Source organism: Brassica napus, chromosome C8, assembly GCF_020379485.1.
Source record: "Brassica napus cultivar Da-Ae chromosome C8, Da-Ae, whole genome shotgun sequence".
NCBI lineage: Eukaryota > Viridiplantae > Streptophyta > Magnoliopsida > Brassicales > Brassicaceae > Brassica > Brassica napus.
In genome coordinates this window covers 24,819,025-24,891,113 of record NC_063451.1, presented here as the reverse complement: position 1 = coordinate 24,891,113, position 72,089 = coordinate 24,819,025, and the positions used below count along the sequence as shown (strand labels likewise).

The 72,089-nt window shown below is 36.3% G+C and overlaps 3 protein-coding genes, 1 long non-coding RNA gene and 1 other non-coding gene across 6 annotated transcripts; 3 read left to right on the top strand and 2 right to left on the bottom strand.

Annotated features, from left to right (window-relative positions):
- Positions 1 to 1,181: 1,181 nt before the first annotated feature.
- Positions 1,182 to 3,745, bottom strand: LOC106375247. The gene is made up of 6 exons (XM_013815110.3): positions 3,668 to 3,745; positions 3,533 to 3,581; positions 2,600 to 2,854; positions 2,058 to 2,525; positions 1,553 to 1,971; positions 1,182 to 1,476 (listed from the first exon to the last, which is right to left on the bottom strand). Exons 3-6 carry the CDS (start codon positions 2,849 to 2,851, stop codon positions 1,446 to 1,448), a joined length of 1,170 nt encoding a protein of 389 aa, XP_013670564.1. The 5' UTR covers positions 2,852 to 2,854; positions 3,533 to 3,581; positions 3,668 to 3,745; the 3' UTR covers positions 1,182 to 1,445.
- A 3,989-nt stretch (positions 3,746 to 7,734) lies between these two features.
- Positions 7,735 to 7,841, bottom strand: LOC125592264. The gene has a single exon (XR_007328102.1). It is a non-coding gene; the product is annotated as a small nucleolar RNA R71 (small nucleolar RNA).
- A 28,774-nt stretch (positions 7,842 to 36,615) lies between these two features.
- Positions 36,616 to 37,398, top strand: LOC125591925. Its single transcript, XM_048766854.1, has one exon. It carries the CDS (start codon positions 36,616 to 36,618, stop codon positions 37,396 to 37,398), a length of 783 nt encoding a protein of 260 aa, XP_048622811.1.
- A 10,490-nt stretch (positions 37,399 to 47,888) lies between these two features.
- On the top strand, positions 47,889 to 50,015 carry LOC106428282 (UPF0725 protein EMB2204). The gene is given in 8 exon segments (XM_048766276.1): positions 47,889 to 48,139; positions 48,310 to 48,383; positions 48,539 to 48,685; positions 48,771 to 48,951; positions 49,023 to 49,180; positions 49,269 to 49,352; positions 49,448 to 49,667; positions 49,670 to 50,015. Coding segments are annotated over 7 exon segments (918 nt in total). The 5' UTR covers positions 47,889 to 48,139; positions 48,310 to 48,368; the 3' UTR covers positions 49,783 to 50,015.
- A 12,058-nt stretch (positions 50,016 to 62,073) lies between these two features.
- LOC106428283 lies at positions 62,074 to 63,796 on the top strand. 2 transcript variants are annotated; one of them, XR_001285597.3, is made up of 5 exons: positions 62,074 to 62,275; positions 62,419 to 62,518; positions 62,741 to 62,804; positions 62,906 to 63,237; positions 63,360 to 63,796. It is a non-coding gene; the product is annotated as an uncharacterized LOC106428283 (long non-coding RNA). The 2 variants fall into 2 exon arrangements; XR_001285598.3 differs by having other exon boundaries at positions 62,075 to 62,275; positions 62,422 to 62,518.
- Positions 63,797 to 72,089: the final 8,293 nt, after the last annotated feature.

Genomic DNA, 72,089 nt, shown 5'->3' with positions numbered 1-72,089 from the left:
AGGAAAAGAAGAATTGGTGTGCCGATTAAAGAAGAGTCTTTATGGCCTCAAGCAAGCCCCAAGACAATGGTACAAGAAGTTTGACTCCTTCATGGTGGATCATAACTTCAAGAAAACCAAGAATGATCATTGCGTTTTCATAAAGAGGTACGAAAGCGGCGACTTTCTCATATTATTGCTCTATGTTGACGATATGTTAATTGTGGGCCAAGATCGCAACAAGATTTCCGCATTGAAGAAAGATATGGGAAAGAGTTTTGCGATGAAAGATCTGGGGCAAGCGAGACATATTCTTGGAATGAAGATCACTCAGGATAGGCCAAAGAAGCTTTTATGGTTGTCCAAAGAACGATATGTTGAAAGGGTGTTGGAGAGATTCAACATGCACAAAGCAAAGCCGGTGAGCACTCCACTTGGTGGACATTTCAATCTAAGTTCGAAGCAAAGTCCAACAAGTGAGAACGAAAAAGAGGAAATGAAGACTACCCCATATGCATCAGCAGTGGGTAGTCTCATGTATGCTATGGTGTGCACCAGACCCGACATTGCCTATGCCGTAGGAGTTGTGAGTTGCTTTCTCGCCAATCCAGGAAAAGAACATTGGAAAGCAGTTAAGTGGATCCTACGCTATCTACGAGGCACAACGAAGAAGTGTCTATGTTTTGGAAATGGAAAATTGGAGTTGAACGGTTACACCGATGCAGATTGGGCTGGTGATAAAGAACGGTTACACCGATGCAGATTGGGCTGGTTTTTTCCTCCATTAGCCCAAAACCCAAAATTATGATCCATAACCAAGAAGCCTAAGAAGAAGAAATATCTAAAGAAAAATGGAGAAAGATGAAGAAGTGTGTAGAAAAAAGGAAGTGTGTAGAAGATGAAGTGTGTAGAACTAACTTGTAGTCTCCACTTAATAGTATAAATAGGGATGCTTAGCACCATTTGTAATCATCTCACATCAAGCAAAACAATAGAGAGAAAACATTTCATAAAGAGTTCTAAGAGTTTTTAAGAAATTTACAAACACAAGTCTTAGTGAAAATCCCTTTCCCAAAAAAAATAAGAAGGTTATCTTAAACACTAACCGTCCACACTCCATTTTAACCTTTCGAAGAAAATATTATCCCTTATCTTTCCCAACAAACAAACAAACAATTAGACAGGACCCGTGGTAACATAGATGCAGAGTCAAACCATCCACCAGGAAGTATTATATTAGTGTCAATAATGTAGCCATATTGCAGAATCGCATTACTCAGACACATAAGAATCCTGACAAGTTTTCAAAAAAGATCTAACCAGCCAAAAACCTAACCGAGGAGAGATGAGTTAAGAGGAGACAAAAGACATTAGTTTCTTCCCTTTACTAGCTAACAGATGCTTTAAGGGGTCAAAAAGAAAAAAAAAAGCTCTCACTCTCTCACACTCTCAGCCACTTCTTCTTCTCAGCCACTTATCTGCTTCTTCTTCTTATCTCTGCAACCAAAAAAAACAAACAGATTAGAGATTAGAGAATTGAGAAATTGCTCAATGGTAATCCGCAGATAATTACCCATGGTCATGGAACGGCCTTCTTCTTCTTAAGTTCTGACGCTTCGGTGTACACCGCCGTTTCCTCTCGTGTGTGGGTTCACCACGTTTCCTCTTAAGTTCCTGCTTCTCAGCTTCGCCTTCGCCTTCGCCTTCGGGCTTTGGAGTTTCATGTATGACCGGGAAGATGAAATTGCATAGCAATGGCTCTGGAGTCGGCGTTGGTCGAACAGTCTCTGCACTCTTCTCATCACACCCGATCATCATATACCGAGTACCTAGCGAGACACGGAAGTATCCATCGCGACCGACATGCGTGCCGTTACTGAATTTGCAGAGAGCAACTACTTCGTTATTGTAAAACTGTATGTCAACAATGTCGACTCCGTGGTAACCAAGCAAATAAGAATCTGCCTCTGTAGGGCCATAGTAAATGGCATCCTACACAAAAACCAATTATTATGATTTAAAATTTAATCAATTAAAAGAGAACCAGAGACCAATAAGAAGTTAAGAAGTTTACATACCTTTTTGAGGTTCCAAAGTTCAGAAAATTCAAGTAAAGACGCCCCAATGGGCTGTTTGCGGAGCTGGGCCAGTGCTTCTTCTAAGGTATCAAAGGTAAGGTAAGAGTTGATGGTGATGTTAGGTTCTGGATCAGCTGGATGATCCTCATTACAATCGAACTCAACGTCCCGTTCTTTAGGCACTCCTCCGTGGTTTAACATGAACTTGAAGGCTTCACGGGTATTAGTTGCATAACAGGAATGACCGGTTAACGCAGTTGGGTCATTGCCAATCTTCTCAGGATGCACGTGAGAGTGGAGGTACCACGTGGACAGAGGAACAAAATCGTCATCCAACAGACGGATACATCGTAAGGCGGAGACGAGATCAGTGGAGCTATAGGCCCAACACAGGATGTGTTTTATTTGGTCTCGAATAGGACCAGAAAGCTTCTCCCATAAATCGAGTTCCACAAGCTCTTTGTAAAGCTAATAAACAAAACAAGTGTGCTGTTAGAAATAAGATATCGAAAGAGTAATGTGGATTTCAAAGAGTTACGTACCTGTTTCCTCGCTTGATGTGTCGGTTCCAGCTGCCAAAACAACATGAGAATCTTCCCATTATCAGACAGCTTAAAAAGGCCTTTACGAGTAGTGCCTTCAGCTTTTTTAAATTCAGAACCATCCAGGAACTGTTTTAGTTGTTTTGATGTTATTTCGGTAAAGAGATTCTTCTTCAGACGTGAGGAAATGTGTTTGGGAAGACGTCTTAGATCAGGCCTTACTGGTACATACACATACTCCGAGTCCACCATATCCTTAGAAAACAAAAAAAATGATTTTAGAAACACAGAGACGTTGCATTATGATAAGAGATTGTAAACACAACAACACATATGCTATGATTTCTTCTTAGTAAGTGCGCACGCTAAACCAGAAAACAAAAGCCAATCTTAATTAGCCCTGTATTAGCCAGCCCTAGAAGAATTTGGGATATAGATGGCCTTGTATTAACCCAAGCCCATTCATATGTAATAACCGTATTTAGTCTATAATAAAATATTAACCCTAACTAACCAATGACTGTATATTTACTTAGTTAAATCAATTAACTTCACATGCAAATCAGGCATAACTTATTAACCAAGAGTAAAACATATATAAACCATTAACAGCAACTATAGTAACTTCACATTCACATTCAAATCAAGCGGGTCTTATATGCTCAGAAAATTCACCAAAAAAAAAAAAAAAAGCCACGAACAAAGCTAAACCATATCAAAACCGAAATCCAGAACATAGTGTACAAAAGACCTTCAAACAACAGTGTAAAAGTTAACAGCTTTCTCGCTATCCTAAAAAACCTAGACCCAGTAGAAGTTTTGGTAAACTAGAGACCCAGAACAGAACAACAAGCTTCCGAAACCAGAGACCCAGATCAAACTCTAAGTGGGACCTGTGTACAAGCAGAGAAGATAGAAACCAGAGAGACTCACCAACGTCTCCTTTCCTTTAACCTCTACGCCGTCTTCTTCTTTCACCAAACTGTGAAAATGACAAAACTTTCCATTACGAAAATCATTTAAGAACAAAACCCAGAATGTATATTGAGGAATTAGGGTTTTTATTACCTCGTTCTCTCCTCTTGATTTGTACTAGGAAGAAGCAATTTGGAGAGCAGACAAAATATCTTAAACGAGAGTAGGGGTGAGTCAAAACGTAAACGACGTCGTTTCTTATTTGGGCTTTACAGAGAATAAATGTACGCGGCCCTCTTTGATTTAAGCCCGAATCAAAAGGATTAAAATTTAACAAAGACTGGGAAATAACCGTGTCATTTTATATGATTAACGCTTAACGGACCCACGTAATCTACGTTCCTTTAGGAAATAAAAAGCCCAATTAGTTTGAGTTACCGAATTAAGTGTAGCAATTATTTTTTTCACTTTCACGGTTACCTACAGTTACTTTTATATGATTAGTCTTCACTCCTACTTTAAAAATGGACCAGAGAAACATAACCAAATCAATTATGTGAGTTTGGTGCCGGTTCGTAATGCCTAAAGCTAATAAAAATATTATTAAATACAATTTAAATAGTTAATAAAAATATTATTAAATATTAATTTTATTTTTTGAAAAAACATTTATCAGCCTCAAATGTAGAAATATTATAATAATTTATTTTTGTTAGAATGTCATTTTTAAAAAGCTACAGAAACCTACAAGGAAAAAGAGAAAAAAAGTTTATATGACATATGCAGCTATTCATATATGAATATCAATTTAAAAAAACTTGGAATATGAAGAATTGATCATTTGAGTTTTTTAATTGTTAAAGTTTCTGTAGCTATGATAACAAATATCAGAAGAAATACACAAAAGGATGTAAAGAAAATTCGTTTTCCAAAAAAAAAAGGACGTAAAGAAAATAAATGTTTGTTAGTTGTTATTAATACATCAAAATAAATAATTAGGTTTTGTTTAATTAAATTATTTATTTATTCTCTCACTACTTAATATAACGTATAAATAATGAAACTATAGTTGTTAGATTAATTACTAACTGTTCCTATCTGTAATAATGAATAAATCAAATTTTTTGTATTATCTTCAAAAAGGACAAAAATATCTATTATTAAAAAGTGGTATAAGAAGTCAGTTTCGAAATATATATAATATTTGACGCCTAAAATCCTTGTTTTATGGGCTTTAGCTCAGGGCTGAGACTGAATATAATTGTTCTATTATTAAACATGATTCAACAATCTAGTTAAATATGTTTTTAATATATAAAATTTAATATTTCTATTTACATGCAAACTTAATGTATAAATAAATATCAGATATAAAACATTGTAAATACATTAGTTTTTAGATTTTTGATAGTTTAAATTGTTTTTATTGAGTTCAATAGCTTTGAGGCTCAATCTGAATACGTGATCGGTATATAACTGAATCAGTTATTAGATCCAACCTGATCACATGATCGGTTTATGGTCAAACCTAGTCCAACCATCGCGTCTATCCGATTTTTAAAACATTGTTTTTTTTTGTGTATACAATATTTGATTCCTGTTATGAACCAGATTGTGGATGACTCATAACCAAGAGATTATACCATCTGCGGCCCAAGAAAGAGAGAGTCGGCCAGCTTTTCATTTTCCTTATGTCTTTATGTTTTCCTTTTTCCTAGTTGGAATATGATTTGTACTCTTTCCATTTATCTATGACGGTGTAATCTCCTATATAAGGAACCTCTATGTTATGAATAAAGATAGACTTTTCTATTACTTTCACAACACGTTATCAGCACGATTGATCGCTAAAACCCTAAGCTAAATATCAAACATAAACCCTAAATATCTCTCTATTGCTAAAACCCTAATCTCTATCGATCACCTCTCTTTGATCATGACCCTGATCTGTATTCGGCCACTGATCTCAACAAGATCGATCTGTGGACTGATCTCTGCAAGTTTCTGTACGCCTCAACTATTCCAGATTGTACGATCAGCCTGTTCTAGTTGATATCTTGCATATTCACATTGTTTTATCCATTTATTCATGTGCATTTTCATTATATAGATTAGGATTTAGCCATGTCTAGGTTGCATTTTGCATACATATGTCTATATTAGGTATTGAAGTACCACATGGAGTTCCTAGAGACATTTGGATACATTTGGAGCTCAAGGGAGGTGATTAGAGTGATCTTTGGACGAGCACTGCCTGGAGCGACTTCCCGGAGCTACTACATGAAGTCGCTGTGGCACACATCCCGGAGCGACCTTGCCAGAGCAACGTAGAGAGGTTGCTCGCGTTTCTATCGCGAGACACCCCTCCCAGAGCGACTTGCCAGAGCGACGATCCAAGGTCGCTCGCGTTTCCATGGCGAGACGACACCCGACGAAGCCCGGAGCGACGTTCTCAGAGCGACACAGCCAGGTCGCTCGCGAGGAGATGACCCCGGAGCGACGTCTTCAGAGCGACACAGCCAGGTCGGTCGCGAGGAGACGACCCGGGAGCGACATCTTCGGAGCGACACAGCCAGGTCGCTCGCGAAGAAACGACCCGGGAGCGACCTCTCGCAGCGACGTGCCGAGGTCGCTCCGCGTCTATTTGTTTGGGAGAATTCATGATTTCTCAAGGGCCTTTTGGTCATTTTATTACGCACGTTTTTACTTCTAAAAACCTATGTTTTAAGTACCTTTTGTAGCCACGAGGCAGAGGATCTCTTTTGGGGGAGAACGATTAGTAAAACTCCTTTTGTTTGAGATTTCATTGCTTTGATCTTGTGTTCTTGTTGATTTCTTATCTATTCCTCTACATGATTAATCTGAATTCCAATATGGGTTTAAGAGGAATAATGGAGATTAGTGAGTAATCACCTTTTGAATTCATGGGTTAGGGAGATTAAGGGTGATTAGGTTAGTTCTAGGATGTTTTAGTGTAGATCATTCTTGTTCCTTGCTAGTAGAGTATTCATAATGCATCTTCTGAGTTGGCCACTCAAAAGTTGATCAACATGCATTTCCCACCCAAAAGGTGTTTGATGAAATGCCTGAGACAACTCTCCTAGGCTTTCAGTATACTTTGCCAAAAACATTTGTTGTTAAAGATGCTAAGATAGCTAATAGACTTGTTAGTAATGATTGCTTTCACATTATTCAACCAAAGACATTTGATGTTTGAGATATGTTAGCAAATGAGCATTCATCTAGACATAGAGGTTGCTTAGAATTGTGTCTAGGCTTAAGGTTGATAGTTTGATTGATCGTTTGCCATCCTTAGTTCGAAACTTGATCACCCAAGGTCTAATCCTTATACCCATGAGTTCTCTTTTCCCTTAGTAAAGAAAGTCATTTCATTTATCATTAATCATTAGTTTAAAAGCCTCTTAAATTATCGGTTGCACTTAGATTAAGTGAGTACTTGCATTCTCGGTGCTTTAATATCCCTCAGAACTGGTTCGACAATCACTAAACTACAACATTTGTTTTAGGAGCCTTGAAAACTCTTAACATCAAATTGGCGTCGTTGCCAAATTCTGAGTAGATTTAAACATTGAGATTTAGTCACTTGCTTGAGACTAAGTCATTTTAATTTTGTTTTGTTACTGATTCATCTTCTTCACCTACCTTTCACTTTCAGGTGTATGAACTTGAGGAGCAGGGGTCCATTAAACCTAGTTCCAATAGTAGCAGACATCAGAGCTTTTGAGAGGGAGTGTGCTAGAGCTAGATGAGAAGAAGAACAACAAGCCCACTTGCAGAGATTCGATATTGATATGGAAGATCAACCGCAAGGGGCAGAACACCAACCGCGGGCAGCTCGACCCATTGGTACTTATGACCGGCCCAACATTCATGGTCATAGACTGGGAATCCGAGCACCGGTTGTGGCAGCAAACAACTTTGAGGTCAAGTCAGGACTCCTCAACGTGATCGAGAAAAACAAGTATCATGGCTTGGCTCTAGAGGACCCATTTGATCACTTGGATAGGTTCGACAGCTACTGTGGGTTGTCAAAAACCAATGGTGTGTCTGAGGACGCCTTGAAGCTGAAGTTATTCCCTTTCTCTTTGGGGGATAAGGCACGTCAGTGGGAGAAGTCTCTACCCAGCGACTCTATCACCACTTGGGATGATTGCAAGAGAGCATTCTTGGAGAAGTTCTTCTCAACTTCAAGAACTGCTAAGCTGAGAAATGAGATTTCCAGCTTTCAACAGAAGAACTTAGAAGGCTTCAGTGAAGCCTGGGAGAGATTCAAGGGCTACCAAGCTCAATGCCCACACCATGGTTTCTCTAAGGAGAGCTTGCTGAGCACATTCTACCGTGGTGCTCTTCCTAAGTACAGGGCCAGACTGGATACAGCTAGCAATGGGTTCTTCTTGGGGAGAACTGAGGAAGATGCAGAAGAGCTGGTTGACAACATGGTAAAGAGTGATGCAGTCTACAGTAGAGACCACGACAGAGGCAGTCGAACAGATGATAAGCAGACGAGGAAGGAGTTGAAAGCTCTACAGGATAAGATAGACATCCTCCTTGCTGATAAAGCCAAACAAGAGCAGCTGCACTTTATTGGTAACCCAAGCAAAGAGACACCACCTGTTGTCCATGAGGTTGAGGGTTTGGAAGGTCAGGAAAAGCTGTGTTTCATCAACAACAATGATAGCTGGTACAAAAAAGAGCCCAACTTTCAGTACAACAACTACCAACAGAAATCCTATCCCTACAACCAACAGAGTGGTTATCCGCCTAGAAACAACCAGCAAGGCAGCTATCAGCCTCAGCAAAACCCCTCGTCTGGTTCCTCTGCTCCTCAAGAGAGCAGCACTGAGACCTTACTGAAACAAATCTTGGAGTCTCAGACTAGAAGTGAGAAGCATGTTGGTTATGAGTTGAAGAACCTTCATTCCAAGGTTGATGGGAGCTACAATGAGCTCAACACCAAATTCTCACATCTTGCTTCTACAGTCAAGAATTTAGAGAATCAGTTTGCTTCCATGAACACTCACCAGAATCGCCAGCAAGGATCTCTACCTGGAAAATCTGACCAAAACGCCAAGGAGGCCAAAGCTATCACCCTTAGGAGTGGTAAGCAGTTACCTCCTACAACCCTCACCAGGGATGCTGAGAAACTAGGTGAGGAGGTGGCCATCAACTTAGATGATGAAGTGGTGATTGTTGATGAGAAAATCAATGATGAAATATTGGAGAAGATTGTGGAAGCCAAAGGTAAAGGAAAGGTTGGGGAATAGAAGAAAACAGTGAAAGATGGTGAAGTTGTTGCTCCAGCAAGTGAAAATTCTTTTGTTCCTCCTCCCTATGAACCCAAACTACCATTCTCTGGTAGATTCAAGAGGCAGCTGCTAGAGAAGTACAAGGCTCTGTTTGAGAAGCAAATGAGTGAAGCTCAGGTTGCAATGCCCATCATCGATGCTTTTATGTTGATTCCTCAATACAACAAGTTCCTGAAAGATGTTGTAGCTGCAAAGAAGAAGGAGATGGAAGGTATGATGATTCTTACCCATGAGTGCAGTGCCATCATCCAGAGGCTTGATGTTCAAGAAAAGTTAGAGGATCCAGGATGCTTCACACTACCTTGTGCTCTTGGACCTATGGTATTTGAGAAATGTCTCTGCGATTTGGGAGCTAGTGTCAGCGTGATGCCTTTGTCTGTTGCAAAGAAGCTTGGATTCACTCAGTACAAGAAGTGTAGACTCTCTCTGGTGTTAGCTGATCGTTCAGTGAAGTACCCTGTGGACATCTTAGAGGACCTACCTGTGAAAATTGGAAGGTATGAGATACCTACAGATTTTGTGGTGCTTGAGATGGGTGAGGAGGCTCAAGACCCATTGATTCTCGGAAGGCCATTCTTAGCTACAGCGGAAGCAATTGTTAAGGTGAAAGAGGGCACGATTGATCTCCATTTGGGTAAAGGGCATGTTTTCCACTTTGACATCAAGGAGAAAATGAAGAAACCAACTGTGTTCGGGCAAGCCTTCTACATTGAAGAGATGGGCACTATTGCTAATGAGCACTTTAAATAGTTACCACCTGAGGACGACGAGGAGGGAGCATCTCCCTCTACTCATTCCCCATAGAAGGTAACCCACTACTTTCCCTTGTATATACCATTTCGTTTTTGCATATTAGTTTTTCTCTTTTTGGGTATCTCTCTCTCCTTGACAACACAGAGACTGTGTCATTTAAGTGTGGGGGAGGTACCAAGTATTTGATCACGTTTGCTTTGATGATTTTGAGTCTCATGCATTGCATTATACATATATATTTGCATAAAAAATCATTTAGTTTGCATCATTTGCATTTCTAGGAGAGTCTAGAGCATATAGGATGCATTTACTTGCATTGGGAGCAATGATTTGAAATGCCTTGTAAAGAACACTACTTTGCACCTGAGTAGCTTATGCACCTCTCAAAAAGGCTTGTATGCTTCGAGCCTTGAAAACTCTTCCTGAAACTTGTTGACTGCTGAAACTCAGTCTTTGAAGCCAACTACAACCTTATTTGAACTGAACGAACTTAATGCATCTTGCTCATGGTCTCTTGTGTACTGAATCATGGATATACACACTTGAGTTGTCACATCCTTTATGCCAATCTTTTTTGTCAAACTCTAGTGGTACACCATTCCCAAAATCCCTTCCTCCTTTTAAGCTTTTATTATTTGATGAGTGAGGTCTTTTTCGGAAAGCCTTACATGTGCATAATGTTGAGAGTATCGGGAACGACAATGCTTGGTCTTCATTTTTGCTAGATTAGGCACTCTATTGTCTAGCTATAGGTGGGGGTGAGTGTGGTGACTATGGTTTGGAAGCATGAAAAGTTCAAAGGAAAAGAATAGACTCTTTGTGTTTAAATGGATAATCTTATTGGAATTAATAGATAAACGTCTAGCTCGAGCTTATGAAAAGTCTTGGCCCCCGAAAAAAAAAAGAGAAAAAGAAAGAAAAAAGGGGCTAGCAAAGTTGTTTAGAGCTAAGATTTGTTTAGAAGTTGAGAAAATCCTTTATAGATTTCAAAGAAAAAGAGTTTTATGTGCAAAGTATTCTTGGGATCTTTTGGTGAGAGATGGGAGTTGGGTTTGACATTGGGAAGTGATTGTGTAACCTGTATGTTTGGGAAAAGGGTAGAACAATGGAGATTGAGCATTGTATGCATGAGTTGGTCTCTTTCTTAGATATATTATGTGCAATGTCAAGGCTACTTGTTCTGAGAGTAAACCACTTTAAAAGATCATGGATTTTGAACCTCTTGACCCACTTGAATAAAAGCCTTCCCTTACTCAACCAAATGATTTGGACCGATTGACCATTTGCAAGAATTCACTTGATGTTATGCTTAATGAACTTGAGAGTTGGCTGATTTGCATGTGTGAATGCATGATGATGAGTGTAGGGATGAAAAGAGTTGAATAGGCCTAGAGAAGCTAGAGTATAATAAGAGAGGGTGTACTAATGCTGAATTTAGATGTTGATTTGAGTGCTTTGTGTGTTTCTTTTGGCTATGAGCTCCCACCTTCAAACCTCTCTCCCTATGAGTTCTAGAAAGTTCACTTGAGGACAAGTAAAAGAATAAGTTTGGGGGAGTTGATATCTTGCATATTCACATTGTTTTATCCATTTATTCATGTGCATTTTCATTATATAGATTAGGATTTAGCCATGTCTAGGTTGCATTTTGCATACATATGTCTCTATTAGGTATTGAAGTACCACATGGAGTTCCTGGAGACATTTGGATAAATTTGGAGCTCAAGGGAGGTGATTAAAGTGATCTTTGGATGAGCACTGCCTGGAGCGACTTCCAGGAGCTACTACATGAAGTCGTTGTGGCTCACATCCCGGAGCGACCTTGCCAGAGCGACGTAGAGAGGTTGCTCGCGTTTCTATCGCGAGACACCCCTCCCAGAGCGACTTGCCAGAGCGACGATCCAAGGTCGCTCGCGTTTCCATGGCGAGACGACACCCGACGAAGCCCGGAGCGACGTCCTCAGAGCGACACAGCCAGGTCGCTCGCGAGGAGATGACCCCGGAGCGACGTCTTCAGAGCGACACAGCCAGGTCGCTCGCGAGGAGACGACCCGGGAGCGAAGTCTTCGGAGCGACACAGCCAGGTCGCTCGCGAAGAAACGACCCGGGAGCGACCTCTCGCAGCGACGTGCCGAGGTCGCTCCGCGTTTATTTGTTTGGGCGAATTCATGATTTCTCAAAGGCCTTTTGGTCATTTCATTACGCACATTTTTACTTCTAAAAACCTATGTTTTAAGTACCTTTTGTAGCCACGAGGCAGAGGATCTCTTTTGGGGGAGAACGATTAGTAAAACTCCTTTTGTTTGAGATTTCATTGCTTTGATCTTGTGTTCTTGTTGATTTCTTATCTATTCCTCTACATGATTAATCTGAATTCCAATATGGGTTTAAGAGGAATCATGGAGATTAGTGAGTAATCACCTTTTGAATTCATGGGTTAGGGAGATTAAGGGTGATTAGGTTAGTTCTAGGATGTTTTAGTGTAGATCATTCTTGTTCCTTGCTAATAGAGTATTCATAATGCATCTTCTGAGTTGGCCACTCAAAAGTTGATCAATAGGCATTTCTCACCCAAAAGGTGTTTGATGAAATGTCTGAGACAACTCTCCTAGGCTTTTAGTATACTTTGCCAAAGACATTTGTTGTTAAAGATGCTAAGATAGCTAATAGACTTGTTAGTAATGAATGCTTTCACATTATTCAACTAAAGACATTTGATGTTTGAGATATGTTAGCAAATGAGCATTCATCTAGACATAGAGGTTGCTTAGAATTGTGTCTAGGCTTAAGGTTGATAGTTTGATTGATCGTTTGCCATCTTTAGTTCGAAACTTGATCACCCAAGGTCTAATCCCTATACCCATGAGTTCTCTTTTCCCTTAGTAAAGAAAGTCATTTCATTTATCATTAATCATTAGTTTAAAAGCCTCTTAAATTATCGGTTGCACTTAGATTAAGTGAGTACTTGCATTCTCGGTGCTTTAATATCCCTCAGAACTGGTTCGACAATCACTATACTACAACATTTGTTTTAGGAGCCTTGAAAACTCTTAACATCACCAGTCCGTGATCAAACTGTTCCAAATCTACGAGTTCTTTGACTGCAAGTACCAGCTCGCGTACCAACGATCCCAATCAGCTCAACCTAAGCTAAGTTTTCGATCTCTATCTGAATCTCCATCTCTCTCTCTCTCTCTCTCTCTCTCTCTATCGATAAACCCTAATCACTTTCGATCTCAACTTGTACCCGATCTTAGCTCGCGGACTGCAAGAAAACAGTTTGGACCAGTCCGCGTAAGGTTCCAGTTTGTACCAGTCCACGTAAGCTCATTCTCTTGGTGGTCCATTCAACCCACAAAGGTTTAAGGTATACCTAAACTCTAAGAACCCATAATCGAATTAACTAATGTTCAAAGTGAAACCCTAAAATCTGTAAACCCTAAATTACGTGTGCATGGATTGCTTTATTTGATTGATTGAATGTTTCTTTGAGGTTTAAATCCGTGTGAGTTGGGATTGATAGTTTTTATAACCTGATTGAATGATTTGAGATTTAATATTGCATGTTAGAATTGAAAAGTATACAGCAGGTGAAACCAATAAGAACACAAAGGATTCAAGACCAACTGTCTCTTTATTAAGAATCACTTAAACAATCTTTTACAAAGACTTGTCTAATCCGAATTACACAACGCCACACGCGGCTTGTCATGGACCAATCCTTAATCCACCCTTTGCGTGAACCAACCCCTGTTGATCACGTTTACAAATCACTCACTTCCTGAAACCCCAAAACCCTTGTTTGTGTTTCTGTGAGAATATAACGTTGAAAGCTTAACCTAATCATAAGTCTAATCTTTTCTATATATTGCCACCAATTCTTTCCAATTGTGCAATATCTCTTTTCCTAAAAATCAGCATCACTAAATCTTCCAATTTGTGATCTGAGCATCTTTTAGTTTGTAAATCACGTCCAAACAAGATCAGCCAATGGGAACTATCCACGTCATTACGTCTTAGTTTCTTCTGTCCACGTCGGTGTGTTACACATTATCGTCCATGTGTAACACAACAGCAACACGCCAAACTTCAACATTCTTTCAATATGTCTGAGCCATACTCCAAAGAACCATGTCAATCAACACTCTCTCTGTGTCAACGCACCAGCATGTCAAGCTCCAGATCCCTGAGCTTACAAGAATCTGTTATAATATAAACCCTAATTCGAATTGATAAACCCTAAAATAGAATCCGTGTATTGCATAATCTGAATTGAATGTTTTGAGGTTTCATATTATACTAGGTTGATTGTTTCATGATATAATCAACTGTTCTTAGGTTTAAGATTATTTTCTAGAAGTTGATTGATTGATAAAAATCTAATTTCGAATTGAAACCTTAAACCCTAATTTGCGTATTCCTAAAATCAGACTGCTTGATTCCATCTTGCTAATATCAGCCTTGAAACAGATAAATATCATCCTTGAAACTGATTAATAAAATTGATAGAATCAGCCTTGAAACTGATTGTTTTGGTTTTTCATGATTGAAACCCTATTTTTGGATCGAAACCCTACATTGTGTAATGATTGAACCCGTTTGATTATTTTTGATTATTGATCCAATAGCTAGTCTTGATAAAACTTAATTGAATCTGATTGTTAGTCTAGCTAAATCTCATACCTGAAACTGATTGATTAACTGCTAAGCCTTGATTGAATGTTTTAATATTACCCTTGCACATATAGAATCCGATTGCTAAGAATGAGTGCATCATATCTACTTGGCCGTGTGGCTAGTTTGCATCATATATCATCCTGACCAACATGTTTATTTTATGCGCATGATCTGATTATTATTACCTTTGCATGATCTGATTGTCTTAAATTGAGGTTCTATAATTCCACTCCTGTACATATAGAATCAGTATGCTAGGTTTGCATTATAACCATATGGCCGCATGAAAACATATAGAAATTGCTTGTTTGGTCGATACCCTTACTTGATAAATCTGTGTGACTTATTATGCATCATATATCACTTTGGCCGTGTGGCCTTATTGCATTATATCACCTTTGGCCGTGTGGCTTGTTTGCTTATTAGAAATGTATTGAATTGATAGCATGTCTTGTTTATGGCCGTATGTTAAATATTTTATGAGATCTAAAATTGATTGATATATGATTTGAGATGTTGAAAATCAATTTTGATTTTGCTGCCCTAAATCTCTCAGGAGATAATTATTTGAAATGGGCACTGGATACTGAGTTTATCCTAAAGTCAAAGGACTTGGTGAATGAATCACAAAAGGCAATAATGCCAAATGAGAAAGATTGATACATGGAAATATTAATTATTAGCCATCATCTTATTAAGAGTCTCAAAGATCAGTATCTGACTATAGAGAATCTTCTAGACCTTTGGACAGAGTTAAAAAATCGAGATATGATCATCAAAGAACGTTGTTATTACCAAAGGCCCTATTTGATTGGAGGAATCTCAGAATCCAGGACTATAAGTCCGTGGATGAGTCTATTGCTAGCTGGGAAAAATAATGGATTACTGATGAAAAACAGTGAATTGAGACCTCCTGGATTAACCCTATTACCTGATACCAATAAGGCTGCAGAAGAAAAAAAAAGATAACTACGTCCAGAATGATAGACCACACGGCCATGGCCGTGGAGGGTGGAAAGGACGTGGCCATGGCCACTATAACACATTTGGCCGTGGGAATCACTATGGCAGTGGCCGTGGTATATCCTTTAAACCACATAGCTCGACCAAATCAGTGTGCCATAGATGTGGAATGAGGAACCATTGTGCTAAGATATGAAGGACTCCCAAAGAGAGTCTGAAAGGGAAGAATCCTGAAACCCACTTGGTCTATAAAGATGGTGAAAATAATTTCGAACATGATCAAGATGATCTTATGGAATATGAGACTTATTATTGCCTAAAAGGATCAAGTTGATAATCTGATTTCGACATCAAACTTGTGTGATTGCTTTCCTTGTATGCTTTCTCTGATTTTTATCTCCTTGAATTTATTTCTATTACATTGTCTGCTTAGATTAAATGAATGAATGATTTTTCTATATGAGTACACTGAAAAACGCCAATATAAGTACTAAAGCATGTATCGCCAGTCTGAAAGAAGACTATGGCTAGGCTAATATATTATTGCCTAAGGGTATGCATCTAGAAATCAGTGATGCCTTATATTCACCCAGCTCTAAGAGCAAGAGCAGCCTATTGAGTTTTAAAGATATAAGAATGAATGGTTTCCATATTGAAACAATGGGCGAAGGAAACAAAGAGTTCCTTCAGATATATGTATAAAATCGCCCAAGGCCATAATAAGTCCTAAAGACTATACATGCATTCTCTACTGACCTAGACTATGCATAGATCAGTATGATAGAGGCTAAAAGCCTGCGAAAATATACACTTTATGGCACGACCGGATTGGCCATCCTGGTCCAAACATGATGCAAAAATTGATATTCAAAAGGCACACATTAAAAGATAAGAAGAGTTATCCCAAAGAATCTCACGTGTGTAGCATGTACACAAGGGAAACTCATTAGGTCATCACCAGTAAAACGGCTACGAGCCCCCTTTTCATAATAAAGACTATATGTCTAGATAATACTGGTGAATACATGTCCCAAGCGTTTAAATGATTATGGTATGTCCATGGGGGTAAGTGTGGACAATTCTGTGATATATGTCCATACCAAGAACAGCTTGGCCGAAATCTTTTAAAACACAAATAGCTGATTGATAGACCATAACTTATGAGGTCAAAACTCCCATTCACAGCTTGGGTCACACGAAATTTACATGCACCTAAGTTAATACGCATCATGCCATTTAGTGAGCATAGATATCCCCTATCACAATTATTAACGGGTCAAGAGCTAGACATACCCCATCATAAGACATTTGGATGTGCTGTCTATGTACTAATTGCTCCACCACAGAGAACTAAGATGGGACCTCTAAAGGAGGATAGGGATATATGTTGGATATGATTATCCCACAATAATAAAGTACTTTGAGCCAACAATGGGTGATTATATTTGAGGCCAGGTACACAGATTATTTTAAGACCAGGAGGAGAAAAAAATATATATAATAAAGCTGGTAAAAGAATGGTAAAAGAAATAGAATGGAATCAACCATCAATGTCTTGGCAAGATCCTCGGACTAAAGAATGTGAAATAGACGTCCAAAGATTATACATTTACAAAGCTAGCTAATCAAATGCCTGACACATTTGCTGATCTGAAAAGGAATGACTAAGTCATATATAAACCAGCTTGTAAAGCACCAACGAATTTGATGTCCAAGAAGAGACACAGTCAAGTTGCTACAGAGTCTAGACAACGTATGAAACGTGGTAGACCAATAGGTTCCAAAGGATAAGAATCCTCGGAAACAAAAGAAAAGTGCAGAGAATGATAATCAAAATCCAAATCCGAGATTACTAAGGAAATCATCCCAGACATGGAGATAAGGCCGGCCGGCTCTAAGGTACAGGTACTAAACAATGTAGCTTGGGATGCCAAGCTGCAAAGTATTAAAGATCCTGATAATAAGGAATCTCAATCGATTATATCATGTCTGGAACATAATGGAACCAATAAGGAATGTCGACATAAGATGATTTATTTGCATACAAGGTAGCACTTGAATTTATGAATATAAGCGAGGGTCATGAACCCACGTCAATATAAGAGTGCGCACTCGTAGAACAGATTGGATTGAATGGAAACGTGGGGTTAAATAGTTTAAAGAAGAAAGACGTATTTGGCCATATGATGTTAAAACCAGTGGATATAAATGGGTCTTGTGAGGAATATAAATCGTGAGATATAAAGCTGATGTTGCATAAGGATTCTCACAAAGACCAGTAATAGATTATGAGGAGACATACTCCCATGTGGTGGATGCAACTACTTTTAGATTTCTCATAAGTCTGGCTATATAAGAGAGAAAATTAGACTTGCAGCAAATTGATGTAGTGACTGCATATTTATATGGTCCACTGGATAATGAAAGTACTAGAGGGTATTGAGGTGAAACAACAGCAAGTTCTCGAGAACAATATTGATAATCATCAAAGTATATGATCTGAATATCCTAGGAACATCTGGATACAATTTCCCAAACAGTTGAATATCTCAAGAAAGAGTTTGAGATGAAAGATCTTGAAAAACAAAGTTTTGTTTGGGATTACAGCTTGAGTACATTAACAATGAAATCCTTGTGCATCAAATAGTATATACAGAAAAGGGTACTCAAGAGATTTAATATGGACCAGTCTCACCCATTATCTAGTACATGGGCGTGAGATCACTTGTTTTGGACACTGATCCATTCAGTCCAAAGGTGGACGATAAAGAAGTCCATTTAGTCCTGAGATGGACGATGCAGGAGTCTTGTTTTAGATACTGATCTGTTTGGTCTATAAGAAGGACGATGAAGAAGCCTTTCATTTTGGTTTATTTTATACTAACCAGCCCAAAGAGGGGTTATTTGGTTTTGTTGATTTATTTTTTAAACAAGTTATGTTTTACACATGGTGGTACACGCATATTCTGCCCAAGATCTTCATCACCCACAGATTGCAGAAAATTGGAGAGGTCCAAGGGACCTTCAGTAATGTCTAAATCAGGGGGAGTAATGTGTGTTGTACTCTTTTTCCTTCACCATGGTTTTGTCCCAATTGGGTTTTCCTGGTAAGGTTTTAATGAGGCAACATTAAAGCACATTAAAGCACATTACAAGCTCTAAATGTTTATGGCATCCAAGAGGAAGTGTTATGAACCAGATTGTGGATGGCTCATAACCAAGAGATTATACCATTAGCGGCCCAAGAAAGAGAGAGTCGACCAGCTTTTCTTTTTCCTTATGTCTTTATGTTTTTCTTTTTCCTAGTTGGATTATGATTTGTATTCTTACCATTTATCTATGACGGTGTAATCTCTTATATAAGAAACTTCTATGTTACGAATAAAAATAGATTTTTTTATTACTTTCACAACAATTCCCAAATAATCTTAATTAGACATCTTGAGACGTGTTATGAAATTAACTTATGTTGGTCTTAACTTTTCTTTTTATACATAATTAAAATCATATATATTTAACCTTTTTTTTTTGCACACTAGCATTTAATTTACAGAACATATAATGAAATACAGCCATATCTTTTTTTTTTTTTTAAATGAGTTAAGAGTTTAAAAAGAAAAGTCTTAAATTTTCATAACGCAAGCTTGAAATAAAAAGTTTCACCTAAAATCTATAAAAATATTATGGAGAATTAACCGGGTGTACATTGTTTGATGCACCTTATATACAAATATACAGTGATTGCACCCTTCAGGCAAAACGTATCGAAGTACACATGACTTGAAATTTTACGTAGTGTATCTTTCGTCAAGGAAAATGACTTTAGTTTTCTCTACGACACACCCATAATGATTTGCCTTTAGCACACACTAGTATGATCTATATAGATTTTCTATAATAAATTGTATTATGGGTGTGTGTTCAAAAAAAAAAAAAAAATTGTATTATGGGTGTGTGGGCTATAGCCCCTAGATTTAAACACCCATTGTTGAAATTGCGTGAGCCCATGTCCAACTCTATATTATCTGATTAGTATGATATTGTCTACTTTGGGTCTTATTGGCTGGCCCGCATGGATTTACTTTTGGGCTCCTTCCCAAAATGTCTCGTACTAATTAGAGTTGGACATCTATTAGTATATTAGACACTACTTGTCTAATTCTCCAATGTGGGATTTAGTTTGATATCTCACATTCTCCCCTTCAAACTAAGGACCATATTCATCTCGTGTCCCACAACTGACTTTCAGGATCTTCTTGACTTGATCTCTGCCACACACCTCTCATTCCTAACTCATAGGATACCATTCATCTCTCGAAGGGTATTTCGGTTTTCTTGCAGATTTCTCGTCAATAGCTCTGATACCAATTGTTGAAAATTGTGTGAGCCCATGTCCAACTCTATATTATCCGATCAGTATAATATTGTACACTTTGGATCTAATTGGCTGGTCCGCATGGATTTATTTTTGGGCTCCTTCCCAAAAGGTCTCGTACTAATTAGAGTTGGACATCTCTTAATATATTAGACACTTCTTGTCTAATTCTCCAATGTGGGACTTAGTTTGATATCTCACACACATTAGTACCCAATCCTAATTTGCTAATATGGAACAAATTAATTAATTAGGTAATTATTTGTCCTAATTCACATTTTCAGTTATCTACCTTTTTGGTGTATTTTACCCCATATTAGTTATTAAAATATTATAAAGAAACAGTTTTAGAATTTTTTAGAAATAATAAAATAATAAAATGCAAAATTTATTATCTGATTAGTTTGAATTTTTTTTGAAAAGTAGATAACTTTTCATATATTTTATAATACATTTTCTACTTATTTTAGAAAAAAATACTTTTTACTTCTACGTTAGAGCATAACAAACCATGCCTACCCTTATGAAAATAAGGCAACAGCCTAGGCCTATGTTTTTAAATCAAAATTAGAGCCCCGCATAGATAGACAATGTTTATAAGCTGCATGCATATATATATTTACATATAGAGTGATTATTTATATATATACTTTACATTTTAGTTTAAGCTCTCATTTTGAGATTGTTAATCATAAATATATTCACGATATCATGAAGTTTATTATTGTATGACATTATGATAACTTGATATGTATGTTTTTATGTATTTTATGCGCTACAAATAACCGCACAGTTCATAGGTTCCTTTCTCTAGTATTAGCATTGGAGAGTCTGTAAGTTTTAATTGAATGGATGCATTTTAAAAGTTCCACTAGTACAACTACCAGTAGAACTCATTTAATAATTTGGGTATCAAGAGAACATGACGTAAGGTGCACAAAGTTGCGAATTTACCATTTCAATTGTTTGTAAATAAATCCACACTAGCATAAATCCCTACACAGTTCGCAGAGCAGAACATGTATTCTGATGTTTGATTTATTTCTACCGAAGATTGGAAATGAATTCTGGTAAATATTTGATGATCTAAGGTAGCTAAATTACATATCTTATAATGCAAAGAATAAGATTATTTTCTTCTCCTCTTGCCACCTCATCAAATAGGGCAAGGAGGTGGTGACACCTGTCCCATTATTTTGTTTTGTTGAGAAGGCATTGATTCACATTTGAGCTTTTGGTTTCGTTGGAGAGTTTTGCTATCCTTAAGTGTGTCCACGTCGACAGGTATTCATTTAGCGGGCCCCATTTAGTTAATAAATATTTCTGCTTTCGACGTTACTTTTGACCAATGTATTATTTGCGTATGCTTTGAACATAATGTTTGCCTTTTCAGATTCTAGATCTCCAATCGTTAGGTTAAAAGCTAACAGTTCTGGCTCAGCGGAGTAATGGATAACCGAAGCACCCTACGGTGGATACCTCAGTCACGCACTCTCTCCGCTCCTGTCCTTATTTGATCAAAACACAAAACTCTTTCGCCGGAGATCATCTCCTCTCTACTGCCGGCAATCGGCAAGGACTCGCAAAATCTCTCAAGAGCTTCATCTTCGCCGCTCATCTCCACGTTGACAACCACATCACCGTTTTCTACTTCGACACGGGGAACCGATCCCCTCCGACTTGCTTCTCCACCGGTTCATCAACGGCGACGACTTCTCCATCTTTTCAATGGATTTCTTCAAATCAAAGTAAGGATCTTCTGATTCCAAGGAGAAGAGCACGAAGCCTTCTTCTTCCTGATGAGCTTCTTCTTCGTCTCTCTTAGTAAGTTCTTCAGTATATATTTTGATTTTCATCTACGTTCAAAGACGAGGCTTTGTGATGATTTAACTCTTCTAATCATATTCTCTTTACACTTTATCTTGGGTGGATTTTCCATGAAATCATCTGTAGTTAAAGAGGAGGATGAGACACTGCGTGGAGGTGGCTAAGGGTCGTTGGCATTTTTACTTTTACGTTTGTTAACGGTGGTAGAACCTCCAGAAGATAATGTTTTAGGGGTTTGTTGATACGATGAGATGTAACTCTTTATTCTAGAGCCTTTAATCTGTTTTTCCAATCAGTATGAAGAAGGAGGCTGCAAATCGTTAGAAAAGTATATCCTCTTTTCAATCATTTTTGCTCTTTGTTTGGCAAATAACATTTGGATTATGCAGAGGATATTTTATAGAGGAACGCTGAGAAAAGTGTTGAGATCATCTCAGTTCAAAAACACTTGGCTTCCTCAACATACTAAGGTAGCAAAACAACCAGCTACCCTCAACGTAATTTGCATTTAGATCCATCAGTCACTGACACATAATATAATAGGATGACTTCATCATGGACGTGTTTTGTTTTCTTTTTTTTTTGGGTGTGTAGATGTAAACAAAGAAGGTGTGAATCAGAGGATGATTGTCTCCCTATTCTATAGAGGAAGACGAATCCTATCAAAATGTAAGACATTGAGAAAGATGATGTCAAAAGGGAGAGAAGACAGCGGATAATCTTTGGAAGGTTCCATCTTTATGTTAATTCAAATCCAGTATTTCTAATATAGATGAGCAGTCACAGAGGTGTCCAAATCAACATCAACTCTGTAAGTGAGGTATTCTAAATGGATTCATCGTATGAGATAGTAGGTAAAAAGAACACACAGTCCCTACTAATTAATACACCCACACACCTCCATTTCTCTTTCAACTTCTGGTATACAGGAAAATCATATAAGCTAACTATGTTGTATAGAAAAATATGCTTCAGCGCTCATCTTACTACTGCCATAAAATATTTATCCTTCTTAGTTTTCCATTTTTTTCAACCTATCTCTAAACTTTATGAAAAATATTATTTTTGGTATTTATTTGCTTGGATTCCACTGACTATGTGAATTTTTTTTTCCCAGATTCAGGTTAAAGTTAAGGGCAACAACATGGTCATGGTTTACGAGATCTACACATTTGCACCATTTGGAGACTATAATGCTTCTGCTACTAATGCTTAATATACAGGGCTACAAAAAGCTTTTCCTGTATACCTGAGTGATTCACCCGATTTTGGTTCATCTCAACCAGTCAATCATGTTTCTTTTGTCAATGGCTCTGGCCCTGGAGGTGGTTCAAAGAAGCCTGCTGAGAAAGGATTTGCGACAAAAGGTGGCTGTAATAGCTTCAGCAGCAGAGCAAGGAGACTATCCCTGAGTTTCCATTAGTGAGCATGTTTTGAGGCAATCCATGAATGTTATCTAAAGGATGGGATCTTCCATTCTGGTAGTATTGCTGGTTCCTCATAGAAGCAGCTTCATCATCATCCTGAGGAAGGCGATCAAACACAGCGTTCATGAAAGATGCAGCCATCAGAAAAAACATGACCAGATGCTATTAGCCCACCACCAACCTGTCGTTGATGGTCAAACCAGTGATCCCAAGCGGTGCTGGTGGGAGGCACAATTGATCGTAGCAATGACAGGATCTTGAAACGTCCATGTTACGTCACTTTAGCTCCTGATGATGCTGGCTGCCTTAGTGTCACATTGGTGACGCAACCATTAGCATTTAGTATGCAGACTCTCCTCTGCTTCTTTCCAGAGAAATCTGATATAGCTAGTCTCACAGGCAGAGATGATCACAACGGCATGAACTCTGAGGAAACTTGGACTATCGTGAGTCACAGTGATTGGTGATTTGGGTTTGTTCTTGGAGGCATATAGTCTACCTCTTTGCCTCTTAGTCATATCTCTTATGATGAAACCGATTGTACCTCTTTGAGTATTGCTTTCATGTTGTTTTTATTTTTATTGCCTCTCTTTGCTGCTTCTTGGTTCCTCATTGGAAATGCTAACTTAGATTCTACAGAGGTTGTAGTTAGAGTTGTACCTACATTGATATCAAAATGTTAGAACTCAACTGAGATTTTGTGAGGAATTTATGGCTTTAAGTAAGAAGATTATGTGAATTATTATACATAGAAACACTAAAAGAATGATTGTGAAGAGTAGGAGATGGTTGAGTTTTCATCAAAACTTTTTTTTTCTTTGTTCTTTTTGGTCGAAAGTTTTCATCAAAACTGTAATTAATAATTAACAAATCATTTTGCCCAAAAAGGTATTTGGCAGCCTACTTCTTTTATGACAATTGCCTTCTTTTGTAAAGACATAGATTAATATTTAATAACAATGTTTTAAACATGAAATAACTGCCAAAATTGAGCTATACACAGTTTTATATGGGCATATAATATGACTATTTTGCAGGCGTCTTACAAAGTGTCTTCTTACCCTGCAACGAGATTTCAGTTAATAATAGTAATATATATCTTCCAAGTGCATGTTAGTATTATATGCCCTGCAAAATTTGTCTTCTTACGATGAACGTATATGTACGGTTCAAAAATTTATAAAGAATACTGATTTTTAGAACTAATTAAATAATGCCACAACTTCTGGTTCCTCATTTGCATATGCAAATATATAGAAATTAAAGGAGAATATGCATAACAGAAAGATTTTGCAACTGCAATCTTTTTTAATATTGTGCCAGAAATTTAAAACCAATCAATATTGTGCACACATATCATTAATCTATTAATATAAGGAAAACCATTCCCTCATTCTCCTTCATCCACGTCAGATAATAGTGTTACCAGAGGTCGACACGTGTCCAAAACACAAATCCGATGAGTTTCATTAAACTTTCAGGTACGTGGTTTTTAATTTGTTATGGGCTTTACATTTGTTCAATTCGGCGAGCCCATCAATGAGTTTCCCCAGTTGTAAACGCAGCTTTGACCGTCGTTTTCGTATTAGGTTTTTCGATTAGCTTTCGTCTCAACACAGAACTAGAGTTCTTAGAGAGTTGATTCAGCTTCTTGCTAACGCTCTATACCAGTTACAAAATCCCCATCTTTAAAGTCATTCTTAAATCATCACCCACTATCTATTTTGAATGCGATCTTCTTCATGTTAGTCGGTGGAACTTCAATTATAAAAGGGTAAGCTTTCCTACTATCACAACCATCTTCTCATTTTCTCTAAACAAGACATTAAACTTATATCCAGAAAATGGCTAACGCATCAATCTTCCTTTCCAATCTGAAGACCGGACGATGCTCCTCCACCTTCTGGGAAGCCATGAACGTCCGACGCGGCGGCGAACTCATGTGAGTCGACATGTTGCTGCTTGAGGTTTGTTCTGTTCCTCTGCTGGAGTTCATAACTAGATTGGTTTTTTACATTACCGGCAACGTTCATGTTCTACCGCAGAACACACCATTCCAAGAGACGTGTACTCTATATATTATCTCTGTTTGGTGATTGATACATTCAGTAAAAACTTTTGTTTTAGTTTGAGTAGTTTCTATTCAAGTTAATTAGTGCTTTCAACTATTGTTTACGGTTTAAGATCAAGGGAGTCTCTAAACTTTTTTATTCATATGCTTTCTGCAGCAAAAGTTCATGCGGCGTCGACCATCAAGATATGTATTTTTTATTTTTCGGTCATGGGCTTACTGCAAGTACTCCTTTACACAACAGCATCACGAATTGAGAGTTAGTCTCCTTCTTTAGGTGTGCCTGAGAAATTAGAGAACCGACCGGTTAGTGAAGAAGCTTAAAGTCTAACACAAAACAATAAATTTGATTTATGCAGTGGAATCAATAAAAACTTATTCTGAATTGAGTTTTTTTCATGAGTATCTTATATTTCGCACACGGCATGAAAGTTTATGTTTTCATGAACATCTTACTTACTCAGCTTTGTATGAGATGTTGAAAACTTGACCTGTAATTTGGTCCTTTGTGATTCGTTGAACCAACCTATTGGTTTTCTTTCAACCTTTGCCTTTTCCTGAGCTAAAATCTTATTTTGGCATTTTTCAGATTTATACGAACTTCTGCCCGGAATATGGAAGACCTTGACAGTACACCGAGGCTGAAAGCTAGATTTAATTTGTAGAAAGAACGCTGAGGTAGACACATCTGCCTCCCATTGCCTCCCATTGCACCAACTACACTCTGTGAGAATACTTTGTGAGAATACACTTTCCCCTGCAAAATTTCCCTTTTCCCTTTGTGAACTAAGCCCTCAAGAAAAAGAAAAAAAAATACACAATGGAATCCATTGGTTTGATTCACTTTCGTATAGAATTTTTCTATTCCCCGTGGATTTGAAAGTTATTTGTTTGGTTTAACGAGCACTTGATCGTATCTTTGTCTACGAAACTGGTGCCGGAAAACATGTTCCCAGAGCTCTATTTATTGATCTCCAGCCCACTGTTATCAATGAAGTCCGTAGGGGAACTTACCGTCAGCTTTTCCATCCTGAGCAGCTAACCTCTGGGAACAACTTGGCTGAAGACAATTATACTGGTGAGGAAACTTTACATGGAGAATTTTTAGATTCATGTATTATAATTTTTACATGCACCATTTTCAGATTAGAAAATCCATGCAGACATAATCACTAGGTGTTTCGTGCAGACATAATTATCTTCTAATTATTTACTAATACATATATTTTAAATTTTAGATAGAACATCAGATTATTTATATATGACAAATTTTCTAATAAAATAAATCATTGAAAACACTGAATATTCTATTTTATAATATGAAATCAAACCACATCTAGAATTCAAGTAACCTTTTAAAACCTCATTTTAACATAAATACCAAAACAAACAACTGTTTATAATAGTAATTACTAAGAGTGTCCAAAACAACTATAATAACTTTGACAGAGAGTTTCTCAAAATGTAAACTTCATTCTCTACTATTTATAAACACTCACAAAAAATAGTACTAGAAAACTCGATCTCATTTTCTTTTGATCGAATGCGATTGATTTATGTATTTTGTAGTATTATAAAACTGAAAACATTATAAAAGCTTACAATTCAAGATTAAAACAGCAAAAATATTAAAAATTTAATTACAATTGAAATTTGGTGTATACAACATAATAATACTTACACCCAACTTAACATAAAAGGAAATTGACACAAAATTATATATTTTATAAAATCCGATCCATCAAATGTACCGGCGGGCCTATCCTAGTTCTAATTAATGTTATGTCTTCTACATTCTCCGGAACATACATTCTACCAAAAGACGAGTGTGCTGAGACGAAATAGATAAGGATGTAATGCTGGTTCACTGAGATAAACTTTAGATGGGACCCTTCTCCGGCCCGGATAATAATTAATGGCTAAAATGTAACAAAGACCCATTTCATTTAAACCTACTGTTAACATCTCTACAGGTGAACATTGTTTTGGTGCACCCTCAGGAAAAACATATCGAATGTGTAGACTCTTGAAACTTTACTTCTTTCGTTACACCCATCTCATGATTTCCCAACCCCCCCACCCCCACCCCCCCCTCCCTCTTTTTTTTAAGGCAAATTGATGATTCATTGGTCCAAAAATATACAAATATGCATTCGTTATAGCTTATAACCAGTACATGGCCGGCTCAAATATAATGTATTGTAAGCCCTAGGGCGTGATTCATTGGTCCAAACTAAACCACTCCATTTTCATTTATTTGACGAAATTTTTAAAACAGAACAATGATATTTATTTGTACTAGGGTTGGCCCGGGCTACGCCCGGGATTTTTGATTAAATTTAAATTTTGATTATATATTTCGTATGTTAATTTTATTTATAAATGTTACAATCTATTATAAAAATATAAGTAGCTAAAAAAATATAAAATAATTTTAAATTATTCATTGTTTTTGTTTTACGCATTTTAAACAATTAGGGGTGTTAGCGCCGGCTTTATATAATATTTTTTTTTATTTTAAACGTTTTGATACAATAATTTAAATATATAATTAATTGTTAATATACATTTTATAGTAATTGTATAAATTAGATTTTTTCCATCTTAAATTATTGATCAAAAGTATGTAGATATAATTTATTTCAATTTCTACATCGTTGATCCTGAAATCATTGTAAAAAAAGTGAATTTTAACTTATGCATAAATTAATTAACTATTTATAGAATAATTGGTCCTGCAATCATTGTAAAGAAAGTGAATGTTATGCATTAGTTAATTAACCATTTATAGAATAATATTTTATAACCTTTTGTCTGAGTATATGTTACTCTGTGAAAAATTCTCATAATAGATATTATGTTCATTTGACCAACAAAAAGATCTTATGTTCTTACATTTTGAAAGGAGTTATACATTGATAATGGATAGTTACATCTCATCAACTCACAATGATCTTAATCAAAAAGTGAACTTGTTTTCGTACACTGAATTTTAATAAAGGAAAACCAAACGAATATTATTAATCAAAATAAAATAACATACGTAAGGGATCTAATATATTAATATATGCAATTATTTTAAAAGCATGATCATGAATGGACATTACATTCTGATTTTACGCCTGAGACCAAAATTAAGATTCATATTAACCTGTATAATAGCATTTGCAAGGAAGAAATATAATATTGAGGGTGACTAAGACCAACGAAAGTTGTGTAGTTGACAAAGCGAAAGTCATATATTTCTTGAAAAGCATACCTTACTTTACTTTACTTTAGATAGTATTAGAACCTAAATTTGGAACCAAAGCAATTGCAGAAAAAAAAAACTAAATGTTATGAAATAACTTATAATTTATAGTATCAAGAAATTTAAATAAGAGTAGAATTTAATACCCGTAGGAAGCAAATAACACTAATATAAGGGAGAAATTTTATTATAAAGAGGAAGAAGAAGATGTAATGATTCTTTTCTTATAAACTCTTGTTCTTGTTTTTGGTGTACAAAAGAGTGAGATGAGTGATGGTATTTATAGTGAGCAACAATACATAAAATATCAAAGATGGTGCTTGATTTGGTAAATGGAGTGGGTGATCATAGTGCTTGATGAGTAGATGATCATAGTGCTTGAGTTGGTAAAGGAATGGAGGATCATTTCAAAGTTTATCTTATAACACTCCCCCTTGATCATCCATCTTGTATTAAATTAAGTTTCGTAACACTCCCCTTGGGGACCGGTGTCACTCTCCGCTCTCGCTTAACGTCTTTGTTGCCTCGTTAAAAACCTTTCTAGGAAAACCTCAATGGGAAAAACCATAGTTAGGTAAAAAGAGTACAACTACGTAAGCTCCCCCTCGATTGAGCAGTCATAGATCCTTCTGATGACGCATTCCAATGTTATGGACATGTTTTCTGAATACCGAAGTAGGAAGTGCTTTTGTGAAGAGGTCGGCTGCATTGTCGCATGATCGGACATATCTTACTTCAATCTCTTTCTTCTTCTCGAGCTCTTGAGTGTATGAGAAGAACTTTGGATGTATATGTTTTGTTCTATCACTTTTGATATATCCTTCCTTCGTTTGAGCAACACATGCTGCATTGTCTTCATATAGAATAGTTGGCCCCGTACTTTTGTCAATCCCACTACTTGAACAAATGTGTTAGCTTATTGATCTTAGCCATACACATTCTTTACTTGCTTCATGGAGTGCGATGATCTCAGCATGATTTGAAGAGGTAGCCACAAGCGTTTGTTTCTGAGAACGCCAAGATATAGCAGTGCCTCCGATCGTAAAAACATATCCTGTTTGCGATCGGGCTTTGTGTGGATCTGAAAGATATCCTGCATCTGCAAAACCAACCATTTGACCATTTGAATCTTTAGGGTAAAATAAGCCTAAATCAATAGTCCCTTGTAGGTAACGAAAGACATGTTTAATTCCATTCCAATGTCTTCGTGTTGGAGATGAGCTAAATCTTGCTAGAAGATTAACAGCGAATGATATATCAGGCCGTGTACAATTTGCAAGGTACATGATTGCACTTAGATATGGTACTTCCGGACCAAGTATCTCTTCTTTTTCCTCAGGTGGTCGAAATGGATCAATTTCAATGTTAAGTGATCTGACGACCATCGGAGTACTAAGGGGATTAGATTTATCCATATTAAAGCGTTTCAACACTCTTTTGGTGTATGTAGATTGATGTACAAATATACCATTTTGAAAATGTTCTATTTGAAGGCCAAGACAATATTGTGTCTTTCCGAGATCTTTCATCTCAAATTCTCCTTTTAGATATTCTGATGCCTTTTGTATTTCCTTCTGAGTTCCAATAATATTTAGATCATCAACATATACCGCGAGTATCACAAATCCGGATGTTGTTTTCTTGATGAAAACACATGGGCATATAGGATCATTCACATATCCTTCTTTTGTTAAATGTTCACTGAGACGATTGTACCACACACGTCCAGATTGTTTTAACCCATATAATGATCTTTGCAATTTTATTGCACATAACTCTTTAGGTTTGGAACTTAATGCTTCTGGCATTTTAAATCCATCAGGGATTTTCATGTAGATATCAGTATCTAATGATCCGTATAGATAAGCTGTAACAACATCCATGAGACGCATCTCAAGATTTTTATCAGCGGCTAGACTCATCAGGAATCTAAATGTGATCGCATCCATTACAGGAGAATATGTTTCCTCATAATCAATACCAGGTCTTTGAGAAAATCCTTGGGCTACAAGGCGAGCTTTATACCTTGTAATCTCATTTTTCTCATTTCGTTTTCGAACGAAAATCCATCTGTACCCAACTGGTCTCACATCTTCAGGTGTGAGTACAATAGATCCAAACACTTTTCGTTTGTTAAGCGAATCAAGTTCGATTTGTATTGCTTCTTTCCATTTATTCCAATCATGTCTCTTTTGACATTCATATATGGATTTCGGTTCTGGATCATCGGTATCTTCATTTACCTCATTTGACATAAGATATGAGAAAACATCACCAATGTCATCATTTTCATTCTTTTCCATATCTTTTTATTATGGATGTAATTAATAGAAATCTCATGATTATCTTTCGATTCATGATGCTCTGATTCATCAGAGTCCTTATCATTTATTTCTTCCAAAATATTTTCTGCTATTTTGGGTGCATCATATATTTCAGCTTTCTTCTGTTTCCTAGGATTCTTATCCTTAGAACCAACAGGTCTACCACGCTTCAGGCGTGTTTTTGGCTCTCGTGTGTCATCCTCCTTTTCTTGTTCATTTGGCATTTTGATACGAGCAGGAGCATTTGCAGCTGGTATATGAGATTTAGTTACCGTCTTGGTATCTGCAAATGCATCAGGTAGCTGGTTAGCTATACTCTGTAAATGCATAATTCGTCGAACTTCTAGTTCTGACTCTTTAGTAGGAGGATCAAGATATAACAATGATGGTACACTCCATTTTATATCACTTCCAACATTTTTGTTTTCTCCCCTAGAACTGGGAATACATTTTCGTCAAAATGACAATCAGCAAAACGTGCTGTAAAGACGTCACCAGTCTGTGGTTCTAGGTATCTTATAATTGATGGAGAATCACAACCAACATATATTCCCAACCTTCTTTGTGGTCCCATCTTTGTTCGTTGTGGTGGTGCTACAGGCACATATACCGCACAACCAAAGATTTTAAATGGGAAATATTTGGTTCTCGACCAAACGCTAATTGTAGTGGGAAATACTTATGGTATGCACTCGGTCTGATCCGAATGAGTGCTTCTGCATGCAAAATGGCATGTCCCCATACAGAGGTTGGAAGTTTTGATCTCATGATCAATGGTCTTGCAATCAATTGCAGACGCTTAATTAAAGATTCAGCCAAACCATTTTGCGTATGAACATGAGCAACCGAATGTTCAACTTCAATTCCCATTACCATACAATAGTCATTGAATGCTTGGGATGTGAATTCACCAGCGTTGTCTAGTCTAACTCTTTTAATAGTATAATCAGGAAACTGTGCTCGCAGTTTGATTATCTGAGTTAGAAATCTCGCAAATGCAACATTTCGAGATGATAATAGACAAACGTGTGACCATCTACTGGATGCGTCAATTAATACCATAAAATAGTGGAATGGTCCACATGGTGGATGTATCGGTCCACATATATCACCTTGAATTCTTTCAAGGAACTTTGGTGATTCTTTATCGATTTTGGTTGGCGATGGCCTTACGATCAATTTTCCTAGAGAACATGCAACACATGTCATTTTATTCCCTTGAGAAATCTCATGGATTTTCAATGGATGACCATGTGAACTTTCTATGATTTTACGCATCATTGTAGTGCCTGGGTGGCCAAGGCGATCATGCCATAACGTGAACTCTTCTGGGTTCCGTTTTACTACAAGATTTGATTCGATCTCATCGATATAAGTATGATGTAATCCCGAAGGAAGTTCTGGAAACTTTTCCAATATGTGTTTTCTGCCACATTTTTCAGAAATTACATACATGTATTTCTTTCCATCCTCAGTTGCAGACTGAGTATCATATCCGTGAAGATATATGTCTTTAAAACTCAACAAATTCCTTTTAGAACTCGGAGAATATAAAGCATTATTTATGGAAAATTTTGTTCCATTTGGCAAAGTAAAGTTTGCTTTACCAGTTCCTTCAATCACGTCTACAGGACCTGATATTGTATTGACGACAATTCTTGTCGGTTTTATATCCGAGAAATATCTCTTTTGTCTCAGAATAGTGTGCGTTGTTCCACTATCTGGTATGCATATTTCACGAATCCGTTTCTTGGATTTTGCTCCATTAGTATTTTGATCCATTTCTGAAATTATCATAAACATTAAATAAAAGTGAAACGTGAAATTTATTCATTGATTATATAAAGAAAACACAAAATAATTATACATATATTGTTGTTAAAATAACATTATTCTTTAAAAACATAATTATTATATATTACAAATGAGGACTATTCAGCAGTCTTATTAGAAACATTTCCGTACTCTTCAAGAGTATTCTAGTCCAGCTCATTTGCGAAATCGGAGGATTCAAGATATGAGGTCCCTTCAAATTTTTCCGTGAGGTTCACCTCTTTAGCCTTTCCTTTTATGGATTCTTGATATAACTTGCACAAATGTGGGGGAGTACGACAGGTACGGGACCAATGTCCTTTACATCCACATCTGTAACATACAGTCTCACTTTTCTTTGTGGTATCCTCTTCGGTTTCTTTGCCTTTATGAGGTTGTTCAGATCTAACCCATTTGTTAGATCTAATACTTTTAGGATAGTAAGGCTTTCCACGTTTGTTGTTGAAACGCCGACCACGACCTCGGTTGGTATGGTTTCTCCTTCCCGAATATTCTACCGCCGTAGCATTCACTTCGGGAAATGCCTTGGCTCCCGTAGGTCGGGAATTATGGTTTTTGATTAGTAACTCATCGTTCTTTTCAGCCAACATGAGTGTTACCATCAATTCAGAAAATTTGGTGTACCCACATTTTCTGTAAATTCGGGATAAGACGTTGTGTTCTTTGTGGAAAGTATTGTATGTCTTGTCAAGCATTTCTGCTTCGGTGACAGGGTTACCACAATATTTTAATTGTGCAACTATCCTCAAGATAGTGGAATTGTAATCTCTAACCCTTTGGAAATCCTGAAACCTCAGGGTTTTCCACTCTTCAAGAGCGTGAGGGAGATTAATTTCCTTTTGATTATCGAATCTGTCTTTCAAGGCTTGCCATAGTACAGCTGGGTCCTCAACGTCTCCATAGTCGTGAGTTAGATTCTCGTCTAAGTGCTTCTTCAGGAAGATTATCGCCTCGGCTATATGCTCGGGTGGCGATTTGTTACCGACTTTTATAGCTTCGAATATCTTTTTTATTACAAGATAAGGTTTCACATTTGTGACCCATCTGACATAGTTTTCGCCGGTTACTTTTAGAGCCGGGAACTGGAGTTTCTCGATGTTTGCAATTTGTAGTTCTAAAACACAAAATAATAATTTTATTAGAACTTCATAATTTAAAAACCGTTTACATTAACCATACAAGCAATTACAAGGAGAAGCGATGTAAATAAAAGTAAACCGATATTCATCTTAAATTCACCCGGAGTAAATTCTCCAACGAATAAACCATAAATAGAAACACAAATAAAAATGGCACATAAAAACAAAAGTGTGCGAATCATCTTTCTTGAAATGAAAAATCGGAGGAGAGCGATTTGAAATTTTTTTGAGAGAAGATGAAATGTTTTGGATGATGAAATGGAGTGAAAATGAGTTGTATTTATAGATGAAAATTACTGTTCATGACCGTTGGAGAAAGGTGAAATTTTTGAAAAAATTTCTTTGTGACCGTTGGGGTTAAATCGAGTGCACCAAAAATTAGTCCGAAAATATCGTATTAAACGGTCAATCAAATCTATAAAATTTCATAAAAGTGAAAAATTATGACAATGAAATATTTATGTTATATGACAACAAATCATGCGACGGCTCAGCCGATCAATGCAGAATAATAAATAAATTATACGGCGGCTCGGCCGACCAATTAATAATAAACAGAATATAAGGCGGCTCAGCCGACCAATAAATAATAAACGGGATATAAGGCGGCTCGGCCGACCAATAAATAATTGTTGTAGCCAGCAATTCAGCAGCTGAACCAGAGGTCGACCCAACACCCTACTCAACCAGCCAAGGCGCCAACCAGGATATACGTGCACTAAAAATGCCATATCTTATAACCCAGGAGGTTTTAAATCACGAGTCTAATTTCTATGGATTCTACACTCAAGAAGGAGTCCAGTCCAATTGGAATTGGCCCAATATATTCACGGAGAAAGAAGTTATGAATTTTACAATTCAGAGGTTTCTCAACCCGTCCATCTGCGAGTACCCGACTTTAGAAGAAGATTCAAGCTCAATTAAGGAGCGGCCTGAAGCAAAGCCCATCATAGGAGTCAAGAGGAGTTTAGCAGCTTTCCAGAAAGCCCAAGATCAGGAGAAATGGCCACGGAAATTAGGAGTTATGATCAATTCCCCAGAACCGGCCAAACCAACGTCATCTATGGAAAGTCTCCAACCAATTCAACTTGGTTCGACCCAGAGCTATTTATGGGAACCAGGAGATCATCTTAACCAATCAGGAGGTATTCCAGAAGTCCTTTTCTGCACCAGAACCCAGGAGATCAGTTGGTTCAATGGAGAATCACTTAAACCCAACCGGAGCTATTTATGGAAAGATTGGACAATCTTTCGGTTTGATCCTTTCCAAGCAATTCCAATCCAACCAGGAGAACCAGACGACGTCCAGACAAAACCAAGACATCCAGGAGAAATTATACACGAGCCAGAAGAGTTCTACAACTTCATCCCATGCACCAGCCCACATAGGAATAAGAAGATCCCCATTATCACCAAACTGCCTTATTTGGAGTCTCAAGCATTAAAACTCCAACAGCTCTTTTTCCTTCAGTCTATGCACGACATCAGCACCTTCCAGACCATTAAGAAGATTCCCAGGAAGCTCACTTACCCCCTCAAACCGTCCAGATATAAGGAGGACACCATCTACATTCATTTGGCCAAGATTCTCATCATTAAGCCTCCAACGGCTAGTTTTCAAGGAGCCATCAATTCCTTTGCTTCCAAGTTTATTATTTCGGTTTTATTTCTTTCCTTATGTCATTTTATGACTGTTAGAGAGTCCTTGGTCGAGCCTATAAAGCTCTAGTCTTTGTTTCATTGTAAAGCACCCCATTTTTGAAAGTAATAAGAATTATTCAGTTTTCTAGTTTTCTTAAAACTATTGTTCTAAGTCTTTTGAGCTTGTGTGAAGCAACTCTAAAGCACCTTGACTTATCAAGGCTCCTTTCCATAGAGTCTTGTGGCGTCCTCAACCCCCCTATCCTTCCATTCCAATTCGTTTGCCAAGCTTGAGAGTGATACACATCCAGCAAGCAAAGCACCATCTCAATCCACTTCAATCATCAACTGATTAGGCTGAGAGTGTCACACGACCAGCAGCCTAATTCCATCCTATCTATTTTTATTTATCTTGTTTTATCATATTAGAAATCATATCTCATTTGTTTTTGCATTTGTTTTCAGGATCATAACTTGCATTCCATCCTATCGCCCATCCGATCATATCTTTGGTCGATCCATCGAGCTTCCATCAACCATTTTGCCATCCCTGATTTCCAGCCTGCAACATTTGGTATCAGAGCTGAAGCTCCTGAATCAGGTCACTCTATCCTTGCATCATTCATATTTGTTTGCATTTGTTTTCATCATAAACCGAAAAGCCATAAAAACAGTTTTTGCATTATTATTGTTCTTAAGAAAAGAAAAACAAAAGAGAAAAATTTTCTTGCATTTGATTCACGAAAATTTTAAAAAGAAATCTCATATTGTGTTTGCATTCATTCCCCAGCTCCACTTTCCATTTTTAGATTTTGTGCATTCATTTAAAAAGAAAAAAGAAATCTACATTCCATATTTGTTTCTTCTTTGAATCTTGCATAAAAATAAAAATAAAAAGGCATAGCATTTTTTTAATTTCGTGCATACCATAGTTGTTTCATAAGTCTCTTATGTTCATTAAAAAAAAAAAATCATTCAGCTTAGTTTATATCATTTTGGTCCAAGCATACATTTTAGTTTCCATTTCCGGTTTTGTTTTTGCATTTCATCCTAAGAAAATTCAAAAAAAAATATCCTTGTTAGTTTGTTTCCATATTTTTCTCTCCATTTATTGTTCATAGCATCTCATACTGATTTATTTCGTGCTTGCATCAGAAAAGAAAAAAAAAAAATTTAAAACCATAGTTTAGATCATTTGCATATTGTTGGTTTAATTGTTTCATCTTAAGAGAAAAATTCAAAAAAAAATTCATTGTTAGTTTGCTTTTCATATTTTCTTTTCATTTGTGTTTCTTGTCATATCATATAGTTTCATTTCGAATTTACATTCAGAAAACCAAAAGAAAAATCATTTATTGCATAGTTACTTCATATCGGTTCATATTTGCATATTTTCTCGGTTTAGTTAAATTGCATCATTGCATTTGTCTTATTTTGGTTCTACCAAAACTTCCCATAATTTCACTTGCTCTTTGAGATTGTTTTCAGGAAGCAATGAAAGAGGAGGGACACGGCCAAAACCTAAGGGCCACATTGAGCCAACAGTCCGCAGCTCTACAAAAGCTCCAAATTAAGATTGCTCAACTGGAGAAAAGAAATCAGGCACAAGGCCAACGACCCCAGCAAGGAAAAACAAGATGTGGAGATGTACCAGGGGCTGTATATGTCGAGCCCAAGCCACCAGATCCTTCAAGGATCAATCAAACTCCAACTTCTAAAACCCACAACAATCATGTTGTTAATTCTCGGTTTGATTATAACTCTTTTGCTGATAAAATTGAACTCTTTAAATTTTCAGGAAAAAGAGGTTATCTTAGATGGGAGAGGAACCTTGATGAATGGTTTCACTTCAACAACATCCTGAGGAAAGAAAGGCTAGCTTATGCTATTGATCAACTTAGAGAAGAAGCCTTTAAATGGTGGGTACAAGAAGAAGATGATAGGTGGTTTTACAATGAGCCAACTATCAAAACGTGGAGAGATCTTAAGGAAGTCATGAGGGATAGATTTGCACCAGATTTTACAAGTTCTGAAATCCAAGAACTATATCCAAGGAGGTATCCAATTCATGGTTCCAAAGAAGCAAGAAGATTAGTGGCACAAGAGGGTCAAAGAGTCTTGTCTCAACAAGATAACTTTCAGCCAAACCAGGGGCATGCCATTGTCCATTGCTTAGAACAGAAGAGTGACATCCCAAAGTTCAGGAATATGAGTACAAGTGTCGGCCAAAACACTTTGATCAGGTCCAAAGACAAACCAGAGCAAGCTATTGTCTAAATAAAGGCTAAGGTAAGTCCTATACTTGATAAATCTTTTCATAAATCATCTACCACTTGTATGATGCACTTGTCTTTGTCCAAGAGTGTTATTACAGGTCTAAAGGAGCCTAGGTACATAGAAGAAGAGACGCCAAGCACAAGCCTTCCCACGGACCAGAAGGAAGCTCAAAGCACAAAACAATCAAAGTTGCTTAATAAACCAAAACCAGTGATCATAGTATCAAACCAAGGTTATAAAGTTTCGAAGTCGAAACCTTTTCAAGGGGGAGGGAATGTTGTAGCCAGCAATTCAGCAGCTGAACCAGAGGTCGACCCAACACCCTACTCAACCAGCCAAGGCGCCAACCAGGATATACGTGCACTAAAAATGCCATATCTTACAAACCAGGAGGGTTTAAATCACGAGTCTAATTTCTATGGATTCTACACTCAATACGGAGTCCAGTCCAATTGGAATTGGGCCAATATATTCACGGAGCAAGAAGTTATGAATTTTACAATTCAGAGATTTCTCAACCCGTCCATCTGCGAGTACCCGACTTTAGAAGAAGATTCAAGCTCAATTAAGGAGCGGCCTGAAGCAAAGCCCATCATAGGAGTCAAGAGGAGTTTAGCAGCTTTCCAGAAAGCCCAAGATCAGGAGAAATGGCCACGGAAATTAGGAGTTATGATCAATTCCCCAGAACCGGCCAAACCGACGTCATCTATGGAAAGTCTCCAACCAATTCAACTTGGTTCGACCCAGAGCTATTTATGGGAACCAGGAGATCATCTTAACCAATCAGGAGGTATTCCAGAAGTCCTTTGCTGCACCAGAACCCAGGAGATCAGTTGGTTCAATGGAGAATCACTTAAACCCAACCGGAGCTATTTATGGAAAGATTGGACAATCTTTCGGTTTGATCCTTTCCAAGAAATTCCAATCCAACCAGGAGAACCAGACGACGTCCAGAAAAAACCAAGACATCCAGGAGACATTATACACGAGCCAGAATAGTTCTACAACTTCATCCCATGCACCAGCCCACATAGGAATAAGAAGATCCCCATTATCACCAAACTGCCTTATTTGGAGTCTCAAGCATTAAAACTCCAACAGCTCTTTTTCCTTCAGTCTATGCACGACATAAGCACCTTCCAGACCATTAAGAAGATTCCCAGGAAGCTCACTTACCCCCTCAAACCGTCCAGATATAAGGAGGACACCATCTACATTCATTTGGCCAAGATTCTCATCATTAAGCCTCCAACGGCTAGTTTTCAAGGAGCCATCAATTCCTTTGCTTCCAAGTTTATTATTTCGGTTTTATTTCTTTCCTTATGTCATTTTATGACTGTTAGAGAGTCCTTGGTCGAGCCTATAAAGCTCTAGTCTTTGTTTCATTGTAAAGCACCCCATTTTTGAAAGTAATAAGAATTATTCAGTTTTCTAGTTTTCTTAAAACTATTGTTCTAAGTCTTTTGAGCTTGTGTGAAGCAACTCTAAAGCACCTTGACTTATCAAGGCTCCTTTCCATAGAGTCTTGTGGCGTCCTCAACCCCCCCCCCCCCCCCCCCATCCTTCCATTCCAATTCGTTTGCCAAGCTTGAGAGTGATACACATCCAGGAAGCAAAGCACCATCTCAATCCACTTCAATCATCAACTGATTAGGCTGAGAGTGTCACACGACCAGCAGCCTAATTCCATCCTATCTATCTTTATTTATCTTGTTTTATCATATTAGAAATCATATCTCATTTGTTTTTGCATTTGTTTTCAGGATCATAACTTGCATTCCATCCTATCGCCCATCCGATCATATCTTTGGTCGATCCATCGAGCTTCCATCAACCATTTTGCCATCCCAGATTTCCAGCCTGCAACAATAATAAACAGGATATAAGGCGGCTCAGCCGACCAATAAATAAATTAAATTACTAGTAAATAATATAGGCGGTATTCCGGCCATTATAACATGATATAAATAATAGTAGAGGTGATATACCGACCATTATAACAGGGTATAAATGATACAAATAAATTTTACCGAATCGCAGAGTGATCGTGCTGATAACGTGTTATGAAATAACTTATAATTTATAGTATCAAGAAATTTAAATAAGAGTAGAATTTAATACCCGTAGGAAGCAAATAACACTAATATAAGGGAGATATTTTATTATAAAGAGGAAGAATAAGATGTAATGATTCTTTTCTTATAAACTCTTGTTCTTGTTTTTGGTGTACAAAAGAGTGAGATGAGTGATGGTATTTATAGTGAGCAACAATACATAAAATATCAAAGATGGTGCTTGATTTGGTAAATGGAGTGGAGGATCATTTCAAAGTTTATCTTATAATACTAAATGACTTATTAGGATATAGAGGAGGTGTAACCATTAACGTTTGTGTATACATAAACGAACCAATGCTTTCTTCCATACTATCAAAGAACAGCTTCTTCTTTGGCTCGTGTGTTCTTAATTCAGGTTCGATGGAAAGCTGTGATAGCAAACGTCAGTAATGTCGTTGGCTTAGGGAGCTAAGTTTCAATTTATTCATCAGACTTTTACCTCAATGGACCCAATGTTGGTAGCACCAACAGCAGCAAGTGCCAGTGGCGGAGCCAGACAATGGTTTCATCGGGGGCAATACAAGATTTGACCTAAATTTATAGGAAGCATTAGAAAAAAATTGATCACCTAAACTATAAAAAAAGTTAAATAATTAATGAAAACTCAAAAAAAAAATCAATATTTCATAGGGGGCAGCTGCCCCCCTTCTTCATGCTCTCCCTCCGCCACTGGCAAGTGCCATAAAACATTGTTCCCATATCTCTTCAAGCACGACCTGTTCTCAATCAGATTAACAGCTCATGATCAATGTCTGGAGATCAAAAGAAAAGGCTACGCATATTTGGTACGTTTACAATGAAACAAAGAAATAATTACTCTTTCATTTTCAACATAGAGATTTTTTTATCGTTCTCATAGCATGCTCATTCAGAGGAAACAAACGGCCTGTAAAATTGCTTGTTTATAGATATTAGAGAGATACCAATCGTTACTAAGATGCATTCACACATAGGTTGTCTACTTAATGAGAGTAACCAAACCTGCAAAGTGTCGACGAACCAATGTATACCAGTCAGCCAGAGAGTATATCCGATGGTAGTCCCCTGGTCTTAGGTATATCACACAATAACAGAGCCCTTTCATCGGACTGCAACAAAAACTCGATTATAAGTCGCAATTTTCTTGACACTTAGCTCACTGCTTAGATGTTTTAAATTTTATTTTCTTACTGGCCTAGCTAAGATGCTCTCCTGTAATTTTCGAGATGCCAAAGAGACTCTCAACCAAGACTTGTCGCCTTTCTCTCCAACAACTTCCTCTTCGGACTCGAGCTTTACGACTTGACCTTGTGGATCATACACCCGCTCCTCTGGTGGCTCTGTAGGAAAACGAACCAATGCTTTCTTCCACACAATCAAGGAGAGGAATCTCCCCTATATTTATACTGAACCCACACGCCTCTTAGATCTAAAGAACGCTTTGAAGACACATCGCAGGGGGAGTGAATCAACATGATTAAAGACGAAGCCATAAATCCGATGGTTTCAGATTGTGAGAGGAAACGCAAAAGTCACTGCATCGCCGCAGCAGGAAGAGGAGAGACGAATTCACTTCAGCCGTATTAAGTCTAGAGGCAGCATACATTTCAGCGGCCCGGATGAATTTTCCAATTTCAGAGCCCAGTACCACAATACGCGAACGAAGCCCATCAGAAGAATAAATGAAACGGTGTGTTTTATTCAGCTGGACACGTGTCACGCCCTCAAGACTCGACTTTGTGACCTGGAATCCTAGGTGGCATCACCAGGAGGGAGTAAACCATTTTTTATAATAATAGATTACCTAAGTATAAAACTATTAATATCTTTAAAAATATTAAAACAGAACAATGATATCTATTTGTTTGACGAAAATAATAAATTATAGTTACAGTTTTTTGTTAATATTTAATTATATAAATAATTAAAATTGAATTAGCTAATTCTACTTCAAAAAATTGATTTAAAAATAACAACATCTTTACTATTAAAACAGAAGACCTTTTTTGAGGTGTCTTTCTTTTTTAAAAGTATTTACATGTTATTTTGCAAAATTAATAGCTTAATGTAGTTGACCACAATATATGCAAACTTCACGTTTTAATTGACCACCATAGCTGACCATCATATCTGACCACCACGGTTAATATGCTTCACCATTTAGTTTTTAGCAAAAATTATTAGCTTAACGTAGTTGACCACTATAATTGTATAGTTCTATAAAATATTAATGAAATATTAATTGTTGATAATATTTATACACACGTTAGAAAATAATAATATAAAACTATTAATTTGTAACAAAACAATTATTATGTTACTCTCTAAACATTTTGAAAACCAAACCAAGATCGACTCAGTATATATATTGGTTGACTGGTCTGACCAGTTCAACCCGTTTAACGGGTTTTTAAAATTTTATTGTATAATATATATGTATATATACCATATGCTATAAGAAAAAAAAGGAATTCTATATGAACTTAAATTATTGACATACATAAGATTAACATTCAAATCAAAATGTATATTTTTTCTTACAACAAAATTTCAAATCTTATAGTAATGGAAAAATTTGAAACATATAATATTTAGATGAGAATTGGGAATAAGACTTATAATTTTTTTCGAATGTAGAAAAAACTATGAAATAATATGTGAAAACTGAAAAGAAAAAAACTATTAATCACTAATAAGTTCATAGCAAATTTCTTAGAACGGATAAAAGACTATAAACTATGTTTTAGTTTTGCAGAATCCGGAGTTTTTTTTATCCGGACTATCGTTTTACTGAGTTTTCCGGTTTTTTTCCAAATACAGTTTTTATTGTTCCAAGTCATCGGTTTTACTGGATTTTCCAGTTTTTTCTCAAATCCAGGTTGACTGGCCTGACCAATTTAACAGGTTTTTAAAATTTTATTGTATATTTTATATGGATATATACCATGTTTTAAGGAAAAAATGAATTCTATGTGAACTTAAATTGTTGACATACATAAGATTAACATTCAAATCACCATATATATTTTTTCTTACAACAAAATTTCAAGTCATCGGTTATACTGGATTTTCCAGTTTTTTTTTCAAATCCCTAATTTTAAACTGTATCGAACTCAACTTATTAAACGATTCATGGTCAGACTGTTTTCGACTGGTTAGTCCGGTCTGGTTTCCAAAACATTGCAATATTTATAACATAAATATCATGCGCTTTCAAAGCACGAGTCAAAATCTAGTATACTATTAAAACACAAGACCTTTTTTTGAGGTTCCCTTGATTTTCAAACTATATTACAGGAGGTGTGTCATTTGCTATTTAATTTTAATATATTGATATTCATATGTTGTTCTCTTAATTAATTATTACTAGGTGGATGCCCGCGATTTCGCGGGTTTGAATGTTTTGTAATAATATATTTATTATAATTTTATAAATTAAAATATAATTTTATCATTATGTGTTTGTTGTTAAATATTTTTCTAAGAATGATTGTTTTTAAAAAAGGATAAATAAGACTATTTTAAATACTTTTTGATATTTTGTATTGATAATTGTAGTAAAATTTGTTATATATAATATTCATGATTCAGTTTTTAATAAAATTACTTAAGTTTTGAAGGTATAATACTGAAACTTTTGAAATATTTTATATAGTTTAGAAATACTTGATTCCTAAAAATTATTTTATGAAGCATTATACCATAAATTATTTTGTGCAATATATTTAAGTCGTTTGGATAATGATTATAAAACTGGTTTTAGAACTGATTTTCTTACTCATAAAATAAAACAAATTAAAATCATTAACAAATCAAATTATAATATAATTTCTCAAACTCTCTATATGATCGACACCTAACAAAAAAAATAATTAATTGATTTCTCATTTAGTATAAAATGAAAATTTAAAATAGTTTTTATAAATTAATTTATAAGCTTGTATAAAAGACTTAAAACCTCTTTTCATAATTTAAAACATATGATAATCCAAGATAAATAATTTTATAAATGTATTTATACATTTTATAAATGATATAAAAATCTTGTATGAATTTTATTAGACATTAATAATTTTTATTATACTTTATATACAAATATATGGCTTTATAGAAGAATATAAAATCAATATATCAATTTTAATAAACAAATTGTTTATTATTTTATGTAGTTTACAAATATATAAAAAATGATCAAACATTATTATTCTTTCTATAGTTTCAATAAATAGTTACCATAAATAATTATTTGTAATATTATATAGATTTTTGGCAAGTGATATTAACTGTTTATAGACTTTTTAAAAAACTAATAAAAATTAAAAATTGTCTACCAATCAATTTATAACATTTTTCAAAATTTTATTGTTAATGAAATCAATTAACAATATTTAAAATTTTTAAAAATATGCCGTATTTGGGAATAAAAACTTAATAATGAGAACATATTTAAAAAGATCCATTTACTTGATAATTCTAAATTTGTAACTAATTAAACTTTTCAAATAACCAATTTGACTAATCTTGACGATATTGTTTTAGTTATATATAACTAAAATGCTATTAGAAAAGTATTTTTAAATTATGTATGATATTGCATATGTTCAATTGAATTTTACCTTAAATTATTTTTCTTTAGTAAGGATTTGAAATATTAGACTTTGTAATAACATGTACATTTAAGTATTAATATTAAAACAATTAAAAACACCTAAGATTTTTCTTATGAGAAAATTGTAATAGGAAAAGTTTTAAAAGAATATTCTTCAAATTTTGTATGTAAAGAAAAACATTTAGACAAGATAACAATGTTATAGAAAAAGAAAAAAAGTTCATATAAATGAAATTTCTACATATAATAAAATGTTTAAAGTCAATAAGTTAAAATAAACTTAATTTGATAATATTAGAAATACAAGAAATGCAATTACTCATTCTAAAAAATTACTCATTTTTATAAGTATAGTATAAATATTTTACTAAAAATGCATGACGAATATTTATATATCGGTTGAGAAATTAAAAATTAAGACTACTTATATAACGGGTTGGAAATTTAAATATAGGTATCATTTATGACCAAAAACCTATCAAAACATCTCAAATATTATTTTCGCAGATATATTTTAGTTTATGGAAAACACACACATAAACTAAATATATATATATTAATTATTATGCGTAATGTCATAATAAAAAAATACATAATACATGAAAAATACATATATATATATATATATATATTATTCTTTATAGAAAACAAAAGTATATGTCTAAAAAATGAAAAAAAAAGTGGTTTCTCTTTTTTATTAGGACCCAAATGTTGTAAATAATTATTTCCAACGCGTATCAAACCCGACCAATGAAAGGCTACTAGCATTTCCTTTACCACTAGCCAACTCGATATCTGGTAAATAAAAATGATATCGATTAAATAAAAACAAATATTCGCGTGATATTTATATTAACAGTTATATAAATCATTTTACTTTTACTATTAGTGGAATTATGTTACATCAATATATGTATTATGTGATGTATTTTTGTCACCATTTTATTATAATTTTTATAGATTATTTAATTGTGTAAAAAATATTTAGTTACATTACGTACACAAAAGAACATCCGCCCGGTCGGGCGGGTCCAGCTCTAGTTGTACTTATGTGAACTCAATAACCAGGGTTGGCTCTGGAGCAAAGCACATGAAGCAAGGGCTTTAGCTCCAAATAATATGATTTTTTGGGGGCATCAATTACAATTAATTTCTTTAGTATAGTGGTTGGAAGGATTACATATCTCTAAGAGTTGCTGAGATCAATTCCTCCCAAGGGCGTATTTTTGAAATTTTGCAACATACTTTCTCAAAACAATTACATGCTATCAGTTGACCCTCCAAAAAAAGTAATTACAACATGTTATCAGCATGTGTTCGCTTAACTCAAAACAATTACATGCTATCAGTTGACCCTCCAAAAAAAGTAATTACAACATGTTATCAGCATGTGTTCGCTTAACACGCTGTTTTTTGTTTAATAAATTATAGATCATGTTATTCTCAACAAATGATTTGTAAATTTTGAACGAGTTATAGGTATACATTATATGCTACATAATATTTTTTAGGAGACGTTCAAATTATACTAAACATAATAGAATGAAAACATCCTCTGTATATTAATTGAAAATTATTTAAAAAATTGTAACTTTAAGTTTGTACTAATTAAAATGAGAACTGCTTAGATGTCACTTAATTAGGATGACAATTTAGATTACGTGGTAGCTTAAGAATCAATTAGAAAAATGTTAATGCAAAATCCAAGTACTATAGAACATTATATTAACCCAAAATATAAGAAACGTGTATTCTTTTTTCTTAAATAAAAACTACAGAGTTACCTAATATGATTAACACATATATGACAATTAATAATTATGAATAATAAAGGTTTGACAACAATTTTTGCATCCTTCCTCATTTTGTTTAATTTTATATTATTAAAAGAAATTAAACAATCACACTAACCATATAATAAAAAAATTCTTATATATTCTATTTTGAATTTTTTAAAATGACTTTAAATTACAAAAAATGTTAAAAATCCTTTTGAAAATTTTGTGATCAATGGCTTAATTGTTTTGTCGTAACAAGATACAAATGATCATATAATCATATTCATATGAATTTTTATTTAATAGATATTCATATTAAATTATATATATATATTAATACCGTTTAAATTAAACTATGTACCATTTAAAATAAATAAATATGTTAATTTTGAAATTTGCATTGAAAGAGTATTGAGACTTTAATATTTTAATTTTTAAATTTGCATCGAAAAATATCACATCGAAAAATTTGAGATTAATGGTTTAAATTTTTGTTACATCAAATATACAAATGTTAATAAAATCATATGAGAAGGAAGTCTCAATGATAAATATTTATATTAAAATATACTATATATTTCAGTCAATTTTTTGAAATATAATTATATACCATATAAAATAAATTGATTATTTTGATTTATTTACCATAAATATATTATAAATAAATAAGAGGTATTGTTTTAATTTTTGAGATTATTATAATATCCTATATATTAATTGAGAAACAACTGATTACTCTAGGAAAAGTAAGATTTTATTAATTAATATTGTTCGAAAATCTTACAAGAGATCGATACAGCTAAGATTTATTTAAAAGTTATTGAAATCACCTAGCGAGAACATGTAATGCACAATAAATTTGCTTTTCTAACCCTAAACCCTTTTCTATTCGTCACAACACAAACATAAAATATTTGAAAGTATTGATTTACAATCTGAAATGGTAACATTTTTTTAAATTCAGCCCATTGTTTTCTTAAAAGGCCTAGAACAGTTTTAATGATTAACTAAATGAGCCACGTACATAGTATAATGTGTTTTGGTTTAAAAATTGTTGCATACCCAAAATCAATATGAACCATCATCATTTTCGTTTAAAATTTTGTCACAATAAAAATATAGGGTTGGACAAAAAAATCCGAATCCAAAAACTGAACAAAGGCCGATCCAAAACTAGTACTGAACTTTAACCAAAATTGGCCAGAAATCCAAATGGGTTCAAAATTGGTATCTAGAGAACCAGAACCGAACCCGATCCAAACCGTAATATTTTAGGTATCCAAATATATCCAAACAAGATTTATATACTTAAATATATTAATTATTTTTAAATTTAATAGCTAAAAGAATATAAAAAATATATAGGATGTTTTTAAGTTGTCCAAAATACTTAGAAATATATATATAAATAGGTATAAGTACATGTTTAAAATAGCTAAGCGATACTTATAATACCTAAAATACTTAAAATACCTATTGATGTCCTATCTAAATATTTAAGCTAAACCAATTTTTATGTTAAGTTTAAGTATTTTGGCATACATTATTCAAATTTATATGTAATATGTTATTTTTATTTTTAGATTTTGAATAATTTAAAGTATATACGAACTTTAAACTTTGAAAAAAAAAATAGGTTATCCAAACCCAAACCCGAACGAAATCCGCAAAGATACGAACCGAACCAAACCCTCAAGGATCTGGAATCGAACCAAATGGTATTCGAATGTCCACCTCTGTTCAAATGTAAAAAAAAAAAATATTGTTTATAATATTTTAGTACAATTTATTTTTAAAGAAAAATGAAAAACTAAATAAGGCAAACATAATATATCAATAACATATATTAGTTATTGGACAATGTAGTGTGCTATTTTGTCTAAGAAAAAAAGAAGAGCACATAACTTTTGGTAGATCAAGTTCGTTGTGGGCTCTCTCGCATTATCTATAATACAACCCCTAATAGAAAACGGCATTTATGTAGACTGATCTTTCCAGCCATCATGCCGTCTTTTGCTTAATAGACTCCACACTACACGCCGTTTTTGTGCTTTAAAGACTCCACTACACGCCGTTTCATAAGCAGACAAAATCCCGTGTAGGGAGAGAGTCCAATCGATCAAACTTGTCACTAATCTTTCTCCGACAAACCCTGCCTGAGACTCCGAGGAATAAGACGACTTTGCCATCCACTGAAAGCATAACTCCTCTCGATAAAAGATCGATTCGGTTCACCGGTCTCGTCTCTCACCGAAAAGGTTCCTCCTTTCTTCCTCTGAATCAATCCCTTCCACTTTGAGATAGATAGGTCCGTTCGAATCTTACTCATTGATCAAAAGCCCATAGATCATGAGAAAGTAGTAAGATTTGGTCATGATTACTTTCTTCTCTTGTGTTGATTTGGTAAACTAATCGACAGAATCCGCAGCTTCTGACAACCTTCCAACTTGAGGAAGACGAGTCGTCGCTGGAGAATATACTAGACGAATGGAGGAGCTGGATGTAAGTATTACTTCCTTCTTAATCAAAAAATTAGTTGTTGATGTTTTTCAAATTGTTATCTATGATTGTAAATTTTTTTCTTTTCTGGAGATGATTTACGAAACTTAAAAGCCCTTTGTCACTGATTGATTGTTTTATGATGTGGCTATTGTTAGTTTTTCAAGTCCCCCGACGAGTTTCCACCAAGACGTGGTGGCTATGGCCTGGTACATGTAGATTGTGTTGGAAAGCGTGGATACACTAACAGTGCCTTGGTGAATCTTTATGCCAAGCTCGGCCTTCATCGCTACAACTGGTTAGAGGTATAAACAAACAAACAAACTAAACTAGTATGTTGTTTTTTAATGTCAAGTTTCAAAGAGTTTCATTTGTTTCTATCTGTTGCAGGGGACAAACTTTGAGCTAGATAGCATAATGAAATTCAACATGCGTGGTGCTGCATCTCCTTACTACATAACTTTGGTTGCGTGCCTTCCATCCAGCGGTTTGCAGCAGATCTTTCAGGTTCTCGTAGAGGAAGAACGTCTTGGCATTTTAGATTTGACATGCCCCATCTCTAGACCTCAAGGTAAAAGTTGCTTTGTTGATACATTAATCAATTTCACTATTTTTGCTGACTATATTTGACGTATCACATAGGGACCGAGAGTTCAAAGAAGGAGTCAACTCCTTTCTTACGTCCACATTCCGAGCCAGTGTCTGCTACCCACCAAGACAGATTGCTTGGCTGGACCAAGTCAGTAATTCCATGGCCCTCTTCCGAGATTGGTTTCAGTGACACAAAGCGTTTTTACATGGTAATATATTCTTGTTGTGGTCTCTTACATGCATCTGTTTTACTTTTGGCATAGTACTAAATTACTAATATATTTTTTTTTTTGGCAGTTGAATGAATCTGAGTTGCAATGTGATTGGATTTCTTTGTATGTGGAACTTGCAATCTGTACTTCCCATAGGTGGTTTAAAGCTGTAAGTTTTATGTTCTCCCACTTTGCCTATCAATAACATACTTGTTGATGTATCAATAATCTATTTGGTGTTAATATAAAATCTTGTTGCTGCAGAGGGATCTCTCTAACTTTGAGTTGGAGATTGTCCAAGTGGCCATAGAATCTCTTCATGATAAGGAGCCACCAAGTCTCAAGTCTAAAGCTGCGGTCATCTACATAGCATACAAGGATTTGGCCAAGGCTAGGACTGGTGAGCCTTATCACTACCAAGCTGTGGTGAGACGAGTCATCAACGAAGCTACAGGAACATTGAGCATCCAAGGTGATTGCTGGATTGCAGCAGCAGCAACGGCTTAGGAGTTCATAAGCTATGGAGGTTGTCTAGTACTAGGTGGTACGAGAACCGTGGCCTCTGCTCTTCCCCCATGAGTTGTTTAGCTATTTGGTAACTTAAGACATTTGAAGATGCATGGTAGTATTTAACTATTAATTAGTGATGTTTATGTATTGTGTGTTTTTGGTCTCTATTTAAGACATTTGTATCGGATGTAGTAGTATTTAACTATTATTAGTGATGACTCTATTTATGTTTTTGGTCTATCTATTTAAGACATTTGAAGATGTGTATGGGATGATAGTATTGAACTACTATTAATTAGTGATGCTTATGTAATTTTGTGCTTTTGGTCTCTTTTTTTTTTTTTTAAATGCATACTCCTGTCCTTAATGCAATCAAAGTTAATTTACTATATTCATTTGGATCATTTACAGTAGAGTAAGCTGACTTTGGTATGCATTAACCAATTATTGGCCAGCTCTCTTGTCTTGCGTTACGCATTCACTAACACTCTTTGCCCCTGCTCATCCGAGAAAACCTGACCACTTCAAGATTTTGGTTCATAGCTTTTTTTTTTTTTGTTTTTCTGTGACAATTTGACATGTTGATATGGAAATAGATTTTTGTGCATTCATTCACACAAGGCATAACGGAGGTGGTGTGTACTTGCTAAAGGCTCCAAGTTTTATGAGATGGAGATTGTCGGGTTGTCAAAGTGTTCTTGATCAGAACGACAAGGAGAATGGAGGAAGTTCTGCAAAAGCTCATGGTAGTTAATTGTAGAAGCCGGAAAACCGGACTGACATAAACGATAAAATAAAAGCGATGTTAAGGAAATAGACGAATGTAAAAGGCGAATACAAGAACGATAAGAAATCGTATTCGCAAAGAGGCATGGAGTCGAGATATGATATTTTTCCTTAATTCAAAATATTCGCTCTGTTAGTGAGACGGGACTGTACGAATATAGTCCCAGGATACAACCATGGCAGTAGAATCACGCCTCACTCGTGATCGCACTATCGAACTATAAACTGTACGAAACACTCTCGGGATTATGACTTACGCTAAGGGATTTTCGCTGTGGTTTCGAATACGGAAGGTGTTGAGATGAAGGAAGAGGAGAGGCGATATTTAATGAGACGGAGACAATCCACTTCCCGCAACAGCTGCTGCACGTGGGCGAGAATCTTGCGGAGATCGAGGGAAGTTGAGTTGCGAAACTTATTCCCCAAGACTCTCTCTTATCTCGTTTAAAATTTTCGAGAGGATAAACTGCATGACGTTTTTATTTTGTAGACAAACTAATTGTCGTTTTAAATAAAATTGCACGTTGTTTTTGAGAATTTAAATGTCAAAATATTGAGCTTAACTTGGTCCAAAAAAAATATTCTTATCGGGCCAGAGGCCCTCCACCGAGGCCCTCCACCCAAAACCCAAGCCCAAGCCCACGTCGGACGGCGGCGGCGGCGCGCGTAGGGAACCATCTCTCCTACTGAGCCGTTTGAACTAAGGTAGTAGAGGATACAATTATATACTACTCTCATTGGCTCCATTTCCCCGATGTGGGACTCGCTCCCATTCCTCTTAATACATATTTATGGGTTTTGTTTGTACAAAGCCCATGTCATTCCTTTTCATAATATCATTAAAGCTCAAAGGCATTTAATTGATTCAACAATCCCTCACATGAATATAAATGACTCTTCTAAACATATGCAGACTAAATGCAGACTCGATAGACTCTAAAAAACTATACTTATTCTAATCCTGACTAGACTAGACAGACTTATCGAGAGTGTTTGCGAAAAATTCACTGTGTTTGAGTTGGTGGCATTTTTAAGCCTTAAACCACTCATAGTTAATATATGTCGGGTTTACTTTACCAGAAGGTGAACATGATGTCTTGAACCAACCGGTGTTTTATGTAGACCGAGACAACAAGCATAACACAGCTTCATTTTCTTGTAGAACTTAGTTCTCTATTGTGTTCATTGTGGCCCTGAACTATTCCTGGTTTTCATGAGTGAACTTAGAGAATATAGCCTTGCATTCATTCTCCTAGAAACGGGCCCCATTTCACACTCATTAGGTGATTGACCATGAAAATTATTGAGTAATACTCCGTTTTGGAAGCTATAGAATCATTAAAAGCTTATGCTTATCCTTTTCCATTTATTAGCACTTTTATCATCTTAGGAGCTGGGAAGAGAGTACTTTGTCTCAAGTGCTTTGTTAGATTCAGTTTGATTTTGTTTTCCCTTTGAACCTACGTCCTGGGATCTCCAGTCATGATAGGTAGGGTTGCAATCAAGCATCATCATTCGTTATAGGCTTTAAACTCATTCCTTTTGATGATTTAGCAACAACATCTCGTGACAAACCTTTTGTAAAGGTTGTCAGCTGATTTGATGTAGTCTATTGTGATTACACCAGTTAGGATAAGTTGTCTAATGGTTTTATGTCGTCTTCTGATGTGACGAGATTTACCATTGTAGAGATTACTCTCAGCTCGAGCTATAGCTGATTGACTATCACAATGTATGCGTATAGCTGGCACAGGTTTCTCCCACATAGGAATATCTTCCAAAAAATTTCTAAGCCATTCAGCTTCTTCTGCTGCTTTGTCTAAGGCTATGAACTCAGATTTTATGGTTGATCTGGCTAACACTGTTTGTTTGGTACATTTCCATGATATTGCTGCTCCTCCTAGTGTAAAGACATATCCACTTGTGGATTTTGAGTTTTTAGAATCTGATATCCAGTTAGCATCACTGTATCCTTCTAAAACTGTTGTTTCTTTACCATAGTGAAGCCCAAAATCTTTGGTGTAGCGCAAGTAATTGAGTACCCTCGTTATAGCTTTCCAGTGTGTATGACATGGATTACTTGTATATCGACTAAGTACGTTTACTGCATGCACTAGATCTGGTCTAGTACAATTGGTCAAGTACATGAGACTTCCGATCACACGTGCATACTCGTTCTGTGAAACCGCTCCACCTGAATTCTTTGTTCACCTGAATTCTTTGTCAAGTGCATTAGGGGATCTAACGGAGTTTTTGCCGTACTATTAGAGTAATTTTTAAATCTCTCTAATATTGTTTGAGCATAATGAGATTGAGTTAAGATAATTCCGTTTGAATTTCTTGTGACTTTAACCCCAAGAATTATATCTACTAATTACAATTCTTTCATCTCAAATGTCCCTTTGAGCATGTTCTTTGTTTGATTGATAATGTCTTTATTGCTTCCAATAATGAGCATATTATCTACATATAGACATAGCAAAACATACGCATTTTTGGTAGTTTTGTAGTATATGCATTTGTCACATTCATTTATTTTGAAACCATTTGACATCATTGTATTGTCAAATTTTTCGTGCCATTGTTTAGGAGCTTGTTTAAGCCCATAAAGTGACTTTACAAGTCGGCATAGTTTGTCTTCATGTCCGGGAACGACAAAACCTTCAGGTTGTTTCATGTAAATTTCCTCTTTTAAATCACCATTTAGAAAAACGATTTTTACATCCATTTGATATATTTCTAGGTCTCTTAAGGCTGCGACCGCTATCATCAGTCTTATTGATGTTATTCTCGTTACTGGAGAATATGTATCAAAATAGTCAAAGCCTTCCTTTTGTCGGAATCCTTGAACTACAAGCCTAGATTTGTATTTTCCACCAGGTTTTCGTGTCATTATCCATTTATTTCCTAATGCTTTGCAGCCAGGTGGTAAGTCCGTTATGTACCATGTATAATTTTGCATGATAGAATCAAATTCACTCCTGACAGCTCCATTCCAAAATGGAGCTTCTGCTGAAGCCATTGCTTCTGCCAAAGTTTTTGGAACATTTTCTACTAAAAATGTCATTAGGAAATCTTCACCAAAAGATTTTTCCTTGCGAGCTCTTTTGCTTCTTCGAGGTTCATCTTTTTCTTCATTTTCTGAAATATCATTTATAGAAATCTCGACGTTTGTCTCAGTTTCTGAGTTCTTGTCATTGTCTTTTTCTTCTCGAGTTCGTTTTGAACCTTGTTTTTCCTTATATGGAAAAATATTTTCGAAGAAAGATGCATTTCTTGATTCTATGACTGTATTTTCATGAATGTCTGATATTGCATATTTATGTACCAGAAATCTATAAGCATTACTGTTATGTGCATATCCGATGAAGATGCAATCCACTGTTTTAGGTCCAATAGTGACCTTCTTTGGTGGCGGGACCGCAACTTTTGCCAAGCACCCCCACACTTTGAGGTATTTATACGAAGGTAAATTACCTTTCCATAATTCATATGGAGTTTTGCTAGTTACTTTGTGTGGAATTTTGTTGAGGATATAATTAGTGGTAAGCAACGCTTCCCCCACATGTTTTGGGGTAACCCAGATTCCTGCAACATTGCATTCATCATCTCTTTTAGAGTTTGATTCTTGCATTCAGCAACTCCATTAGATTCTGGTGAGTAAGGAGCTGTAGTTTGATGGATTATTCCATGTTCTTTACAGAATGCATTGAATGGACCATCATACTCGCTTCCTCTGTCGCTTCTAACTACTTTAATAGTTGTTTTAAGCTGATTTTCGACCTCGAGTTTAAACTCTTTAAATTTTTCTAAGGTTTCATCTTTGCTATGTAATAAATATACATAACAATATTTTGTGCAGCCATCTATGAAGGTCATAAAGTACTTTTTCCCACCTCTAGTTTGTATGTATTTTAAATCAAATGAACCGGTGTGAATTAAATCTAGATGTTTATTAATTCTTTCAACACGAGGTGATGGCGTTTTTGTGAGCTTAGTCTGTACGCATACTTCACATTTTTGTTTACTTGTTTTTCATTTAGGAATTAGATTTAAGTTCATTAATCTTTGTATAGATTTGTAGTTTACATGGTCTAATCTTTCATGCCATATATTAAAACACTCAACCAAATAAGCAACTGGCTCTTTCTTAATTCATTGAAACTTTTGGAGCTTCAACTTTCGGAGGGACTATCATTACATTCAACTTGACAAGTCCACCCTTAACATACCCCCTTCCCAAATACATCTCATTCTTCCTAATCACGAGCTTGTCCGCCTCAAAACTTGTGGCGAATCCATTCTTGCTGAGCAAGGTTCCCGAGACAAGGTTCTTCCTCATGTCAGGCACATGCTTCACATTCGTCAGAGTGACCTCACGTCCAGATGTCATCTTCAAAATCAAATTGCCGCGTCCTTCAATCTTGGAGACTGCAGTGTTTCCCATCCTGAGCTTCTCACGAGTCTCGCTTTTCTGATAGGTGCTGAACATCGCCCTATCAGTGCAAATGTGGGTGGTTGCATCAGTGTCATACCACCATTCCTTGGGGTTGTTGCTTTCAACCATGTTGGCTTCAGTCACCACAGCAACGATATCCTCCTCAGTGAGATTTGCCTGAGTCTTCTCATCCTTGATCTTTTTGCGACACTCAACAGACTTGTGCCCCACTTTGTGGCAGTAGTGACATTTCCCCTTGAACTTCTCCACATTTGCATTGATCTCAATGCCTTTGTTCTTGAAGTTTTTTCCAGAAGCCTTCAGGGCTGCAGTAGTTTTGGAAGGCTTGGCAGGAGAGTTGGCGTGTGTCTTTTCTTTGCCTTTGTGCTCAGCCATGTTGACACTGTGCTCCTTAGCAGTGACCTTGTCAGCAGTTCGGTTTCTGGATTCCATATGAAGCCTCATGATGAGCTCCTCGAGTCCCATCTTCTTCTTCTTGTGCTTCAAGTAGTTCTTGAAATCCGCTTAGCTTGGAGGAAGCTTTTCAATGAAGCTGAGAGTTGTGAATGTCTCGCAGATAGACATTCTTTCAGCAGCGATTTCATGGCAAATGAGCTGAAGCGCTTTCACCTAATCCATGATAGGTTTTGAATCCATCGTTTTGAAGTCGTGGAATTTTGAGACCACATACTTCTGGCAGCCATCGTCCTCACCTCTATACTTCTTGTCCAGTGATCTCCATAGCTTTTTCGCCGTGGAAATCTCACAGCAGACACAGTACAATGGGTCAATGAGACGACCCAAAATGTAACCTTTGCAGATGAAGTCCGAATGCACCCATATGTCAACAGTTGCGAGACTGTGAACATCATCAATCCCGTAAGGCATAAGGGGCTTGTCCTCCTAGATGAACTTGTCCAACTTCATCGTTGTCAGGAAGAACATCATCTTCTTCTGCCACGTTATGAAGCCTTTACCATCAAACTTGTCTGGCATCAGTCCTTGAGTGAACACACTAGGGACAGCCGGAGGAGTTTGAACTGCCACCGTGTTGGGGTCAAAATCGGTCACGACGGAATCAATGTCTGAAAGTCCGTAAAAATTGGCATGAACGTTTTTACGAAAAATAAATCTTAGAAAAAAATTTATTTTTACGAATAATCTTGCGGAGAAAACACATTCACGAAAAATCAGAGAAAGATGTGAACAAGGTTGCCGCGTAGCAACCAGCGCAAAAGCTGGTCGCTACGTAGCGACAGAGCTCTCACTGAAGCTCGGTCGCTACGTAGCGACCGAGCACGTACACGGCTCGGTTGTTGGGGTCAAAAACGGTTACGACGAAGTTAACATCCAAATCCTCGAAGAAGAAAAACGTAGAAACCTTCTTCGACAAATACTTGTTCGAAATAGATTCTTCTTTACGAAAAACTTTGAGGAAGAAACGCGAGTCATCGGACAAGAGCTCGAAGAGGGTCGCTACGCAGCAACCAAACACATTTTCCGCTCGGTCGCTACGTAGCGACCGAGCTCTTCCGAAACGACGATACGACATTGGTCCATGCATTCTCATCTACCCTTCGATGCTATCTCCCGAAGACTGTAGCGAACCCATTCCATGATTTCCCGCCATTCTAAGTTATCGATCAAACTTTACCGTAAAAACCGCGGAAAGTTCGTTTTTTATCGAAAGAAACCGTAATAAACGCTTCGAGTCGGAAGACGGCCCAAAGGGACCTAAAACATGACTCGAAGCCCAACTTACGATTTCTTAGCCAACAGCCCATAAGCCGCATGACGGTTTACGCTTGGTTCACAAGGAAAGATAAATGTCAAGTTTCCGCGGATAAATACGAAATTTTGAAGATAATTACGAAGATCGGAAAAATGGAATATCTCCATTTTTATGCTATGACGGCTTAAAGGCAGAAGGGGAGAAGCGTAAACCGACCTTGAAGCCAGTATATAAGGAGTCCTAGGCGAGAGGCATGAGGAGGACTTTTGGGAGAGCAAACTTAGCACTTAGAGCAATTAGGCAACTTTTCGTTTTTGTTATTCGAGCTGTGACTCAATTAGGTTTAGCCGTCTTAGGGTTGTTGGAACTAGGAATCTCGCCGACAGCTCTCGAGCCCAGGCTTATACCTTGTTGTAAACGCTCATACGCAAATTCGGAATAAGACTTCTCTTTGCTCTCTTTTTACTATTTCATATAATTTATCGTTGTTATCTCGTGTTCTGATTGCTTAGCGTGTGGTATTAGCAGATATCCGAACCTCTGGGAAATTAGGGTTTTCCTAGTTTCCTTATTTTAACGGAAATCGACAGTGCGAATTTCGGTTCCCACAGTTTGGCGCTAGAAAGAGGGGGGTACGGATTACTCTAAGTCATAGCCGCAAAACGCTTGATCAAAACAATGTCAGAAAATACGAAATAGAAAATCGCAGTTCGCAACAACGCTGGTAAGAAAACCCGTCTGATAAAGACCAGCACCGAATAGGTTACGGCGTGTGGTTTCATCAGCAGCATTTCCCGCAGGGAGGATATTGCTTGTTGTTGCTGCAGCGGTTGACGCTGTGATGTTTCCAGCGGTTGTCACAGTTGCATCAGTGGCTGCAACGTTGAGTGGAGTTGTTGTGACATTTGTGGTGTCAATGGGGGTGTTGTTATCGTTCGTCATTTTTCTGTAGAGAAAAGATGAAGACGGATTAGTACTCCAATCAACAAATAACATATTATTTTTAAACAAAAAATAATAGTCTAAATTCGATTTTCATTTTTGGTGTTTGAACCAAATCATATCGATATAAGTCTTGAGAAAAAACGTTTTGCAACCTCGCTTAAAAGCGTTCGCAGAAATCGTTTTGTATAGACTTAGAATGTTTCACAAACTCGCTTACGAAAGCGGTTATTGAAACGATTCATGTAAATAATGTTTTAAGAATGTATCAAAAACGTTTTGCAAAAATGGTAGAAAGCAATCCGCACAGCGTAATGAAATAACTTAGAAACGTTTCGCGGAAGTGCTATAAAGCAAATCGCAAACACGTTTACAGAATAACGCAGAAACGTTTCGCGGATAAGCGTATAGCAAATCGCAAACATAGTTATGAGATAAGAACAAACGTTTCGTGGAAGTTCTAGAAAGCAAATTTCAAACCCCGTTATGAAATAAGAACAAATGTTTCGCGGAAGTGCTAGAAAGCAAATCGCAAACACGGTTTCAAAACCCGTGTTTATAAATTGTTCTTCAACCTGATTCGAGCTTTAGACATAAAGCAATTTTGAGTTAAGATTGTAGAAGCCGGAAAACCGGACTGACATAAACGATAAAATAAAAGCGATGTTAAGGAAATAGACGAATGTAAAAGCCGAAAACAAGAACGATAAGAAATCGTATTCGCAAAGAGACATGGAGTCGAGATATGATCTCTTTCCTCAGCAGCATTTCCCGCAGGGAGGATAGTGCTTGTTGTTGCTGCAGCGGTTGACGCTGTGATGTTTCCAGCGGTTGTCACAGTTGTATCAGTGGCTGCAACGTTGAGTGGAGTTGTTGTGACATTTGTGGTGTCAATGGGGGTGTTGTTATCGTTCGTCATTTTTCTGTAGAGAAAACATGAAGACGGATTAGTACTCCAATCAACAAATAACATATTATTTTTAAGCAAAAAATAATAGTCTTAATTCGATTTTCATTTTTGGTGTTTGAACCAAATCATATCGATATAAGTCTTGAGAAAAAACGTAGCGTTCGCAGAAATCTTTTTGTATAGACTTAGAATGTTTCACAAACTCGCTTACGAAAGCGGTTATTGAAACGATTCATCTAAATAACGTTTTAAGAATGTATCAAAAAGGTTTTGCGAAAATGGTAGAAAGCAATCGGCAAAGCATAGTGAAATAACTCAGAAATGTTTCGCGGAAGTGCTATAAAGCAAATCGCAAACACGTTTACAGAATAACGCAGAAATGTTTCACGGATAAGCGTATAGCAAATCGCAAACATCGTTATGAGATAAGAACAAACGTTTCGCGGAAGTGCTAGAAAGCAAATCGCAAACCCCGTTATGAAATAAGAACAAACGTTTCGCGGAAGTGCTAGAAAGGAAATCGCAAACACGGTTCCAAAACCCATTTTTATAAATCGTTCTTCAACCCGATTCGAGCTTTAGACATAAAGCGATTTTGTGTTAAGATTGTAGAAGCCGGAAAACCGGACTAACATAAACTATAAAATAAAAGCGATGTTAAGGAAATAGACGAATGTAAAAGGTGAACGATAAGAAATCGTATTCGCAAAGAGACATGGAGTCGAGATATGATATCTTTCCTTAACTCAAAATATTTGCTCCGTTAGTGAGACGTGACTGTACGAATATAGAGTCCCATGATACAGCCATGACAGACAAATCACGCCTCATTCGTGATCGCCCTATCGAACTATAAGCTGTACGAAACACTCTCGGGATTATGACTTACGCTAAGAGATTTTCGCTGTGGTTTCGAATACGGAAAAGTTTTTGAGATGAAGGAAGAGGAGAGGCGATATTTAAAGAGGCAGAGACAACCCACTTCCCGCAACAGCTGCTGCACGTGGGTGAGAATCTCGCGGAGATCGAGGGAAGTTGAGTTGCGAATCTTATTCCCCAAGACTCTCTCTTATCTCGTTTAAAAATTTCGAGAGGATAAACTGCATGACGTTTTTACTTTGTAGACAAACTGCTTGTCGTTTTAAATAAAACTGCATGTTGTTTTTGAGAATTTAAATGGTAAAATGTTGAGTTTAACTTGGTCCAAAAAAAATATTTTTATCGGGCCTTCCCGACACCAAGCAGAGCCGGACGGCGGCGGCGCGCGCGGGGAACCATCTCTCCTACTGAGCCATTTGAACCAAGGTAGTAGAGGATACAATTATATACTACTCTCATTGGCTCCATTTCCCCGATGTGTGACTCTCTCCCATTCCTCTTATTACATACTAGGTTAAGATCCGCGCCTTGCGCAGGATCAACATTATATACATAAATTATTTTATGTATTAAATATTTTTACAAATTATAAAATAATAAATATATATTAAATAATTAAAAGTCAGTAACTATTAAATATATAATTAAATTGGTGCGAATATATAAATCAATTTTATTAATCAAAAAAATATTTTTTTATATTTGATAGGATATGTTATTAAATTTAAATGATATTGGCATAGATAATATATTTTAGTATATTTTTAATATTAATATCTATTAAATGATGATTTCTACTCATATAGTTTTTTTGATCATTTGTATCTTTTATAGAAAAAATTTAAATTACTGATAACAAAATTTTCATTGTGGGATTAATAGTTTTAGTAATTTATAATTTAAAAAAAAATAAGTTGTCAATGATTGTTCAAAACTTTTATCAAAAAATTGTTCAAAGTAAAATTTGAAACTAAAATATTGTATTTTATATGGTTTATAGTTTAATTTAAAACGATATATATATTAATCTTAATAATTAATTAAATTATAATTTTTACTTATATAATTTTTGTAATCATTTGTATTTTGTCATAACAAAAATTTTAAACCATGGATCATAAAATTTGAATGTGAGACTTTTAACAGTTTTAATAATTATACCCGTTTGTAAAAATTCAAAATATAACATATACATAAAGATCTAAATTTTTATTATATGGTTATTGTGGTTGTTTCGTTTATTTAATAGTTTAAAATAAAACAAATATGATAGAAGATACATTATTTTTATCAAATCTTTATTATTCAAAATCATTAATTCTCATATATACTTTAGCCACATTAGGCAATTCCGCAAATTTTATTTAAAAAAATAATAAAGTACATTAATGATAAATTTATTGTTAGCTTAATAAAAAGCTTATTATATAATTAGATGGATCAACATATTTCTGTAATGATTCTAATAATCATTCTAGTGATGACATGTGACTACAAAAAGAAGTTGTAATACTTCTCAAATAATATATAAGAGATTTATGGTGTCATTCCTTTTCATAATATCATTAAAGCCCAGAGGCATTTAATTGATCCAACACTAAAAACTTTAGAAGTGCAACACAACTTGAAGCTAAACTAGAAGAAGCTGTTTCCCAGATCAAGAGAGACATTGTATTTGCAGCATCTTTCTAATTGTGATGCCATATGGTTTATTTTCTGTCAACATTGTTCAAACAAAAGATTTCAATATAATTTCACCAAGGTTTTGTTTTACTATTTACACTATATTATCCTCTCTTTTTTGTACACTTCATATATAGTTACAGCTAATTAGTGATGCTTATGTAATTTTGTGCTTTTGGTCTCTTTCTTTTTTCTTAAGCGTGTACTGCTGTCCCTGATGCAGTCAAAGTTAATTTACTATTTTCATTTGCATCATTTATAGTAGAGTAAGTTGACTTTGGTATGCATTAACCAATTTTGTGATAGTATGTAATGCCCAATCAAGTTTCTCAATCAAAGATTGAGCACTACAGTAGTACGAGAGACATTGATATAAGAGCATTATTTGATTAGTAATCTAACCATACCTTCATGTTTCTTAGCACCATTTGGCAAAACAACCCCTTGATAAAAAAAAATGGCATTTATGTAGACTGAACCTTCCAACCATCGTGCCGTCTTATGTTTTTTAAAAAAAAGGCATTTATGCTTTTGATCTCTCGTATCGGATGTAGTATCGAACTATTATTACTTATTAGCGATGACTGTGCTTTTGGTCTCTAAAAAAAAAAGGTCTCTCTCTTTAAGACATTTGAAAGATGTGTGTCGGATGGTTCTCTTATGTATCGTGTGCTTTTTGGTCTCTCTCTCTCTTTTTTTTTAATGTATTAAAGTTGACTTTGGTATGCATTAACCAATTTGACGCCCAATCTAGTTTTCTCAGTCTAAAAGATTGAGCACTACAGTAGTAGGAGAGACATTGATAAGAGCATTATTTGATTAGTTTTCTAACCATACAGTATTTTCATAACACCATTTGGCTAATGACCCCTTAATTGAAAAAACGGGGGTTCATGTAGACTGAACCTTCCAACCATCGTGCCGTCTTATGTTTTAGAGACTCCATTACACGCCGTTTCTTTTGCTTTGTAGACTCCACTACATGCCGTTTCATATAGGGGAGAGACAAAACACCCCGATCGTGTTTCTCCGACAAACACCGCCTGAGACACCGAGGAAGAAGACGACTTTGCCATCAATTGAACGGAAGATTGAATCCGTTCACCAGTCTCGTCTCTCACCGAAAAAGTTCCTCCTTTCTCTTTGTTTAGCTCTACATTTAGTAACTTGTTTCTTCCTCTGAATCAATCCCTTCCACTTTGAGATAGATAGGTCCGTTCGAATCTTACTCATTGATCAAAAGCCCTAGACTTTAACATAGATTTTTTCTTTTTAAGTTCATGAGAAAGTAGTATGGTTTGGTCATGATTACTTTCTTCTCTTGTGTTGATTTGGTAAATTCTTAAACAATGCAGCAGGGAATTAGAAAAATCTGTGCTGTGAGCTTTGGGATTTGAAGGATGCTGTGAAGTATATGTGTGGTGATATGCGTACCAAGTACCTCGCTTTCTTGAGGTAATACAACGCTACTAGTTGCAATTTGATTGGAAGATTCTTGTCTTGTCTTGGTCGTGTACTGGCATGAGGATAGAGAGAGTCTATTGTTCTGTTATAGGTCTCTCCCCATGAGTATAAATGAGAGTTGTGAGAGCGACATGCTCACTGTAGTGTTCTGCTGTGCTACTTTCTGAGATTCATATCTTTATGTATTGTTTTTTTTTGTTTTGTTTTGTGTAGAATATCTGAATGGAGCACGAGTTGGTTGAGCTACGGAAGCAAGCATTTGTTAGTTAATAACCTTGTAGGAACTTATTTGGATCCATTTGAATTCATTTTTTTAGACATCATCATTGTTTCGGTGTGAATTGCATAAAGTTAATCTTTTGATGTTCTTTCCTGTAGGTTACACAACTCTCCCCATCAAAACTGAAAACCGCAGGAGCACCTGTGCACCGTTGCGTCCCAGCATGCTGGAGAGTTTCTCTTGACTTTTCCTCGGGCATATCATGCTTGATTTAACTGTGCTGAAGCTGTGAATGTACTGGCTGCCTCATTGGCAAATTGCTATAGAGTTATACTGCCCACAGGGTAGAAAAACGTCCATCTCGCATGATAAATTGTTGCTTGGGAAGCAAGAGAAGTAGTGAAAGCAGACGACTGGCAAAAATACAATAGACAACTTGAGGTGGAAAGAGTTTAGTGGAAAGGATGGGATTTTGGAAAGACACTCAAAGGTATATATGTCTTTTCTCTTCTTTCTTGAAGTTTAGATGCCTATCAAATGTGTATGACTTGAAAATCCTGTAGTCTACGAGGTATCTTGGTAATGATGGATCGTTGCTATGGTTTTATATAGGCACGCATTGATATGGAACGTACACGAAGAGAGCTTCTGTGCAGCTCTTCACTTTCATCGAAGATACATAGTAATTTTGATGTTATTGTTAAAACACGTTTTACGTGTTGGTCGGCATGGACGGTGACGACATGGACGGTGACGATATGGACGGTGTGTTGAAATTGTTTACGTTGGTTTTGTCAAAGATTGTGAGCTCACCAAACACCTTCTTCATGCTTATAAAAGGAGAGCTGAGGTGAAGAAGAAAGGCATCCCAAAAACAAGAAAACAAAGATAGAACGAGAGAAGAGAAAACAGTTCAACATCACTCTATTAGTATTGACGTCTGTTTTGAAAGTCCAAAGTACATTGAACTGAAAGAGATTATAAAAAAATCAACTCTGATAATACTCTTTTTTCTAATTTTAGCTCTTAAAGTTATATTTTAGCACTAATAGATAAAAACATTTTTGACTGTGTTTCATTACAAAATGGAGGAAATGATAGTGTTACAATTTGATTGATAGATATATAAAAATCCTTATTGTTTATTATTTGAAATAACTTAGACAAACAACATTTTAAAAGAGAGCATTTTCGGTTTCGTCAACTTCCAGTTTTAGTTTCGGTTTGGTTCATGAATCGCTTGCCCTGCTTGCTGCCAAAAGAAAAAAAATCAATTCATATAAACATCAGTGTCACTGTTAGAGAGAAAGTGGGAAGTACAGAGACATATTGTATGAATATTATTACTTGTAAGCAAGACAATGTGTAATGCACATCACTTGTTATATGGTGGTATACACTACAAGAAAACAGCGGTATTCCGACGGACATTCCGACGGAAAATGAAATCCTCGGAATATCCCGAGGAATTTCCGAGGATATTCCGAGGAAACACAAAATTTGGGTTCCTCGGAATTTCCTCTGAATATACCGACGGAATTCCGAGGAAATATCAATCCGTCGGAATATTCTTATGGAATACCGAGGAAAAATGTGTTCCTCGGAAAAAACCGATGAATTCCGAGGATATATTATAGCCGTTAGAGAGCCGTTGGAGTATTTTAATAATTCCGAGGAAATTCCGACGAACTAGCCGTTGGCGTCGGAATTCCGTCGGAATTTCCTCGGTCTGTCGGCAGGATTTTAACTATAAATACAAGCACCCCTCTTCCTCTTCATTTACTCCATATCTTCATCCTCCCTCTTATTTTCTTTACACACGAATTTGATTCATAAAAAACATGTCTTCTTCAAATTATTTTCGTTCTTGGATCGATCGACCTCATTTGGATCCGAACACGAGATTGCTTAGGGAAGAATACCAACGAGGTATAACCGAATTCATGGGGTTAGTTCACCGATAACCGGAAGCAAAAACAGGTATGTTAAGATGTCCTTGCTCTAATTGTAAAAATAGAAAGATTATTAAACAGTGGGATGTTTGGACTCATCTATATTTGAGTGGGTTTACACGAAGTTACAAAATTTGGTATCATCATGGGAAAACTGATTATGAACATGGTAGTACTAGCGAGCCTCAGCCAGCGGTTAGATTAGAAGAACCAATTAGAACGGATGTAGATTATGGTGTAGGTACTGAGCAGATGGTAAATGATCATTTTAGAGGGGAAGATTTACCCAATGCACAAGCTAGGAGATTTTATGATATGTTGGATGCTGGAAAGCAACCATTATACGAAGGTTGCAGAGATGGTCATTCAGCTTTATCATCTGCTACAAGATTGATGGGCATTAAAACAGATTATAATTTGGCTGAAGACTGTGTGGATGCGATTGCTGATTTTGTAAAAGGTATTCTACCCGAGGATAATGTAGCTCCTGGTTCATACTACGAGGTTCAGAAACTCGTAGCTGGTCTTGGTTTATCGTATCAGGTAATAGATGTATGCAGCGACAACTGCATGATTTATTGGAGGGCGGATGAACAGCGGGTTACATGCAAATTTTGTGGAAAGCCTCGTTATAAAGATACGAGTGGAAGAGTTCCAGTGCCATATAAAAGGATGTGGTATTTGCCTTTGATGGAAAGGTTACAGAGGTTGTATCTGTCTGAACGCACAGCGCAACCAATGAGATGGCATGCGGAGCACTCAACAAATGGTGAGATCAGACATTCTTCAGATGCAAAAGCGTGGAAGCATTTCCAATCAAAGTATCCCGACTTTGCGTATGAGAGAAGAAATGTCTACCTTGGATTATGTACTGATGGTTTCAGCCCGTTTGGCAAGAGTGGAATACAGTATTCTCTATGGCCAGTCATTCTTACACCATACAACCTACCCCCAAACTTGTGCATGTGACGAGAGTTTTTGTTTCTCTCGATTCTCGTTCCCGGACCAAAGCATCCTAAGAGATCACTTGATGTGTTTCTTCAGCCACTAATATATGAGTTGCAACAACTATGGGCTCAAGGTGCTGAAACATACGATGTTTCGTGTAAAGAAAACTTTCAAATGCGGGCAGTACTAATGTGGACAATAAGTGATTTTCCAGCATATGGTATGTTATCTGGATGGACAACGCATGGAAGGCTATCATGTCCATATTGTCAAGATAACACTGATGCTTTCCAACTAAAACGCGGAAGGAAAACGAGTTGGTTTGACTGTCACATGAGATTCCTACCACCTGATCATCCATATCGTAGGAGTAGGAATTTGTTTACGAAGAACAAGAGGGTGTTTGACAGTCCACCTCCTGAAATTTGTGGGAAAGATTTGAAGACACAACTAAGAGATTTTGGTGCAGAAAGGACGCCAGACGTCGGTGGACATGAGCGTTTTCCGGTAGATGTTGTTGGAGACCTACATAACTGGCACAAAAAAAGTATTTTCTGGGATCTGCCGTACTGGGAGGATCATCTGCTAAGGCATAATTTAGATGTCATGCATATTGAGAAGAACTTTTTTGACAATCTCATGAACACTATCCTTAATATTCAAGGTAAAACAAAGGATAATTTGAAGTCAAGACTGGATTTAGTCGATATATGTGCTCGTTCAGAACTTCATGTTGATGAGAATGGTAGGCTCCTTTTCCCATATACCGACTTGATGCAGAGGGAAAAGATGCGTTCTTTGATTGGATTTCAAACGATGTGGAATTTCTAGACGGTTACGCATCTAATTTGCGTAACTGTATCGACAGAAAGGAAGGAAAGTTTACTGGCTTGAAAAGCCACGATTGCCATGTAATGATGCAGCGCCTCCTTCCGTTTGCCTTCAAGGAAATATTACCACGAAATGTTCATGAAGCAATTGCAGGGATAAGTGGTTTCTTCCGCGATTTATGCACGAGATCAGTGACTCTTGAAGGTATTGAAAATTTGAAGACTAACATAGCCGTGATTCAGTGCAACCTTGAGAAGATATTTCCTCCCTCATTTTTTGATGTTATGGAGCATCTTGTTATTCACCTGGCAAGAGAATTGGAACTTGGTGGTCCTGTGCAGTATAGATGGATGTATCTGTATGAGCGGTATATGTTCCATTTGAAGAAGATGGTGAAAAATTTAAGTAGGGTGGAAGGTTCTATAGTCGCACAGATGATCAATGAAGAAACTTCAAACTTTGCCGAGTACTACTTTCCAGCAGAAGTTCAGACCAAAAACAGAAGACCTGCTCAGCCTGATGATAGAGGCGAACGGGCAACACATCATGTTACGGTTCCAGACATTTTCACAGACGTTGGGTGACTTAGCGGAAAACCAAAGGACCGTCGACTTACTGAGCAGGAGCGCAGTCATTTGCAAACATATTTGCTCACCAACTGCGAAGATGTTCTTCAATATGAGAGGTAAATAAATTAGCTTACAAATTTTTATTTTAACAAGTTGAAATTTAAATCTTAATTAATTACATTATTGTCATTATATGTACAGGATTTTCATGGCAGAAAAGCGGTTTGAATATAGATACGCCACAGAGGACGAATTAGAAGAAATGAAGCAGAGAGAATTTGCTAGATGGATGTTTATTTATGTGAGTGCTTTAAACAAATTAAAATATCATTTATCACATATTTATACTAATTCACATTTATTGATATAACATATATATATGTGCTATTAATAGGTGTCTGCTGGTTTGGCCAGAGGTGAAACATTTGACGATTGGATACGCGAGATGGTAGTTGGACCAAACTTTGTTGTGAAGTCATATCCGAGATTTTGTACTCGAGGATATGCATTCACAACTCAGAAGAGGAGACTTTCGAGTACGACTTATGATGCTGGCGTTTGTTCTGCATCAGGAGATGATGTATACTACGGACACATACATGAGATTTTGGAAGTCAAGTATCTGGGCATGGTTGGATTGCGCTGTACTGTTTTCTATTGTGATTGGCACGACAACACTCCAGATCGAGGTGTGAGAACAGATGCATTTGGTGTTACATCTGTAAATTCAAGGCGAAAGCTGCAATATTATGATCCTTTCATTCTTGCTTCTCAGGCCGATCAGGTAATTAAATTTTAATTATTCAGAATGATTCATCATCATGTGTATTAATTTATAATTTTACTAATAATTTTTTTAATGTTACAGGTTTGTTATATCGAATACCCCCGGGTAAGGAACAGAGATGATCCATGGGTTACTGTTACAAGACTCAACCCGAGAGGCCGAGTTCAGGGAAGTTCTGAGCTGGAAGACCCACTACAACCAAGCACATCCGGCAACTTAAGTGCAGCAGAAGATTTAGCTGGAGTTGGCCTTGTAGTCGATTTAACCGACTTCGGAGAGGAAGCTGTCGTTCACGTAGAGGATGAACCAGTGATTGGAGAGTTTCACCAAGATCCAGATTCAGATTCATCTGGTGATGATGACTCGGAAACAGACTAGCATCGATTTTTTTTTTTTAATAGAAATACCGAGAAAATTCCGAGGGAAGATAGGTTTTCCTCGGAATTTCCTCGGAATAGACTAGTATTTTTTTTTTTTTTTTTTCATATAAATACCGAGGAAATACCGACGGAATTTCCTCGGAAGATAGGTTTTCCTCGGTATTTCCTCGGAATAGACCTTCTCGATTTAGGGATTTGATTATAGAGTCAATTTCCTCTAAATTTCCTCGGAATATTCCGACGGAATTCCGAGGAAGTAGAGTTTTTAAACCGAAAACAACGTTTTGCGGTTTGAATAACACTTATATAACCCTTATTAAGTGTCTTACACTGATTATGAAGTCAAAAATTTGTTCCTTACCCTATGATAAACACTTTTTCCGATTGTATGAACGAAATCCCCACAACATAAGAGAAACACTTATACACTTTAATGAACAGTAAAGGGAATACTTACAATTCGTTTTGAAATTTTGTTATTTCATGGTTTATGATCATCTATACAAAGAAACCTCAATGGTATGCATTACAATTGTATAAGAAATGAAATACGGCAAAAAAAAATCGATGTTTTGAAACCCCAAACACTAGTTCCTCGGTATTTCCTCGGAATATTCCGACGGAATTCCGACGGATATTTAAGTATCCGTCGGAATGTCCTCGGAATAGTTTCATTTAACCGGGCAAATATTTCGCGAAACTTGAAATTGGAATTCCGACGGAAACTATCCGTCGGACCGTAGGTTTTATAACCGCGAGCCGCTTCTTCTTCCCCATTTCTCTCTTCTTCCTCTGCGACTCCTCTCCCTCCTCTCCGGCGATCTCCCCCTAAATACCGACGATATCTCCGACGATATCTCCGGCGATCTCCCTCTTCTCTTACACAAATCATGTAAGGATCCTATCCCACTCTCTTAGGTTCTATTTGTTAGGTTTTTGTGTAGATTTGATAGATTTTTGTTAGGGTGATTGGTTAGGATTGTGATTTGGTTGTATAATAGGTTTAGAATTGTGATTTGGTTGAATAATTTGTTTTGTTGAATTGATTTAGAATTTTTTTATAAATTTTTTAATTTTTTTTGTATTTATAAAATCGATTTTTGTATATAAATTCGATTTTTGTGTATAAATTCGATTTTTGTATTTTACAAAACGATTTTTGTATTTAAATTCGATTTTTTGGATTTTACAAAACGTTTTTGGTATATAAATTCGATTTTTTGGATTTAACAAAACTTTTTTTGTATATAAATTCGATTTTTGGATTTTACAAAATTTTTAATATCTATAAAACTTTTTTTGTGATTAAAAACTATTATTTGTGATTTTTTGTTTTTAAAAAAAAATATATATATATTTATATTATATAAATTTCTATATTTATTAAACATTTTAAATATTATTAAAACTATTTTTTGTAATTATTAAACTATTTTTTATTTATTAAAACTATATTTTGTTTAGTAGAACTATTTTTATATATTTATTAAATATTTTTAATATCTATAAAACTTTTTTTGTGATTAAAAACTATTATTTGGGATTTTTTTTTTTAAAAAAAATTAATTTATTTATTTCTATATTTATTGAATATTTTTTTTTAATTTACAGGTCTTATGATGATCAGACCCGGCCTCGACAACTTCGTGGTCGTGGTGGTACGGGGAGCGAGTCTCAGGATTCCCCTTCGCCCCACAGCTCCTACCAGACATCTCCCTCTGCTGCACCCGCTCCTGCTCCTCTCGCTGCATCATCCGCTCCTGGTCCTCCGGGAGTGATGAGTGTTGCGGAGTTGGTTCGACAGCCTGGTCGTGACCATCTTCCCTATCTCACTCCGTATCCACATGGATGAGGTCAAACATGGTAATTAAACATATTTTTTTTTTCATTAAAATTTGATTTATTATTAACCGTTTGTTCTTTTTATTAGGTTCAACCGATCCGGAAACGGGATCAGCGCATGGATCAACCGTATGATGTACTCGGCCCTCGACAAGGGACATCCTACTTTCACTAACTTCCCTTCCGAGAAGCAGCATCTGTGGTTTCGTCAGTTTGCGGTAACTATTCTTTTTTTTACTTATATTTCTAATCTTTAATATAAATTTTCTACTAATTCTGTTTTTTTTTTCCAGCAAGAATTCTATTGGAATTCCGATGAGACGCTCTTTATCTATCACCACTTCGTCCATAAAGTTATGAACAACTATGGGAAGCAGATCCACGAGTGGAAGAAGAAGTGAGAGATCAACAAGGTTGTTTTTAATTTATTAAACAATTTTTTAATTCATTAAACTATTTTTTAATTTATTAAACTATTTTTTTTGTATTAACAGGTCCCAAAGTCGATAAACCACACAGTCTGGACGGAGTTGTGTGCGCATTGGGATAAGGAAGAGACGAAAAAAACTTCTTCCACCAACTCCACCAACCGCAGGAGCGACCGTAAAAGGAAGGGCATTTTCATGCATAACTTGGGTGCTCAATCTATTGCCACTCTGGGGGATCGCCTTGTAAGTTCAGCCGTTTTTTCTTCAATTATTTAAGTTTTGAAATTTATTTTTTTTTGCATTTCTTCTAATTTCTAATGTTTGTTTAATTTATGTTTTTTTCAAGGCGGAAGAAAATGAAGGCGAGACGGTTGATGATCTCGCCCTAATGAAGAGGGCGTATACCAACAAGAAGACCGGCCAGATTGATGACGGTCTTGTGAGGGAAGTGGTCACCCTGGTCCAAACTCAGGTGCAAGACGAAGTGTCTCAACTTCAAACCGAGGATGACGCTTCGACGGCTTCGACCAACTTGTCCCGGTTTCGAATCAACGAAATCGTGGAATCCGTAAGTTCTTTTTTTTTTAAAGTCCAATTCATTTATTTCTTGATTTAAATTTGGCTATTTTCTATTTCAGTCGGTTCCAAAGAAGAAGGGACGTTTGGTCGGTTTGGGTCATCGCACCCGGTCGGTTCCTCCTTCTTCTGCACCACCGCCCTTTGTTGATCCAGAAGTCCTTACGGCTCAGTTGAAGGACTAAGATGATCGCATATCTTTGTTGGAGACCCAGATGGCGGCTCAACAGGCGGGCTATGAGGCACAGAGGAGGCTGAACCAGCAAATGATGGAGATGATGTAGAGGATGTACCCGAACGAGGTGTTCCCGGACGTGCCAGACCCGTAGTTTTTTTTTTTCAAAAACTCGGAATGTTTTATTTTTATTTGTACAACTTTGAATATTATCTAATATGTTTTCAATTTTAATTTTAATTTTATATTTTCGAATTCAAATTTCAAAAATTTTATTTTTTTAAAAAAAAATTATTTTTTTGAAAATTCCGAGGAAATGAACTCTCGGAATATACCGAGGGACATGTTCCTCGGAATATACCGAGGGACTCGTTCCTCAGAATATCCAGAGGGAATTCTTCCTCGGAATTTTCCGAGGGCGCGTTCCTCGGAAATTCCCGTGACTGTTCCGAGGAACGTTTCGTCGGAACTTTTGAGGAACGTTTCGTCGGAACTTCCGAGGATTGGACCATCGGAAAATTCATCGGTATATTCCGAGGAGCTTTCCGACGAACTGGTGGTCCTCGGAGTTTCCTCGGAAATTTGTTTCCTCGGAATTCCGTCGGAAATTTTCGAGAAGTTATTTCCGAGGACTTATTTTGTCGGTATGTTGTCGGAATACCGTTATTCCGACGACATACCGACGATTTTTTTTCTCAGTATGTCGCTGTTTTTTTGTAGTGATATAACCATTCTGATCCTGAAAAAGGTACATTCCACGTCAAATATTCTATATTTATAAAATATACAGGTTAAAAACAACTAAACTATGATGTTAAAAAAAAAAAACAACTAAACTATGTTCATGTGAGACA

Coding starts and splice junctions, on each gene's coding strand:
- LOC125591925 (XM_048766854.1), top strand. CDS start 36,616: ATGAAAGAGGAGGGACACGGCCAAAACCTAAGGGCCACATTGAGCCAA.
- LOC106375247 (XM_013815110.3), bottom strand. CDS start 2,851: ATGGTGGACTCGGAGTATGTGTATGTACCAGTAAGGCCTGATCTAAGA. Junction 2,526..2,599: donor CACATCAAGCGAGGAAACAG/GTACGTAACTCT, acceptor TTTGTTTATTAG/CTTTACAAAGAGCTTGTGGA. Junction 1,972..2,057: donor AACTTTGGAACCTCAAAAAG/GTATGTAAACTT, acceptor GTTTTTGTGTAG/GATGCCATTTACTATGGCCC.